This window comes from Sturnira hondurensis, unplaced genomic scaffold (assembly GCF_014824575.4).
Source record: "Sturnira hondurensis isolate 20B ecotype Veracruz unplaced genomic scaffold, ASM1482457v3 Scaffold0008897, whole genome shotgun sequence".
NCBI lineage: Eukaryota > Metazoa > Chordata > Mammalia > Chiroptera > Phyllostomidae > Sturnira > Sturnira hondurensis.
This window is the reverse complement of record NW_028081528.1, coordinates 4737062-4809150: the sequence shown is the minus strand read 5'-3', so window position 1 is coordinate 4809150 and position 72089 is coordinate 4737062. Positions and strand designations below refer to the sequence as shown.

At 37.7% G+C, this 72089-nt stretch overlaps 1 protein-coding gene across 5 annotated transcripts; it reads left to right on the top strand.

The window, feature by feature from the left end:
* The first annotated feature begins 15509 nt into the window (after positions 1-15509).
* Positions 15510-67490, top strand: TMEM196 (transmembrane protein 196). 5 transcript variants are annotated; one of them, XM_037056291.1, is made up of 5 exons: positions 15510-16558; positions 61519-61575; positions 62773-63027; positions 64169-64242; positions 67170-67490. In XM_037056291.1, exons 1-5 carry the CDS (start codon positions 16412-16414, stop codon positions 67174-67176), a joined length of 540 nt encoding a protein of 179 aa, XP_036912186.1. In that variant the 5' UTR covers positions 15510-16411; the 3' UTR covers positions 67177-67490. The 5 variants fall into 5 exon arrangements, with proteins under 5 accessions (XP_036912186.1, XP_036912185.1, XP_036912188.1 ...); XM_037056290.1 differs by having other exon boundaries at positions 15510-16576; XM_037056295.1 differs by lacking the exon at positions 15510-16558 and adding an exon at positions 56232-56356.
* Positions 67491-72089: the final 4599 nt, after the last annotated feature.

Here is a 72089-nt window from a genome sequence, read left to right as displayed (position 1 = left end):
ATCTGCCAAATCAGTTGTTTATTGTCACATGGATGGATTAACCACCACAGTAACTGTTATTTTCTTTTTACAACCACTTAATTCTTCTTTATATGGGCACAATCAAAATATCATTCCTATAAAAAATAAAAACATGCATGTTTAGAATGTGACTAGATGTAAAACTTCCTCACTGTGGTAGACTCTTGCCTGGCTAGCATCACTAATCCCCTCCCCCATTTCTAGTAACTTCAATTTTCTGTTGGAGAAGCAGTCCTATCCCCCCCTCTTTTTTATTTTATTGTTGTTCAAGTACAGTTTTCTGCCTTTCCCCACACTGCTCCATGAGTCTGACATCATCCTCTGTCAGACTCGTGAAGACTGTGACTGACAGTCTCAATCTGAATGTGACTGGTCCATAATGCGCACAGGAAAAACTTGAACTGGAGTCCACCCCAAGCTTTCACTGCTGGGAAAAGGCAACTCTTTCTCCTGATGTTGATAAAGTCTTTGAAAATAATTGAATTTCTAAGACCATTGTTTGGAGAGAGCCCATCTGAGAAAAAACCAATGCTGCAGAACACAGCACTCAGATATGGAGAAAAGAACTATTGTCTTGAAGTTCTTAGATCTCTCTGTAACCAGAGCTGCAGAAAACTACACAAGTCTGATTTTTTAAAAACCACAGAGATAAGTATTCCATGAGCATAGACTGACAGATTCCACTGATTTGAAAATTCGACTGATTAAAAATCTTATGTTCACACAAAACCTGCACATAAATGTTTAAAACAGTGTTGTTTATGGTCACCAAAAGATAGATGGAACCTCCAACAGGAGAATGAATAAACAAACTTGGTCCATCCATACAATGGAATATTTTTTAGTGATAAAAGAAATAAGCTGTCAAGATATGAAAAGACACAGCACAGCATAAAAGGCTTAGCATATTGCTAAGTGAAAAGGAGCCAGTCTGAAAGGCTGTACAATTATATAGCTATAGTTATATGCCATTCTAGAAAAGGCAAAACCATAGAGTCAATGAATAGATCACTGCTAGCTAAAGGTTTGGTGGGGGGTGAATTTGGTGAAACACAGGAGTTTGTTGAGGGCCGTAAAGCTATTCTGTGTATTGCTCTGATGGTAGTTATATGCAATTTTGAATTTATCAAAACACATAGACTGTAACAGCAGAGAGAGCTAACAGTATTTGTGGGCATTGTAAAAATCACTTAGGAGAAGGGAAATCCCAGGAAGGAAAGCAAATTGTGACAAGAACATCTAACTATTCCAAATGTAGGGAAAAATCTCATTGAATGGAGTGTGCAGAAAGGTGCTCACCTGCATAACTTCGAAAATAAATGAATTCTGTAAGAGTAAGAGCAAAAGAAACTGCAAGTAAGCATTTTAGCTGATGAAATTAATTCTCACAGAAATGCTGGTTAACAATTCAATCCTGCCATACTAGAAATGGACAATTAAGTAAATGGATGGTGGGAGTAATTTTTTTTTACTGTTGCAGGAATTTATGGATAAGGATGGGGAGAAGGCTAAAATGATCCATATAGCAATGGATTAAGTATCAGTACAAACTCCTCTTTAGATTAGTATAGATTTTTAAGGTTATATGTAGAAATATTGTATACCCAGGTTGGTATAAACATTTTTTTGTTTGTTTGCTCTGTCATCTGAGAGGACCTCCAAGCAATGACACCTCGTGGCAACCAGCACACAGGCATGCAGAACTTGGTTTTTGACGCCACACTCCAAAACAAGAATGAAGGGCCCTTGGATAAATGACTGATTGTTGGGCCAGGACTGGAACTACTAGAAGTGCTCTAAAGAGTGAAAGTGAGAACAATTTAAGCAAAATAATAATAATAAAGATGATGATGATGATAATAATACCTGAACTATAAAATAAATTTCCATGAATTTATACTGATACAAGTGAGTGATTAATGAATGAATGAATGACCAGATAAACAGGGAAATGAACAAGTCTTTACTGCAGAATAATTTCAATGAATGTATGTAGATACTCCACCCTCAAAAAAAGTATGTATTACAACCTTAAGAAGTATAATTGTATTATCATTGCTATACATAATATATGTATATATGTACATATAATATAGTTTTTACATTATGTATGACATATAATATCATACATTATGCATGTATATTTGTAACATACTATATATTACAGTACTCGCATGTAAGGTTTATATTTATAACACACTTATACACAGTGTATTATACATTAAATATTAATTCTACATTATATAAATATATATTTATATGTAATATAATGCATATTTTCAATTATATATAGAGGGATTGCTTAGGACAGTGCCTGGCTTCTAATCATTACTCAGAAATTATAGTGGTGATGGTAGGAGGTATAATTGAGCCCATTATGAATAATAGTAATTATTTAATAATAATAATAATAATAATAATAATAATAATAAAAGATAGGTGCGGGAAATCAGTTAGGCAATATATGGGCACTGGAAATCAGTTAGGCAATATTTCCCAAAGAATATTTGTACATCCCATGTCTCAGCTATCCCATTTCCAGGAGGTGGGAGTGTGTATATGTGTATTTTTGAAACGTGTACATGTTACACCATGTGGCATGCACTCAAATGTTCATAATAGCACTGTCTGTGACATCCCCATGCTAGAAATACCCAAATGCCTATCAGTAGTACAGTGGACACATAAATTGTGGTATATTTACAATTTATGGAGTAGTATATAGCAATTAGAATGTGAATTTCACAAACAAAATGTTAAGTTAAAGAAGTGAAATACTAAAGAGTATAACTAGGATTCCACTGATAAACCACAAAAGCAGACACGAACGTGTGTTGTTAGAAGTCAGGCCCTGGGTCGCCCTGGAGTGTGGTGGAGTGTAGGTTACTCTAAGTGCTTTTAGGGAACTTCTGAGGCTCTCGGTCTGGGTGCTCATTACGTGTTCAAAAGTCCATATATTACGTGTTTGCAAAAGTCCATATATCTGCACACTTACATGAACTTTTCTGTTTGTGTGTTTATATTTAACTTTAAAAAGTAAAAAGCATAGAGGGACACTATGATGTAATGTAAAAGGTCATCACATGTATGAAAGCTGTCAATAACTTGCTGTAAGAACATGAGCTGATAAACTTCTGAAACTGAATTTACCCATTTACAATATAACAAAATTATTGTGAGGATTAACTAAAATCAAAATATGTGCAAGCATCACACACAAACATACACACATGGAAAAAAATATCTCAACCAGTATTTACCATGCTTGCCTACAGAATGGGTTTTAGCCTGCTGAATTGTCAGCATCGCCAATATGAAGAAATGAGTGGTGCCATTATTCATGTTCAATTACTTACCTTATTCTTTATCCAGAGAATTATTATTTCAAGCTCAGTCATCAAGGTAGGCCCTGTATTAATGAGCCTGTGTCACATGGCATGATTGCCAAGTGGGTATTTAATGAAATAAGATAAAATAAAATTTGCTTCCTCATGGTGTCAGAGGATGCCAATGCTATTTTGGGCAGTGGCATGGTGAGAGGATTATTATCACTTTCAACATGACTGTGTTAAGATTGCACCTGGAAAAACTTTTTGTTCTCTCATTTCTGGCAGCTCAGGAGCAGGAAGCCTAGGAAGTGGTACAAAGAATCTGTGAAGTTCCATACCAGTAAGGAGGAAAAAAATGAGCTAAAAATGTGTATCATCTTGCTTTGTCAGCAAGAAGGAACATAATAGCACAGAAATATGGGAAAGGAATCAATTCTAAAGTCAGAGAGTGGTAAATGATGATAGTCAAGTGGAAGAAGGCAGATCTATGTAGGATCTCATTTTTTGAAAGAACAACTTAGGTTAAACGCCAGAATGAGAGTAACACCTATTCAGCTGTGGAATACTCAGGTAAAAGAGGCCATGTATGCTCTGTTTCTCAGAACAGTGCAGATGAGAGTGCGTTGAGTGGCCAGGGGGTGAATTAGAGGGAGCAACACTTTGCTGACAAGATTTTGGTTTGGTTTAGCATTCAAAATACCAAAATTTAGTCTTATTTATAAACAAACGAAGAGACACCTAATTTCAGATATATATTTTTTCCTTTAGCTTATCTTGTTAGAGGTTGTTTATCTCTGAGTGAGTGGATAAAAAAGATAATAGAGCTATTTTGTGGAATATTTTAATGTGTTTCTGTAGTGTCATTAAAGCTAATGATATTTTGAAAGTTTTAACCAAAAAAGTAGGTTTTTCTCTTCTAGTTTCAACTCATAAAACAGTGCCTATCGACAAACAGTAAATAAATGATGAAAAGATTGAATTTAGAGGAAGCTACACATACCTGAATTATGCTCAGTTTCTAATTATAAAGTGGACAAAGTATTATACCACGCCAAATCCAGTCTTCAGTATCGTATTAAATACCAGATTCTGTTAGTGTGTTTAAGTGCTTTGGAATAAATTCAATCCTTATATGCTAATTAGAAATTATTTTTTCTTGTTCCTTAAAGCTCTTTGAAGGTCAAAGAGTAATACAATATTAGATTTCCTATGTAAAAGTTAGATTATGATAAATATCTCTTTATTTGTTTGTTTGTTTATTTATTTATTTAAATTGTTTTCAAGTACACTCGTCTCTGTTTCCCTGCCACCACTTTCTCCCTCCCCACCCGCTCCACCTCCCACCTTCAATCCTACGCCTTTGTCTTTGTCTATGGGTCCTTTATACCTTTCCCCTGTTATCCTCCTCTCCCCTCCCCTTTCCCTCTGGGTACTGCCAGTTTGTTCTTTATCTCAATGTCTCTGGTTCTCTTTTGCTTGCTTGTTTGTTTTGTAGGTTAGGTTCCACTTAGAGTTGAGATCATATGGTATTTCACTACCTGGCTTATTTCACTTGGCGTAACACTCTCTGGTTCCATCCATGCTGTTGTGAAGGGTAGGAGCTCCTTCTTTCTGCTGTGTAGAATTCCATTGTGTAAATGTACCACAGTTTTTTTTTAATCCATTCATTTACTGGGCAGTTGCGCTGTTCATAGTACTTGGTTATTGTAAATAACGCAGCTATGGGCATTGGGGGTGCATAGGTTCTTATGAATTGGTGTTTCAGGATTCTTAGGGTATAATCCCAGCAGTGGGGGCACTGGATAAAAAGGCAGTTCCATTTTTAGTTTTTTGAGGAAATTCCATTCTGTTTTCCACAGTGGCTGCACCAGTCTGCATTCCCACCAACAGTGCACTAGGGTTCCCTTTTCTCCACAACCTTGCCAGCACTTATTTTTGGTTGATTTGTTTATGGTGGAAACACTTGACAAAAGGGGAGTAGAGGGAGCATACATCAATGTTGTGTTTATTGATGAATCCCTCACAGAATGTAAACTTTGTTAAGGAAGATATTCTCTCTTATTCAGTGGCTAAGAATAGTGTCTTGTACATAGTAAATACTCCATAAATATTAGCTATTATTCATTTTTGATAGTATCTCATGAATCAGTATTACCTTGTCCTTCTGCTCAGAAAATGTCCCAGGGCCTAAGATGACACATAGAACCCCAAGTCAATTTCTGGTGTATGGGTGAAGGAATATTACAATAATCCCAAAGAATATTAATTTAATCAGATGTTCTTTTACATTATGTGACATCTCTCTTCCTAAACCATGCCCCTCAAAATAAAGTTTGACCAACTTATTTAGAGACAAGCAACTTTCTAGTCAATTAATAACCCAAGATTTTTAGTTGCTTTTGACTACATAGAGTTCTGAAATAAAAACCATCCCTAAGTTATCAAATAACTATGAAGCCGACTCTTATTCCTCAAGATTTTATTAACTGAAGATGCAGGAAATGCAATAAAATACTAATTATATTTATGTCTCAATGGCTTGCAAAATGAACAGAACTTCTGGTGTTTTATCTAGTCTCAGCAATGGGCATCTGTGCTGAGAGAATGTAGCATTGACCGAGGAGGAGAGATTTCCTTAGGAATCACAGAGAGTATTCAACTCCTGCCATGGATGATCTACTACAGGAATAGCCCATCCGTAGGTGGGCTATTAACATAGAGGGATAAATCCTTCTATGTTATTAGGTTTTCAATATTTCCTTCATTCCTAAATGGCAGAAGAATTTATTCTTTAAATTTTAAGGATTTTTCACTTAAAAAGTTTTTTTAAATCTTGTGATTAAATCCACTAGTTTCTTAAGCTGGGAATATTTAACATGCTATAACTTTAATATCCAAGCATGATTGTTAACTGAAATTTTAAAATTTAATTTTAATAAAATGTTCTCCAGTGGTGCTGAGGTGCACAAGCATTTTTCTATGAACACTAATTATCGTTTTAAATAAGTATCTGCCCATCTAATATGAGGATTAATGACCAATTATACATTGTTATTTACTATTGAGTCTGAACATTTTTAAACAAGTGAACTAGCCATTTATAATATTTAGTTTGGGTGTGAAAATTTTTCATTCATACATCATGCCTTTTTCAACCAGGTTATTTTCTTTTTGGTTTGGAATATAGTTATTTATATATGAATAATGAGGCTTTGTCATAAATGCTTCTCATCTGTCTAGGTTATTATTTGCATCTTTCATTGACTTTTTAAATGAATCAGTGAAGGAAGTAAGGAGAGATATCACTATGCTGATTTGATTTCGTAATTAAATATAAGTAATTGAAAAAAATTGAAGTGGTTAGTCTTAGAAAAATAACATCATATCTCAGTTCTTCATTGGTTCTTTTAATTTTTATATGTTTGTTCAACAGGTACTTATTAAGTGTTTACTTAGTGAGTTTATAAGTTAGTGTCAACTCAAAATAGGGACCGCAGCGTTGACATAGTGAGATGTACACCCGCATCTCTAGACCCTGGAAGATGAGCCCTGGCCAGACACTTTGTGAGACAGCTGAATTGGACAGGCATCTCTTGAAGCCAAAATTCTTGTTATAACTACAAATTCCCTATTTGAGGGAAAATACAAAGATAAAAACCATTAAATCGTGTTCCCACCCAGGAACAACTCAGATATTTTGAGGGAAATGTGAAAAGCTGAGAGGTGGGGCACATGAATGATGAAAAATCCCCAAAGTGGCAAGAATCTAAAATAGAGGCAGAAAAGCAAGTGGCATAAATGAGCAGAGGCTCGTTAAAAATACCAAAGACAATAAAAGTGACATTTTTAGAACTGTCCAGAAGAAGAACAATGAAGCCAGAATAGGCCCACTGCTTGGGGCCATATGACATAATTCTGGAAGGAATAGCTAATGCATCGGATGACAGAAAGGGGATTCAAAAAGATCTCAACAGAAAAGAATGCAGGGCCCAGGCTAACAAGATAAAAATAAATAGGTTAAATGATTCAAACTGAGGGTGGGGGTGGGTGGGGCAGGGAAAAGTAGTGGTGGTAAAATAGAGGCTACTGTACTTGAACAACAATTTAAAAAATATATCAGCTGTACAAATACAAGATTGGGGAACCAGGAAAAATGCTTTGGGGTTTTAACTGATTGGAAACTCAGTATGAATCAGTGGTTCACAGTATAGCCAAAAATGGTCACAATTATTATAAGGTGCACTTACAAAAATATATAATGACAGAGGTACTTACCCTCCAGTAGTTGGTCCTGATTGGAACACACTGGTTGGACTTTGCACAATTATAAGTGTTTTTACATTAAAGAAACTGGGATAAGCTAAGATTCACTAGTATCAATGACCTGAACCCTTTTATAGGATCTCTATGGGACTTGGGAATTTCTCCTGTAAATGTTGGACTCTACACGAGGCATGAACATTATAAAATATTTGAATAACTATGATAATAAAACAGTTTTTACTTGTTCTCCATTGTTCCAGAAGATAGTAATGAATGCAGTGGATGGAATTTACAAAAATATAGATCTTGGTTTAATGAAAAATGTATGTTTTTAGTTACTGGAAGAGTTGAAGAAGAGGTCAGGAATGTCGTACTTTAGGTTTAAAAACGGGATGAAATCTAATAAGAGAGATTCTCATGACTCTATCACGCTTACCATTCTATGCTAATATAATTTTCGTGTTGCAGTGTTCTCATTGATTTATTTCTGAAACAATTTTGTAAAAGTTTACTCAGTTAATTAATATATAACAAAATAATTGTTAAATAGTTTAGCAGTGATTTTTTAAAAGATATTCGAAGGAATATCAAAAATCAGAAGTGAATGTGAAAACTGTCTCTTTCCAACTGCAAAAATTTGGGAAAAACACTGCATTTCACTGTCCCTCTGTAGCCAGTCAGGTGACTCATTTTAAAGTAGAAAGCAAGTCTCAGCAGTTGTTATTAACCCTGGTTTATAGATTAGGACATAGTGTTTCATAGTGTTGCTTATTTAGTTTATGCCTTTGCTGATCTACCTGGTCTATCATTGGATATTAGAAGCCTCCAAATATGATTAGGAAATTTTCCAGTGCTATTTTCCAGTGCTTTTGTTTTCCTTTGCTTCTTTCTATTAACTTTTGCCTCCTATGTTTTGACACTGTTATTGGGAGTTTCTGTATTTATGATTGTTATGTCTTTGTATTAATATATCTATTGCTCTGTAAAAAAATTAAACCAAAACTTAATGGCTTGAAATGGCATTTATTATCTTGTAGTTTCTGGAGATCAAAAATCCAAGTGCCATTTAGGGGGAGTCCTCTCTTGCAGTCAGTTGTTGGCTAGACCTGCAGTCATCTCAAGGCTTGTCCCGTCACAGATCTGCTTCCAAGCTCACTTACGTGATGGTTGGCACAATTCAGTTCCTTGTCCTATTGCTGGTCTGAGGGTGTCAGTTCCTTACTGACTGTCGGTTTGAGGCTGCCCTCAGCTCCTTGTCTTGTGGGCTTCACAATGTATTAGCATACTTTATTAAAACGTACATCCAGAGGAGGCGATAGAGAGATGACCTTAAGAGAGTAGAATCTTTTGTAATCTAATAATAAAGGTTATTATTAGATCCCATCACTTTCACCAAATTCTGTTAGGATTATATCACTAGTCTAGTCCGTACTCAAGGAGAGGTTGTTATACAAGGGTCTGAATACCGAGAGGTAGAAATCATTGTAGTCAGAAACTAACCACCACAGTTTATTTGTTGAACTAACACTTTTATCCTTTTATGTCCATTTCTCTGGTAATAATTTTGTTTTGAAATATGCTTTATATTTCATTAAAATAGCCACCATTTGCATAAAATATTATTTTCTTCCATTCATTTTTATTCTATTTGTATTTTTATTTAAAGTGTGTATCTTTTAAAAAAGATTTTATTTATTTATTTTAGACAGAGGGGAAGGGAGGGAGAAAGGAAGAGGTAAACATCAATGTGTGGTTGCCTCTTGCACGCCCCCTACTGGGGACCTGGCCTGCAACCCAGGCATGTGCCAGGATCTGGGAGTTGAACCTGTGACCCTTTGGTTCACAGGCCGTAGCTCAATCCAGTGAGCCACACCAGCCAGGGCCCTAAAGTGTGTATCTTGTATTCAACATGTAGTTGGGTCTTTTGTTTTCCTTTGCTTCTTTCTTTTTACCTTTTTCTTCTATTATCTTATCCTCACCTGAGGACATTTTCATTTGCTTTTGAGCAAGAGAGAGAGATGCTATTCTTTCTGATAATACTTACATTTTGGCTGTAATGTTCATTTCATTATTAAAACACTTAATTTAATTATTATATTGTATGCTGGTATGCCATTTTATTATTTGTTTTCTACATGTCCCTTCTGTGTTTTGTTCCTCTGTTTCATTTTTCTTGACTTTTTTGGATTTTAAAATATTTTTTAGAATTCCATTTAAACTTTCTATTTAACATTTTAGCTATGTTTATGTGTTTAGTTATCTATTTTGCATTTTCCTTTTGTTACATAAAAAACATATGACCATGTTTTCTATCCTCTTCATTATAGTGCATTATATATGCTATATCTATATACATTATAAATCCTACAAGATAATGTTATAATTTTTGCAATAAACAGTTACATAATTTATAAAGATATTAAAGGGAAAGAGGAAAATATATAGCCCTTTGTATTCACCCATATATTAGGTGAATATATCTTTATTCCTTTTTTAGGATCTGAATATCATTTTCCTCATGTTGAAGAATTTGTGATTTTTGTAGTTTATGACTGAAAAGCATGAATTTTTAGCATTTTATGTGAAAAGATCTTGGTTTTGCCTTTATTTTTAAAGGATATTTTAGCTCTATGTAGAATTCTGGGTTGATTTTTTTTAAAGCACTTAGTATGTTACTCCACTGTTCTAGTTTCCATGGTTTCTGATGAGAAGGCATTGATTCCGATACATAACCACATTTTTTCTTGTTACTTTTAAGAGATAATGTTTAGTTTTGGATTTCAACAATTGAACTCTGCTTTATTTTACCTTATTGTTAGCTTCTTAATTTTTTTCTGTTTGTTGTTGATTTAGTATCTAAAAACGTAATTTTCTCACTTGTCTCTTTCATAAGTTTGTAAAATTTTAGCCATTATATTTTCAAATATTTTTCTGATCAATTATCTTTCCCATTCTTTTTCATCTATTATAATTTTATTTATATTTGTGTACAGATGACACCATTTGATGTCCCTGGTGCCTCCATTCAATTTTAAAACAGTTATCTTGTTCTAAAAATTTTAATTACAATTATTAATTTTTATTGATCTATCTTCAAATTAACGTACTCTTTTTTGGTCATATTCATTTAGCTAAGTCCTTCCAGTATTATTTTATTTCAAAATTATATTTTTACTTCTCAAATTTTCCTTTTATATCCTCACAAAAATTTCCCACTTTTCTACTGATGTAAATATTCATCGGTTAAAAAACATATTTTCTTTTAGTTTATTGGGAACCATTATAATTTCTATTTTAAAATAGTTATCTGTTAGTTTCAACATCTTGTTTATTTTGTGGTCAGACTGGATTAATTTTTTTCTTTTTCTTTCTTCTTCTTTTTTTGTCACTTGAGAATATTCTCCAGGAGGCATTATATCTTTTGTCTTACTTGTCATTTTCTTGCCTGTGCTGGAACTGCAAACTCTGCTTTGTGCGTGGCAGCTCTGGTCTCAACACACGTCCGTGAGTCTGTTTAAGACCAACATGGAGAAAAAACTATCACATACATAATGCCCCCTTATCATTCAGAATTCTACAGAATTCCCTTCTGTAGACCCAAGTTTCCTTTTGGCACACTTTAATTCTGCTTGAAAATATTTATTTTAATATTTCTTATGAGGAAGTTCTTATGTTTTTACTCTGTAAATTTACTAAGTAAATTCTCTCTGTTGTTGTTGGTCTGCTAGAATCTGTCTGCCTTCATTTTTAAGGTATTTTTGCTGGGTATATAACTATAGCATAATAGGTTTTTTGTTTGTTTTTAAGTGTCTTTACTTTGAAATGGCATTCACTTGTCCTCTGGATTGAATGGTTTTAATTGAGAAGTCTAAAATTAGTCCTTCTTTTTCACTGTACATGTGTCTTTCTTATTCTGTTTTTGCCTTCAATTTTTAATTGTGATATGCCTTGCTGTGTTTACCTTACTTGCAGTTACTCTGGTTTATCCTATAAAGTTTATTGAGTTTTTGTTGGATATGTAGGTTTGTAGTTTTTACCAAATTTGGAAAATAATTGGCCTTCATAGTTTCAAATATTTGTATCCACTTTTTCTTGTAGAACTTGTATCTATGTCTCACTTCTTGAATTATCCTACAGGCCACTGATTTGTTGTTCTTGTTGTCCTTTATTTTCTCTTTGTGATTTAATTCATATTGTGATTTTTTTCTCTGTAACTTTCATCTCTACTGTAGTGTCTTAATGGTCACTGATATTTTCTTCATTAACTAATCAATTAATCTCAGATATACCATTTTCCTTTCAGATATATAATTTTTATTTATAGAATTTATATTTTGTTTTTTGTTATATCTTCAATTTATATTTCTATTACATTAATATAGTTCTCTTCATCTTTGGACAATGTCTGATATTTCATAATAGAGGTTTTAAAATGTTGTTAGCTGATTCCATCATCTCTAATATCTGAGTTATGGATCACATTTTCCTACTTCTTTATATTTCAGTTATTATAATAATTAGATAGCATATATTGTGAGTTTTACTTTGTCAAGTGATGGTTTTTGTCATCTTTTAAAATATGTGTTACACTTCGATAAGTTACTAATGACAGATTGATATATAAGGGGTCTGCTTTAAAGCATTTGAAGGTGAGGTATGGAGTTGCCTTTACTCCAGATGTGGGTTAGCTCCACTCCTTGCATGTGCCCTACCTGTGTTCTCCTCCAAAGGCTGAGTGTCAACAAGGACTCTTGAACTCTGTTTATTTAAATATATTGTATATGGCAGGAGAGTAAGTCCAAGGCCAGTTACTCGGGAGTGGGAAGATGCTTTATATTAAAGATATAAAGCATTTTGAAATCATTATATGATATTCCCATGTGTAAAAGTCATTAATAATCAAAATATATTTAGACATAAATGCAAAATTATAATAAATACAGTACTAAGTACTGTATTTTCTCTAATTTCCGTAAGCACTGATGTTATTATTAGATAATAACTTCTAAACTACATTATTACTATAAAAAAACAAGCAAAAGGTAAATTTAGGTTTAGTTATATATACACTACTTGATCTTTAAATTTTGAAAATCCTCAGAGTGTTTTTGTTTTTTCTGTTTTTGGTTGAATCACTTTTTCAAAGCCTAGCTAAGTCCTACGTACAACCACTTTAAACCACACTGATAAAAGTATTAAAATATTAAATAGACTTGCAGCACTTAAGAATTTCTAAATGATTTGTAACAATTTTGTGATTTTTCTTTTTCTTAATCTTCAACACTACATTGGTCATTCAGTCTGGTGCCAAGGATCACCATACTAACTTAGTTTATAATAGCTTGAATACTGATTCAGATCTCAAAATTGATCAGTTTAAGATTTTGACCTTTTCAGTTATTAACCCTATATTTGTGATTCAATTATTTCATCAACTTACTTCATTATATTAAGACAGGTGGTATTTGTTTACCAATTCCTAGATTCTCTTTCATTCATAATTAAAATGTGTACAAATCTTATACAGGCAAATGGATACAGAAGATACTCAGACCTCTTAAATACTTATTGGCAGAATTTAGGTCCTTAAAGACAGCGATTGTGAGGAATTTCATTCTGACTAGCAGCTATGTTTAATAAGAATTACTTTGAGGTTATCCACACATGTATATTCACCATGTCATATATAAGCCAGCAGGTGGCAAACTTGAGATTTTTTTGTACTCTTGCTCTTGTTGAAGATGTATTAAACAGTGTATCAGTGGATCTCATAAACAGCTCTTTTGGTGCACCATGGCATAGGAAAAATTAAACCTTCTCTAGTTGTAGAGCCACTGGCATTTGGACAGCAATGTACTCATTATAATTTTCTCTTGAGTTACTATTTTATCCTATAATTCTTTCTCAAATAGTTTTGGGAGACAGAGGATGCCAGTTTGAACTATTGTGTGCTGTGATATCACTGATTTAGAGTGAATATTAGCTTCTCTTGCATTTACTTTGGGGGAGATCTTTATATCATCTATAAGGTCATGCAATATACATATTTTGTCTCCCAGAACAGGTAATGCAATATGCTTTTTGAAGTTTTAACAACACTGACCCTCATGTTTTTTTTAACACAAAATGGTAATTTCTTCTGTAGGTAATAATTGTTTTAATTTTATTCCTGTAGATATTTATGTTTTAGTGTGAGTTGCTCGTAGTCATTGATACATGAAGATGAACTTAATTTCTTTCATGTTCATTTGATTTTCAAAAGTTTTAGATTTTTTACCAATACTAAAGGATCAATCAAGATTGCTTATATTGAGGCATATGATTAGGCCTTGGGGTATTTAAGTAAACATAGTTCTATCACATTCAGAGGTAATAATTTAACCATAATATATGATTTACCCATTTCTTTCCCTGTGTGAAAGTCATCTATTTTTATCATTACCTCTGTGTTCTCTACAATATTCCTTTCCCTTCCTGTAGGTACCTTCCTTCCTATACATCTGCAGTCTATTTTAACAATAGCTACAGCTTGTTATTTTCTTCCTAGTGGGAAATACTTTTTTTTTTCATAAAAGGACAGCAATGACTAAAGACAAACCCAAATTAGGTACTGAGATGCTTCATGATTTCTACATATAAACTGGATCATTTAGATGACTTCTACAAGATTTAAATAAAATAAACTATGCTTCATTAAAGGCAAAACTATTTGAAATATTCTAACAATTGGCTACTTGATAGATTGAGTGTTTAAGAAGTAGAAAGTGACTTCACTAATCATTCAAAATCAAAGTTTTCGTCGTTCTCCACACAGTAACCAAAGATTCTTTAAGACCTAATAATTTATAATTCTTCCTTTCTTGCCTTTTTACTTCTAAGGGAAGAAGACTTAAATTTTAAAAAATATACCTAATGTAGATATATCATAAGGAAAGTAAATTATGGTGTAAAATTGAATTTAACTATGACACAAGCCCTGAATCAAATTTGAAAAAAACTGAAACTGCCACTTAGGCTATAGATTGTGCACCACTCAGCTTTAGTGTTCTCCTCGTTGGGACTCTAAAAAAGAAGCTTCTAAATCAGGAAGGTGCGTGCACAGGCACCAGTTTGCATATATTCAGAGGTCAAAATACCCTGGTCTTGTTAATGTGCCCTAACTCAATCCTCCTGTGTGGTTCTGTTTCCTGTCAATCCATGTCCAAGTGGGGAACCCGGTTTTGGGGAGAGATGATACCCCAAACACCTCATTCCCCTACTTCCTGAGTCTCCTGGAGGAATTACCTTGTGATTTTTCATGGGGTAAAATCAGGGACCTGCAAACAGGGTCCCCACACATAGATTTGCAGACATCTATAGTTGCGTATGCATCAGCCTACAATACACAAATCCCCAAGTCAAGGAGGCCCCCTGCCCTAATGATCCTGAGGAGGGCACAATGTCGTAAACAATTGTGCATTGTGCCAGATTTTGGTTTTGTGTCCTTTCCAATGTAGTACTTAAATGTGCACATCTCTTGGAATTCCAGTGAGAACACATGGTCCCAGTCCTGCATGGTCTGGCAACGCATCCCGGAATGTGGAGCAAGGGGACAGGAAGGGTCTGCCGGCCACATCCCCACCTAAGTGTGGCCCCAGCTAATCGCTTGTCCCCCTCCACCAAAACAAGGAAGGAAACGGGGTGGGGGGGTGGACACGTTTTATGAGCATTCTTGAGTCTAGCTCTTCAGAGAGAGGCGTTCCTTGGTGAATTTAAGAGTTTGGCCTGGCTCCATTCCCTGCTCGCTCTCTGCCTTTCTTTGCCCACCGCACCCCCACCCCGTGTACACGCAGGTAAGTTTTACACAGAATGAGTCCGGCGTTGACGTAGGTATCCCTTTCCCTCCCACCCGGATAGAAGCCCAGGAGGGAGCGAGTAAGGGAGATGCGGAGGTGGGGATCGCTTGTGTCACGGAGGTTAGGGTCCCTAGGCGAGACCAATTAAGGGCCACCCAGGAGTATTGGTTCTAGACCCACAAATAGACCAAGCTTTTCCCTCCTCCGTCACCCTCTTAAATCCTGATGAGGTCACTGCGATGAGAGAGTCAGATCAAGAGAGTTGGGGGGAGGAAGAGGACAACGAGGGAGAAGAAACCCAGACGGGAAAAGGCCGTCAGACAAGGTCGCTTTTCTGGCGACACAGCAACCGCGAGGCGCGTGGTGCTGAATAGCACCCGCCTGCTCAGCCTGGGGACCGAAGGGCTCGCGCAGAAGCGCTTGGTGTGGCCGCAAAAACAAAGGAGACCAGCGGGAGCGGGAGAGGCAGGCGCGGAGCAGCTCGGCTCTGCACCTCCGGGAAGCCAAGCTCATCTCCGTCCTCGGCCGGGGAAGGAAGGGGAGCCTGACTGTTGGCAGGAGGAGGTGGGAGCGGGGTTTCCCGCGGAGACGCGGGACGCGGCAGAACTCTGGACAGCGCCGCGCGAGCGTGGACTCGGAGCCCCGGGCCGGGCCAGCTTCTCCACTCCTCTTCGGAAGCCCTGCGACCCGGTCCCTCCCCGCTCCCGGACTCCGACCCCCGATCCTCCCACGATCCCGGTCTGGACGTGCCAGGGGGCGGAGCGGCTCCTTTGCCTTTGGCCGGGCCAGGAAAGAGGGTCTCCGGTTCTGGAAATCCAGTCCTAGCGGATAATGCTTCACTGGTGAAGAAAGAAAAGTTTTGGGGTCTGGTAGGGGGAGGAAGGGGTAAGGAGGATAGTGGAAGAAAGAAGGTGGATGGTTGGTTTCCCACTCTGACCTGGAAGGAATGATGACCGAGGAAGAATGTGCACCAGCGGCCAGATCATTGGGAGCCTCTTGGTGCTCTCCGTGCTGGAGATAGGGCTGGGGGTGTCCAGCGTGGCCGTGGGGGCGGTCAGCTTCAGCCTGGCCCTCCGACAGCACAAGCCGCAGCTCGGAGACTCGTCCCCGGTATGGAGCGGGGTGTGTGTACGTTGAGCCATTTCACTCTCTTTACCTCTTTAAGGTGATGGGCAGTGTGCGTGCGTTAGTCACCCCTCCCTGGGGAAGAAAAGCATAAATCTCCTCTGGCTTGCGTGTAGGTTCGTGTTGGCAGGGTATGCCTCTTGATGTTGCCCTTTTATTTAGCACACTAACTGTTCTCTTTTCTTTTTAATAACTTGGCTTAAGACCAAATTAATGCCTTTGTTGAAAGTTGGGGAGGGGACAGTTTTCACCAGCTGCGTCTGCAAAAGACTGCCCAGGGGTGCTGACGAGGGGTCACACCTGTCAAGGGCAGACTCAGCGTCTTGTTTCTTTTACAAGGGAAATCAAAATGAGAGTGTTGTTACATCATTTTCTTGTACCCGGAACAAGCAAGGATGGAGTTATGCATTTATTTTTGTGTACACTGAAGGAAACACCAGTATGACAAAAAGAGAACTATGGTGTGGGTGTGAAAGGAGCATTTTATCCCAGATAACACTGCTCTTAATTTCCCTTGTTAGGTTTCTCTACTTGGCGTCTAAAAACTCTTTTGTAAGTTCTAGGCAGTACCTTGAACAATAAATGGTATGGTCTTTAACAACATTCTGATTGGAGAATAACACAGCTCAAAGAGTGCCTAATGCTCGGAGAAAATGTCATACTCTTCTCTAGGTCAGATGGCTGACCTAAAGAGCTGCTGGTTTATTTACTTTAGGTGAATCTCCAGGAAAGCCTTGGAGATCCATTCCTTCCCCCAGGAGCCAGCAAAATAACTCAGCATTATTTCCAGTAGGGATCCAAATGTGAAATCAACTTTTCTTCTCTGTTAAGTTACATAGCTCCTAGGTCCTTCTGGGTCTCTAGCTCAATCTAACTTTAGATAACTGAATGAGATGTTATTCTATCCCTGATAATTGGTGGGTGTAATTAACAATCATGGCTTAGTTACTTGTGCTTTAACTTACTGAGGGAAAAATTACCATTTTTCAAGAAAAAATTATTCCAAAGTAGTTTATTTTTGAGGGAAATTCTAGCATTCTTCAAGCCAGTATAATTCTGTTTTAGATAATTTGTGTTAATATTTTAATTTTTCAAAGTGAAATGAATGTTTTTAAATTTCAGAAGTTAAAAAGAAAAAATGGTGTTCAAGCTTAACATTGAATTCTTCCAAGAATCCTTGTTCTAAATTTAATAAGTTACTACCATTAATAAACCTCTGAACCTCATTCATTTACCTTATTCTTTACCATGTAATTTTAATGCATATTTTAAATTTATATATGAAAGTCTAAAAGGCAAAGCTTAAATCTGATTTTACATCCTCTATGTAGTAGTGATTACTCAGAGGGTTGTAGTTATTATTTAACAGAAATGGTCTGACTCTAAAACTTCCATCAGACAATAGTCAAAATGAAATGTAATGTCAACATTTAAAGCAAGGGGAGAAAAATGTGATCTTTCAATGGCTTATGGGGGAGAGGCCTCAAACACTTCAACCACTTCGCCTCTGATATTTAAGAGACTAAGTGAGTGAACTTAGGTTGTCCCTAAATAGTGTCAAAGTATCCCATTTATATTCAAGAATAAAAAAAAGATACAGTTGCTTGACATCATGTAAGAAAAAATAATTAAATTATTTTCTCTTTCTTCCTAGGCTATTCACTATTATCTAGATGAGTTGATATATGTGTATGTAGAGAAAATGAAAATTTTGAATCTCAGTGAAAAGCAAATAAAACAATGATATATAACCATTATCATAAATACTTGTTTCCATTTTAACTGATTGTTTAGAGTAACTAGAATTCACTTATGACCCCAGAACAATAGTTTTGAGTTCTACTATCTGATTCAATAAAAAAAATTAAAAACTGCATGTGATTTAATGAATAGATTTGAAACTAGAATGCCCAAACAGCTGGTCACTTTTATAAACTCAAGTTAAAAAGGCAAATTTGTGAAGAAATCAATATCAAGTTGTGATCCTTGTTTATCAAAGTATAGGCTGCTAAATTGATTTTTAAAAATTATTTGTTCAGAGGTCATTTGTGATACAGTTTGAGTCCTCCCAAATCTGTCCATGATGAATTCATACAGCCCACATTTGCAGAGGGATCATTATGTGCAAGGCATTTTACTGTCTTGCACAAAGGCTGTGAAAATGAATCAGAATGCCTAGTGGAGGAAACATGAAGGGTACATCACTGACTTTATCAGTAGCAAATTAAAATCTAGCCTCAGAGAAACCGAGGGGCAGATAAAGGGAGGAGAAGTTGGGGTGGCCAATGAAATAGCCATGTGAGAACTATCACTTTCTCTTGATCTTGCAAGTTTAATGGGACTTGGAATTAGTGTATCACAGTGTTAAGGGATACAGCACAGTGTGAAACCTGGAGTCTATCTGGGTACACATCCACGATCTGCCACTTGCTCTCTGCATGACTGGCCAAAGTTTTCTCCCATGTTGTAAAATAGTGCTATTAGAAGGCACAAATAAGGCTCTTAGTTAAAAGCACAGCATGTAGCAAGCCCTGAGTAAATGTAAGCAGCTAATACTGGGTGCACGGATTGGTAGAGAGGAGAATGAGAAAGGAACACGTTTCAGGCAGTCCGGATGAAGGAAAACACCTTGGGCAGGGTGGGTTATCTTCCAGGAAGAACAGGCTCCTCCCCCCTGGGGCTCCCGTGTGTGAGGGAGGGATCAGGCTGGGGAGAGTGGTTAGGGCCAGAGCATAGGAAGGAGGCTGTGTATCAGTTCAGGGTAATGGGTTTATTTTTTCACATTTGTAAACTTATTAATAACAATAATAATAATAGCTTTTACTTTCTGAAAAGACTCTAGGGACATGCAGAGGAAAACTAGACAGAAGATTACAAGTCTCTCTGGTATTTTATGAATTAAAAAATCGGTATTGTTTATGAATACAAGATAGTGTTTTATAATAACTTGTCAGGATAACCATTGTCTCTAACCAGAGTGTGTTTTGATTGGTGTCATGAAGTGTTTTCAACACGTTAATATCATTATCACAAATTTCTGAATTAAATTTAGAAGTGGAGTGAAACAAAAACTATACTATAAAAGGATTACTTCTTATATTTGGAACCCAGTGTCAAAAGCTCTTTTATCTAGGCCAAATGCAGTAAGACTTCAGATAAGTATTTTGATTACATGGGCCCAAAATATTTTCTAAAATCTAAAAGATGGCTTAAAAATAAAATAGTATCAAGATAAAGGGCTTAAAATCCATGAGATGGATGCTTATACTGATCATTTCCAGTCACTGTTTCATAAGTCAGCAAAAGGTGCTTCTGCAATCCGTTGAAAAGATGTGGGCATTTAGAAGGAAAAAAATCTTTTAACTACACTTTTATAGAGACAGGAAGCTGTACATGCCTTTGCAGTATTTTGCTTCTTCTTGAGTCTCTGATATCATTGATAGAGTCACCTCATTAAAAAGCATCAAAGAAGACATAACTGTTAGATAACAATGAATGAACCATTGAGTAAACTGCCTCGGAAAAGATATAGTCATGTGGAATATAATTGATGTGTAAGGTTTATTAACAGGGAGTTAAATAGACAAGGCTGTGTTTCCAAGTTGCTGTGTGATGCTCACTTTCCTCAGTCTCCAGTGCTACCTGTTGTGTGGCCCTCCGATTCACCATGGCAACAACTCAGCCAGTTTTAAGATTGTGATGAAATTCATCTGCTATACATTCTGATCCATACTATAGCGACATAAATGATGTGCTGGATATAAATGATAGCTGCTCCAAAGTATTATTTTTAATATTCAAATCCATCCAATTCATTTAAGAAAAAAACAATAAAATGAAAGAAATCCCTCAAACAGCTACTTCGAGTGTACAAAATTTGGAGCTAGTGTGTCTCGTACCACATTATACATCATTATTCACCAGACTCAAAATATATAACATAAGGGACTTATATCTTTCAGCATGAATTAAAATACTGACCTACCCTAAGAAAATAAAACCACAAATATGTATTTATGTGTCATTTTAAAACTAATTTTAATTATGTAATTAGTTCATAAATAAAATTTCATTTCAAAGGGTTAAAAAGGATTAAACCTGCAGTTCTTTTTCCTACCACGTCATCTAAGTTAGCCACCCTTACAAATTTAGTGTGTAATCTCATAGATATCTCTCCATGCATAAACAGTATTGTTTGAACATATAAACTAATTTTGATCAAGTCTCTGGATATAGTGAAGCCTGTGTGTGAACTCTGTGAAGCATCTCTTCCTTACCTGAAATACACTCTTGTTCTCAAGTGCTACTGGGTACATGCTGGGGTTAGGTTGCAGGGGTGTCCTACCTGTGGCCCATGCAGCCCAGGATGGCTATGGATGCGACCCAGCACAAAATTGTAAAGTTACTTAAAATGTTTTTTTTGCTCATCAGTTTTCATTAGTGTTTGTGTATTTAATATGTGGCCTAAGACAACTCTTCTTCTCGTGAGGCCCAGAGATGCCAAAAGTTTGGACACCCCTGGTAGGGCAATTACATAATTGGCAATTAGATAAGTTAGCCAAGCTAAACTACTGGGAAATGTCATTATTCAAGGAAATTTCGGTCCCCTTCAGCTATCTATTTGTTGACAGTTTGCCTGATACAAACAATCTGAATAAAGTCAAAGTCTTTCACTTGGATGTTTTTGTCTAAAATATTCAAGATGGCTCTTTGCATTAATTTAATTATTAGTCAGATCATCCAGTATGTGCTTTGAATATGGCTAAACAATTTAACTTTTTTCTATATTTACTTAGCCCTCAGACAATGCTTAATTTTATTGGTCAGTTGGGGCATAGATCAGCTATCCTAACTGAAACTCTTGTTTTTAAAATCAATAAAAACTAAAACAGATTTGATTGGTATGCACATACCCACCAAAAGAGAGAAACACCCAACAATTTTCTGTTCAAATGATTTTGAATCATTGACTTTTGAAGTGAGGAAATTTTTATTTACTATATATGTATATATACTATATATAAGTATACATATTAAGTATACACATTAAGTATACATATTACTATATAAAATATATCTATATTACTATATATACCTATATATTATTATAGGTATATATATAGTATATCTGTAGTATACATACAACTATATATTATTAAATATAGTACTATATTTAATTATATTATTAAATATATAGTGTTATACTTAATAATATAGCAATTCAGTATATATGCTATATATGAGTATATATATTGCTGTATATAAATGTATATAGTATATATAAGTGTATATATAGTATATATAAGTATATGAAGTAAAATATATATATGAAATGCTATTTATTCAAATAGCATTTCTAGCATTTCTGTACCTAAATAACTGAGTCCAAAGTTGTTCAAAATACTTTTTTTGTCTTAGTAGTTTAGTCAAATTACCAGATAGTCATTCTGCAGATCGTTGTTTATTTCAAGATGCCAAATGGACAATGCCATAATAATTAGATGACAGTATATAAAGACTCTGATAGTTCTAAAAGAAAGAGAGAAGAAACTATATCATTACTTTCGTCTGTGATGTTCAAAGTCACGCAGTCCTCATGAATACAGGACTAATGTATATATACTTCATTTAAATCAAATAATAGTTTCAATTCATATAGCTCACTCAGTCTAACTGTGGCCCCAGATACTTCTGTGTCTCCACTGGGTACCTGTTTCTTGGGTTGCTGTGAGGTTGCAGTGAGGCCAAGACCATGTGCACAAAGCTGTCAGGACCACGCCTGGCCCACAGTAACTGCCCAGTGGGCATCGGCCCTCTCGTCCCCTGCTGTCCTCATGCTGCTCCATGACTGGCCGGGACCCACAGCGCACCAGGACTGCACGGCCTCAGCATTTCTCCAGCCCTCGTAATCTACTCCAATTTGACTCATCCTTTCCCCCCCAGGTATAGCATGTGTCTAGTTAGCTTTTGATTTAATTCAGGTAAACACACAGGAACTACAAAAATGTACCCAAATAGCAAAATTAGATAAAACTGAATGGAGAAACAGTGGCTGCTATGAAACATCTCTCTCTTTGTTTTCTTTGGGAAGTAGAGGCAGTGATAGAAACTCTGTCATAAAAACAATTGGTAATCAGATAAATTAGACAATTATCTAAGTTAGGCAACTCAAACAGTGGAGATATCATAACTACTGTTTATATCATAGAATAAATTCCTCAAAATAAAAACATATAAAACCATGTAAGTCTTCTCAAAAAGTTAAAAGCACAAATGAATACTCTAATAAATATGCTTACTATCTTGGAGGCTTATAGAGTTTTGCTTGAACAGCCCACGTGGCCTTTGAGCAGTGTTTACTATCTGTGTATTATTAACAGGTGCATCAATGAGGTATCCATGTTCAACAACGTTTCTTACAACATTAATCAGTGCCCGTGATCTTTAGGGCCAGTATTAAGACTCCTGGGGAGCAACTAAAAGTTCCATTAGTTCATGATCTATTATTAAAATCATGTGGTCGAGGAAAAAAGAAAATATTAGTGGTTAAGTAGATCACCTTGGGAGACAGCGTGGCTTAAGCTATTTATCTGGTAGAAATAATACAGGGCATGACTAATTAAAAGTTAACTATGGTTCAGATACTTTTATATATGTTTATTGTTTCTAATCTTGACATTTTGAAGAATATAGTATTTTATAAAGTTTACGTGGAGAAAAGAAATTACCTGGTGCCCAATGTTATTTAATCAGCTGAGGTTAGTATTAAAGCCTGGGAGTCCTATTTCAAAATATGTCCTTGTGCATTTTCAAGAAAAAAAAAAGTCATTCACTGAGGCCTGACCTCATGCTTTGCTCCTACTCCTGAATATATGAACCAAACAGGATGGCATGAAGGTCAGGTCTCGATCACAGTTTATGTCTATTTTCCAGAAGAGACCGGCATAGTCAACTGATCAACCAACTCAACCCCCGTATTCTCAGAAGAGTGTGAGGTATCAAGTCAAGTTGTTGCTACCCTTGCAGCCTAAGCTTTAGCCTTAAAAATTAGACTAAGTTGTGCATCTCAATGATTATTAAATGTTATGAAGGCAAATCAGGAGGACACAAAATGACATACCTAAAGATAGTTCAAAATGAGAGGTATTGGTGAAGGTCAAGGGTGACTTCATCATGGAGGGAGAACTTTTTCCAGGCCTTGGAGACTGGGCAGGGGTGCAGTGGGCAGAGGAAAGAAGATGTGCTAAGCATAGGTATTACCCTGTGTGACGTCATGGAAGGGACAGCAACACAGAGTCTGTGGGAGACTGAGGAGACTGGACTTGTTAGAGTAAAGATGTGTTCACATAGTAGATAAAGATCTACCCCAACTAAATAGGATGGGACCTGCTTTAAAAGTGTCCAGAAAAAAACAGCAAGACTAGTCTGCTATTGATTCTCGACCAAGCTTGGTGAGCTCTGCTGGGCTGAACTTGATGATCATGAGGCAAAGGCACTTGAGCCAGGCACTGCTGCTCAATTTCAAGGCAAAATACCAGCCCTTGGTTCCAAGATGTATATCCTGGATCAAAGCCTTGAAGAAAGTCTTGAGACTTGAGGGAAGCACAAATCTACCAACACAAACCTAACCCCAACTTCAAATGACTTTCCTGTTGATGGTGGATTTGTAAGATCAGACATTCTTTTTGTTCGATCATTCTTATAGTTGTCTGACATATAAAATAAGAAACATTTATGTCATTGGAGGTGTCAGAGTGACACAAAGAAATGAAAATCAGTTTTGGAGGTATTAAGGCTTGGGTTCAAATTCTGGCTCTGGCATTTTCTAGTTCTCTAAGTTTGAGTGGGTTGTATTATCTCACTGAGCAATCAGCTAACTCATGTGCAAAATAGCAATACTGTTGCCTATCTCATGGAGTTGTTCGAAAAACTAAGTATAATACTTATATCAAGGACTTTATTCATATTAGGTATTCAATAGCTACGACTGGCCCACAACAATGACTGCATGCTTTTGCCATATTCCTAGAAAAGTCATCCATACATGGTATCTATTTGTGTATTATAGACATTTTATTTTTATACATTTCTGAAGGGGAGCTTATTGTGAGACCATTGATGAAATTGACATTGGACTCAAGGCTTGGTAATCTAGATCACATACTCTCTCTTAGGAAATATATAGTTTTCATAACCAATTTGGGGCATTGTTAGTTAATTGTGATTTAGTATGCACGTCCCAGGATCCGAGGAATATTTTCCAGGTCAATATTGGGATAAAGAAGAATAACTATTATTTACTAAATAGAGGTGTATGCTTGATTGCTCATTATTTTTGGCTGGGCTGCTGGGTATCTTAGTTTTTTTCTCTTACTTGCCTGCCAATTATTTCCCTGCATGGATTACTCAGAAATTAATATAATAATAATGATAATCATAACATTAATACTAACAGCAATGTCAACTTTTGTTTATAGGATACTATACTGTCTATGAAGTTCAACTGCTTTCATTATACCATTTATGTCAGCAGATCAGTGTTTACACTGAGGGATGAGAACCTAATGGATTTAGGATTCAGGGACTTAAAATCTGAAAGTGAAATTGGTAACAGCAGTAGAATAAAAACTTAAGTCAAGGAAAGAAAGAAGGTATGTGTGAGCGCCTGTCCATGCTTGCATGCAGGGGGGATGAAGAGACAAGTAATTTTTTGGAGGCAATTCACAATGCTCACTAATATGCAATACAGGCTACATTTGGGTTACTGAGTGTCCTGATCTGGGGCAGGTTCACGATGCCGCAACCCTCTCTCAACTGCAGTCTGTTTCCATAACTCTGGCTTGTAGAAGCTGCCAGGCATGGTGGATGGACATTCATTTGTTGGACAGTTCTAGGAAGAGAGAACTTCTGTCCTCTCATGCCCTGGAGTCCCTGGCTCTCTTCAGCTCTGTGGGGACAGGTCACAAGTCATAGACTCAAAGTTGGCATGCTCCCAAGGGTTGGTTTTTTCATTCTTTCTTCTCTACCAAGTTCATCTTCTGCATTTCAAATTTTGTTATATTTTCCATGTATATCAAGTTGTTATCAAGTTGTATATTTGATGTATATACATGTATGTATACCCTATGTATACTTGAATGTTGCTCAAATATATTATAACACATATTTATTTTACTCATATGACATGAAGGAATCTGAAACATAAAATATAAACAAAAATCATTCAAATTGAGGTAACTTCAAGTGTAAAACTACCTTAGGTTATATAAAAATACTTATCACATTATAATTATGAAATATAGCATACACAGGTCTTATGTAATGTATATAAGAAGTTTGTTGCTTTAGTAATTACCATGCTATTGATACAATATCTGTACCTGGATATTCAACATTGGTTGCATCTTCTTTTACTTCCTTACAAAGTAGGAATCATTACCTTAAATTGATATGTTTGAATTTTAAAATTTACTTATCTGTTGTATTTGGCTGAAATAACAGAAATTTGGACTCAGGAGTTAAACTCTTCAAATTCTGTTACTGCTATTTATGAAACATTTGTTTTGTTTTGTTTTAAGGACTAACATGAATTAAGACTACATCTAAGATTTAATTGGACAACTGATAACTTAAATATACTGCAAATTCTAAGTCCCACTCATCCAAATTCATGAGTTTACTTATAACTTTCCTCTTACTGTTGAAACAAAAACAGCTCTAAAGGCAAACACCTACTTTGTTAATATACTCAAATATTTAACGGGTTATTTTTTTTAAGATTTTATTTATTTGTTTATCTTTAGAGGGGAAGGAGAGAGGGAGAGAAACATCAATGTATGGTTGCCTTTTGTGCATCCCCTGCTGGTAGTTGGCCTGCAAGGAACCCACCTGCAACCCAGGCATGTGCCCTGACTGGGAATCGAACCGCGATACTCTAGGTTTGCAGGCCCGCGCTCAATCCACTGCGCTACACCAGTCAGGGCTAACAGGTTATTTTTTAAAAGAAAAACTATCATAATGCAGAGTTGGAACAGGGCACAATGCATAATGAGTTAAATACAAGAAAGGTTACATTACATGGACGTGGAGGGGGGCAGTACGCAAAGGAAAAGCGTTCTGAGGACCAAGGCTGTTTTCTTCTGTACGGTGAGAGATTTGGGTCTTGAGCCAGTGGAAAGGTTCTGAGATTTTTGGACTTGGATTCATTTAGAAGAGCTTGGCATGGGAACAGCTACATGCTATATTTGACCATTTTTGAAATCCATTCTTGTGTATTGCTGGTTTCATTCAGTTACTCTACAGCCTCTGAAGAGGTTACTCTTAGTACCTGCTGTGTGTCCCATTTATCACTGTGAAGGTTTTTACTTCCTTCTCTCCCTTGAGTGGTTTTAGTTCAATTTCTTTGTTTGCTGTGATTGCCTCTTGGTGGCCAGGTGGTAAAGGAAGGCTGCCTATCACATCAATCTATCTGTTGTACATATTATCCCCTTAGTAATTGATTTTTCTGCGAAGGTGATTATGTGTGTAAAATTTTGTGGCTCTATAGATAAAAATGTACATTTATCCTTTTCCAGTTGAACTTTTAAAATTTTGAGAATTTCAAAATTTTCTGGAGTGGGAGAAATACGGTATATGAATCTGTGTGTCTTGCTTTATCTCAGTGTTCTCTTTGGGAATAGAAAATAAGAAATTGATTCTAGCATAAGGAGGCAAAGAACACTGCATAATCAGCAGGGTTTTGCATGGACTAAGGAAAGAGAGAAACATAAGTAGAAAAGTGAACAAGTGCCTTTTAAAAAAGATAAGTGTGAGGCTTAAACTGCCGAAGAATTGAGAGAAGGGAGAGCAGAGGCCACTAAGGAGATCAGTAAATCTCATGGGCAGAGCAAACCCAAAGAACTGAATTGTGAGGTAGTACAGTTCAGAGCCCAGGACGCCCAGGTTAAGACTTATGGAGATGGGGCCAAATCAATGTTAAAGTCAATGACAAAGGCACTTGATGGGCCTGGGCTACATGGTCTGCACTGGGTTGGAATGAGTCAAAAAAAGGGAATGGGAGTGTGGTGTGGAGGAAGGGCTATGGGAAACCAAGGGAGGTGTCTGTTCCCAATCTCATGAGCCAAACGTTCATTCTCCTCAGTTCTTTTTCCTATAAGCAACAAATGTTGATTCCTCAGCTGTAATCTGTGCTCTGAGTTAGGTTCTGAGGATCTAGCAGTGAATACAATAATCATGATCCCTGATCTCCTAAAGGTTAATTTAAAAAACAATATAGACAATGAACAAATGATGCACAATATAACAATTATAGGTTGTGACATATTAGATAGGAGAAATATAGGCTTAGGAAGAATATAACTGTCATTAATAATAAAAGAATCAGGAAAAAGCATCTCTTAGAAAGCAGTAGTTTCTGAGGGATAATGAGGCATTGCCCAGCTGAAGAGGGGGCAGAGCACAGTTCCAACCAGAGGGAACAGCCTGGGCAAAGACCCTGAGGCAAGGAAAGTTTCATGTGCTCGAGAACCTGAAAAAAAGGCCTGAGTAACTAGAATATGGCGAGTGAGCAGGAAATTTAGAAAGCACTGGTTGAGGTGTAGAGGCAAATAGGTAACAATCAATAAAAAAATCAATAAACACACACACATGCTACTGCTCTTTGGGTGGCACAGTTGTTGGAGTGTCGCCCCATGTAGCCAAGGTTGTGGGTTTGATTTCAGGTCAGGACACATACATAGGTTGCAGATTGGATCTCTGGTCAGTCGTATACAGGAGGCAACAAATTCTCTCTCACATCAGTGTCTCTCTTTCTCTCCCTTTCTCTCTCCCCTCCCCTTCCTCTTTCTCTAAAATCAATAAACATAAAAAAATTAAAGACATGTGCTACAATGCTTTGATGGTCCTCTAATCATAATAGGATAATAGGACCCACCTGGGGCTACATTTTCGAAAACATTTGAGAGTCAGACAAGAACTCTAACTTCCTAACTACAAGTCTAGTTAGGAAGCTACTAGGGTATAGGATACAATGGTTACATGGATAAGAGTGAAAGAATGAAAACACAGAGAAAGCACATACATTTGAAACAGAGTTGACAAGACTCTGATTAGATGCCATTGTAGGGTAAAGTAGTAAGAATGAATCTCAGATTTTGGGACCCAGCAACTGGTGGGATCCCATTTACTCTTTTGAGAATTAGATGATTAGAAAAGGGAAATTCCTGTGTGTATTTCTGTGTGAAGTCCCTGCGTGAAAGGGTGGGTAACTATCTATGGTGGGAGAGAACAAGGATTTATTTGTAATCTGTTAAATTAGACATGCCTGTGGGATGTCGAAGGGAGAGATGCTGTGGACTATTAGGTGGGCCCAGAGTTTGGGAGACAGGGCTATGCTGGGAAGAGGAACCTGGGAGGAGCCTATAAATACAAGAATACACATCAAGGTATTTAAAACCATGTGACTGATGGGCCCACCCAGGACAAAACCTTTAGTTGTTATACTCTTCAGAGGTCAGATAGTGATTAGGAGGCAGAAGAGAAAAGATTGAAAACTTGTGGACCACGACAATAGGTTGAAGGCCAAGAGAGCGTGGTGTTCGAGAACCCCGACAGAAAGGGCTTCTGCGTGAGATGAGGAACAAAAGGTGGAAGTCCGGGCCTACCTTTGCAGAAGTACTTAAACCGTGGGCATATAAGCCAGCCTCAAGTCTGCTAAAGGGAGAATGGGAAGTAAGAATATAGAAATAGTTCAGTGTAGATGTCTCTACACTGAAAAATGGGTCTGGAAAAATGGGACAGGAAAAATGGGTCTGTGCCGAGAGTACAGCAAGAGATGTAAAAAGATTTGGAATCGAGAAAAGTTTCAAGTTATGAGGGAGATTTTGGAGCCCTTTTGCGTGCTGGTGTGAATAATGGAGTGGAAAGGAAGACTAGAAGCAGAGAGGAACTCTCTGAGTGGGCGAAGGGCGATTGAATGTAGAGTTGAAGTGGAGGTTTCATGTTGATGTTTTATCTTTGTCTATTGTAAAACAGAGAGAGGCAAAATGCATATGAGTAAAGATACCCATTTTTTTTCACTCAAGAGGGAGTGCGGACAATAGTTTCTGGAGGCTTCTGGCTTTCCTGTCTAATCTGAGACCTGTTGATGGCTAAGGGTGAGGAAAAGCTGGACGTCTGGTTTGAGGAGAATTTCACTAAAATGTTTTCTCTCCCTATTGGTTGAGAATTATAATTCATACAATAGAAAGGGGATAGAGACAGAAAAATAGTTTGTTCCACATTTATCACTTCACAGATGAGCAAATTGGAGCCCAGATAATCAGCATTGCTGATGAAGAATCAGACAAGAGTCTAAGTCCTGGACCAATACTATTTCCACAGATGCCTCAGAATATTAAGTATCCTTAAAATGAGTGCTCAACCAAAAGGAAAATGCAGTTACCTGGCCACTACTCCAAACTAAATAGGAATGATTTCAAATTACTGGCACTGCTGGAGTATCATGGAGATATAATTAGCATTTTAACAGATTTTCGGGGTTTCCTTCCAGTTGGGAGTTTCAAGGAAACAGCTTTCTACAGAAATAGTGGTCTGTTCTCCATGGTGCTTTTCCAAAGCAACTAAGAGATTGAAGCTAATTTTAAAAAGTTCACTACTACGTCCAAAACCCACAAGAGCTAGTAATTAATTTAGGTAAGTGAATTTCCTTCAAGAAAAATTTAAAAACAGATTCCAAAGCTCATTTATCTAGCTGTAAACAGGGAATGCCAAAGTCCTGTAGTTCTGAATATTTTCTGTTTTCTTTTTCACTCAAACATATGGGAACTAAAATTAACATTCAGTTTAGTATACAATTTGCCTAAATTGGCTAAGAACAAATAGGTTTATGTATTTATGCCTTCATCCAACACTTAAAAAATCTGTCAGCATATTTTACATAAAGATATATGTCTTTAAAAAAGACCACATGAACAACAAGAAAAATAAAGAAACAAAAACTCGTAGACACAGACAACATATGATGGTAGAGAGAAGACGGTGGTGGGTAGTAAGGGCAAAAGAGGTAAATATAAGGTGATGAAAGAAATGTGACTTTGGGTGGTGGGCCTGCAATGCAATGAACAAATGATGTACAATAGCAATGTGCACTTGCAACCCACATAATTTTATTAATCATTGTCATCTGAACAAATTTCATTTAAAAATATTTTTAAATAAAAGGGCCACACTTTTTTTAAAGATGCTCTTTTTTATAAATGTATCCTTAGCCATAGCTATAGAAGAGTGTTCTTACTAGTGATAATGTGAGCTGGCTGAGTTTTCTAGTGTGACATTAAGAAATAAATTAAAATGTCATTACAAAAGACAAGCAATATCCACCACCTTTATACCCCGATCAGTTATAGTGAAAGTAAAGGGTATTCTGTGTAATATCCTTTACTTTTATTATAATTGATTCTGAAAGCATCAGTTCTTGTGGAGAAGTGTAATTTTAACTCATAATTTTGCTCATTTATTTTCAGCTCTAGCCAAGAAATAGTATCATCAGGTATCTTAGGCACTCAGATCTTCAGCATATTCTCTTGGAGGGAGACATGAGGATTTTATGAAATATCAAGCTGAAAGTATCTACTGCATTAAATGATACAAGTGTGAGAGTAGAGAGAGCTCTCGTAGAACTGAAATCAGCCAACCTAGGGAAGCATTGGATTTTGGGGTGATAAGATATTTGGGAGGACCTTGTTTTTCTTTTATTTGTGCCTGCAGCTGGCCTTTGGTATCATCTAGATTTGGACAGTCATGGTATCATCTGGATTTGCATGGTCACATAGAGTGGCCATTAACCACGTGTGGCTATTGAGCATTTTAAATGTGGTTAGTCTGGTTTAGTTGCACTGTAAGATACATGCTGGGTTTCAAAGGCTGAGTAGAGACAAAAAGAATGTGCGATAACTCAAGTTTTTAAAATGTTGACTACATAGAGAAATGATAATGAGTCTATTGAGTTCAATAAAATCTACTATTAAAATTTCATCCTTTTAAAATATAACTACCAGGAAATGCAAAGTTACATGTGTGCTTGCATTGCGGCTTCCTTAAGTTTCTACTAGACAATGCTTATTAGATATTTTTTTAATCAAAAGAAAGGATTAGTTGGTCAGGAAAATCTTCATGCCTGGATTACCTAAAATAAGAGCAATAGATGAGAAAAGCCTTCTTTAAAAATTTTTTTATTTACTTATTTTTAGAGAGAGGGGGAGGAGAGAGAAGGAAACAGTAATATGTGATTGTTTCTCACATGCCCCATGTGCTCTGCCTGGGAGTCACACCAACAACCCTTTGGTTCGCAGGTTGGCACTCAATCCACTGAGCCACCTCAGCCAGGCTGGCAAGGAAAGACTTTAAACATTTGTGTTATAGTGAAGTAGGAAGGTTGAACTGCCTTAGTTAGCTGGTAGAAACTCGGAAGCAGCTGTTACCTGTACAGCATTTCCCAAAAAGAACAACTAAGGTGGTTGCTCATGTGGCACAAGCCTCTCTACCTTTACTTATTACTATGTTTTAAGGATTTTATTTGTTTATTTTTAGAGAGAAGGGAAGAGAGAGAGTAACAGAGTAAGAGAAACAGCAATGTGTGGTTGCCTCTTGCACACCCCCTATTGGGGACCTGGCTCACAACCCAGGAATCTGCCCTGACTGGAAATCAAACCAGTGATGCTTTGGTTCACAGGCCTGCGCTCAGTCCACTGAGCCACACCAGCCAAGGCTCAACCTTTATTTTTGAAATGATGGAATCAGTTTTGTTTGAGTTTTTAAAATGGGATTTCAAGTGTCAGTTGGCAAGTACTGAAAGAATTGGGGAGAGGAGAGACTTTTTACCGCTCTCACTAACCTGCATTTCTTTCATTCATATTTATTGATTGATCAACAGACACTCATTTGAACTTCTTGTATGTGCAAGGTCCTGTGTCAATGCTACAAGTTTAAAGACTTAAAAAGAGAGAACCTGAGTCAAAACCTTTTTGGAATGACAGGTATTTAGTGAATAATTACCATAAATTATCATCAGGGTATCAGTTTTTACAACAGACATGAGTATGACATATTTTGTTAGGTTTCTTATGCATTCCTATTTCAACTAGGAATGCATAAGAGGAGTTGAAAAGGCCTTCACAAATAAAGTTAATGTTGACACTGGATCTTGATGTTTAAGAAAGAATTTTCAAATGGATAGCGACAATAAACATTTATGGGCACCTGCCTTGTCCCACAGCCAAGGCTCCGTGCTCTCACATGGTTGACCCTTTTAAGTTCATAATCATGGGATATTTGAATTTCTTTATTCTTATAAAAGAAATAGGGAATGTTATTTCATGATAAATGATATGTTCAGTGTCACAGTGCTATGATATGTGTCCAGGTAGATACTGGAGAAATACCCGGTACATGCAGCAAATACTGGAGAAAAGTCTGCTAAAAATGAGTGGGGGGAGAACAGGCACGTTTAGTTCAGTGAGCAGAGAATGTCAGGGCAGTGAGGAACTCACAATCCCATCCACTCCAACTTCCTCCTTGTAAAGGGGAAGCACATTGACTTGCTTAATATAAGTAAATGGCAAGGAAGGCTGGGTGGGAGCCTGGGGGTTCTGCTGTAAAGGCTGAACTTTTTTCTTGGCAGTGGGGGGCTTCAGCCTCCTAGCCCAATTAAGTCCAACTAAGTAAGCCATCTAAGTAAGCCTCTTAGTAAGTTCATCAGAAGTTACTGTAGTAAGTTGTCTGGTAACAACACACACTCACCCCAACTCATCCTTTACTGCAAGCTATCGGCTTGTTTGCCCAAGACTGCTCTCTGTATTCTACAATTTAGAGTTGATATTATAATATAACTAAAATTTGTATCACCTAATTTCTCTTTTTTAATATTCTGATGGCTTTTCTTCTCCTTTCATTGCTTTCTGAAATACTTGGTCCTTTAACAGGACCAATCTGAATGAGATAGTTATTATAATACAAAGTCTTAGAATGTACAGGACCCTGGATCTTCCCAATATATCAACTTGGCAAACAATTACTGGTCTCACTTTGCTGAGAATTTGAAGGTAGATGATACACTAGACTTTGACTCCAAGGTCTTTGTAGCCCGTGGGGGAAATCATCTTACATATTAAGCACTTGAATTCTTCTAAGTGCTTTACACCTGTTATTTTGTATAATATTCATAGCAATTTTATGAGAAATGAACTTCTATGCATCTAATTAAAGAAAACAATGTGGTAAAAAATAATTTGAGAACTTTCTCAAAGTGACACAGCTGGTAAATGGGGCCACGGTTCAAAACCAGCCAGCTCGACTCTAGATCAGTCTCTCTTAATTACTAACTTATACTACCTCCCACTGTAGATAAAATAAATATGAATAAACAGAGAATGTAATGTGTGCTAACCCCATGGGTACACAAAGGAAAATGAAGAGGGAGACAGGTGACTTCATGGAGGATGTGCCTTTGGGGACAGGGCAAGCTTGGAAAAATGAAATAGAGACAGACTAATGGAGGGGGGTGAGGAGAGAAAGGCATTTCAGGTTGGTGGAGGCAGGGCCCGTGGAAGGCTTGAGACAGGTACAGGGAATGTTGGCTTCAGAGCACAGAATGTGCAGGCAGAAAACAGCCTGAAGAAGGAGGCTTGACCTAACTGTGAGGAACTCGAGTACTATACTATGGAATTTGAATTATATACTTAAAAAAAAGACAGGCACTGAAAATGTTTGAAAGGTTTTGAGGACAGGAGTAACACGACGAGTCAGTGTATTTTAGGAATAATGACCAGGTCAGCAGTGTGGAGATGTCCAGCCAGGGGGTTTATGTATATATTTCATGTTAGAATTTGGAATCAGATGCAGGGTCACTCTAGTGGGAATGGCAATAAAAAGCGGATTTTTATGAACCATCCATCTGGGCCCTGATTACAGGCCAAGAAGTTTTTACAGCCATTGGACAAAATGAACAAAGGAGTGAGATGCTAAAAATCATGCTTAGAATGACCTTAGGGTGACACTGGGGAAACTGAGGACAGGGAGGGCCTCTAAGATAATGCAGGTGAGGGCTGGCCAGAATGAAGTATGTTTGCTGTGGATGTAGAGTTAATGGCACACAGTAATTGATTTGATGGGGATGGATGTGGAAAAGGGGAAAAAATCTAAATGCCTCTGAGTTTTCAGAGAATAGTGGTAAGAGTGATAAAAAGGAAAGTCGTGAGTCGAAGCCGAGTTGAGAGTTACTTTGTGAGTGTTTGGAACTGACAGTATCCCTGTGGATCTATTCATTGACTCCGCAGCTCCTGGCTGTGAGCACACTGACTCGCAGAGTGATTGTAGGCTGAGCTAAAAATAGACGCAGCTTTCATGATGCACAACATCCTGTGTTATCCTCTGGTCTCTTGGAACATGGACCCACTTTAGACATGACATTTCGCCTTGAAATGTCACATTCAGAGGCAAGCAATAATGGTAACACCAGAAAGACTTCCTTTTTATCAAATAGAAATTAATACATTTGATTGTTACTTTCTAGAAAGTAGTCCACTTATAAGCCTTTAAGTCTGGATAATTGCGGCTCAGCACTGCGGCACCAGAAGCCGGGGAGAAGAAGAATACCCAAATCCCGAGGCACATACGGATTTACTATCAGACAGCCCACCTCCACGAGGGAGGGAACCTGAGCAGTATACACACAGGTTGGCCTCAGGCAAGATTCTGCAAATGAGAAAAAAAATATGTAAAAAAATTTTTTTGCGTTTGTCATGAATTCAGACACTGATCTGTACCCATCAGGTGCTAAAATATTATATAATATATAATAATTATTAATAACTCATTTAGTTTTATTTTATTAGGTATTATAAATTATACCAAGTTCATGAGCATTATCTCAATCCAATGTAATAGCACTGGGTAAGTATTAAGATACTTGTAGTAATATATCCATTTTACAGATGGGACAGTTGAGATTTAAAGAGTTTAAGTAGCTGCTTGATGTCCCGCTAATATATTTCATAGCTGAATTGAAATCCCATGCATTCCTGACTCCAAAGTCTGTACTTGTCACGGTTAGGCTGTCTTCCATCCAGTTCTTCAAAGCCCTGGCTAGAAAGAGCAGTGGTGGTTCTATAACCCAGACTTGGTGGAAAGCACCCATCAACTAATCTTCATTCAGAATGAGCAGTGACTTGAAGCTTAAATATGGTTCCTCTAATGCTCCAGAGTAGCCAGCAGCTCCACCTGAAAAGCCACAGCAGATGCCCTTTTCGCCCTTTAATCGTATCTGCTAGCTGATGCCTAAGCACCACCCTATCTAGCAAGGGGAGGGGGTGAGGTTCTCGTCCAATATTCATGTTTCCTCTTCATGTGATGTAGCAGAAAAAAAAAAAACATGCCAGCCTGCTTCTTCCTAGTTCTGGCCTAGAACCCAAAATAACCCTGATATTGTTTTTCTTTAATCAGATGCTATTTTTCCTCCAGAAATCGGAGTAAAACTTAAAGTTGTGTTTCATGTTTAACTATTCCCCTCAACTTGTTCCAACTCTTAAATGACTCCTCTCAGACACTTTGGAAACAAAACATTATTCAAGGAAATGAGCATTGGGAAGTTGTAACCTTTAAAACAAATATTAAAAATCACATGATACGTGCTATTTCTGCCTTCAGAGAATCTGAAGCTGTATTTTGGGCATAAATTATACAAGCTTCACTGTATTTCCGAGGGAATGGTGTTAACTTTATTGAGTTCTGTAAAGTACAGAAAATCTGGAAAAGAAAGGAATTGGATAATGAGGGGGAGTTGTTTATGGACTTCTATACATTGTAGGTCCCACATATTTTCACCTTTCTTGTTCTACATGGGAATGGAAAATGGCCTGGAATGTCCAACACCAGAACGACATGACTTAAAAAATGTCACCCAACAACAAATTTCCACCAGTTTAGGGATGTGTTCATTCTTCTGAGATGCAAATACCTGTAAGATGAGTAAATGTTATAGGCCAGAGATAATGATGATTAGGACCTCAGTGATCTGGAAATTTACCTGAAAAGAATCTTCTCTTGACTCAGAGAAGAAGGTACGCCAATTTATTGATTTGCTTTCCAGGCAATTACATTGCCGACACTTGTTACTTAAAGAGATTGAGAGAGAAAGAGAAGAGAACATTCAGAAGTGATTAGGAAGGTGGCTGAGAAACCAGGGCTCATTTGTCCAAGAGAAAACACAAGGTTAAGGGTATACTTGTCTTAAAATATGGACAAATGGGTAGATACCACAGGGATAAAGGCTTCGGGCTTAATGAAAGAAAGAACTTTCTGAAAGTCAGAGTTATTTAAAGATGAACAAGGCAGCTTCTTTTAATGCACAAGATTGATCTTAAACTGTAGACTCTTGACAAGCAAGAAGCAATAGAATCGTATTGTTGACATTATGATTGTATGACTCACTAACTTCCTAGTTTACTAATCAGGAGAATTGTTTGTGAATGTTCTTTATTTGGAAGCAGGAACAGGGAGTAGTAGAAAGGAAGGAAGATAAATGGAAGAGAAGGATCTGGAGGAGCTGTTGTGAATACAAGGCTAACTCCCAAAAACCCTTGACCTTCTCTTTCATTGAAAACAGAACTCTCCAGGACATTTAGCACTGCTCTGGATTACTACCAAGTGTTCTGATGTACACATAAAAAAGAAGCTGATGTTTTACCCATATGGATACTAATTATTTGTGTGTAAAACCCACCCAAGTTACATGTTGGAATTTAAATGGATGCCCTTTGGGGATTCTGTGACTTAGTTCAAATATATATTCACATGGTGGGAACCTAAAGCCAAAGAGGGAAATACTTTTAGTTTTTTCCATACTCACTTATGTCCTTCTCCATTTTTAAGACAGGTTGCCTCTGCTGACTTATTTTCCACCCTGTTCATATTCATCAACTCCTCTAAATGCTATAGTCATAACCAATGGCTTATACAATGTGACCAGAACAAAGTTCTTAAGACTGAAAAGGAAATATTCTATTATTTTATATAAAAATTTACTCTGGGGAATTGGGAAAGTAAAAAAAAGCAAAAATAACATTGAAATCACCAACGATCCTAGTGTGCAGAAATAATCACTGTTTATATTGTGATATATTGCTTTAGCTTTGTAAGTAAGAAAATAATAATTTTTGCAATATGAAAACAAAATTTGCATTCTGTCATTTTGTCAAACTTAAGAGTGCTATAAGCATTTCGTGGTGGCCTAATGTATTCTAAGAAAAGATGATTTTAAGGACTAAATTTTAGCTATTTAGTCCAGTCCTCTTTCAGACACTTTATACAATTATTTATGATGAATATTATCTACACCTCCTAAAAAACATTTGCCTTTGCCTGTTTTAGTAGGCCACTGCAATTTCTACCTTACTTCAAAGCTGAATGAAGATATATTCTTTATCAAATAAACCCATTTCTTCTTGTCTTCACATTGGAGAGTTGGGCACCGTTAGAATTTTGATATAACCTCTCAAGCTTGAAAATAAGATGTCTCTCATAACTGCTTCTTTCCTAAGGGATGGTAATGCCATTTTCAGAGAGCCAGCCTGAGACAGTGGGGAGTGAACACTGAGAGAGTCAGGCAGTTCTGAATTTAAATCCCATTCTGCCATTCATCAACACCATCCAATTAGACATTGGACAAGATCACTTACTTTTTTCTCTGAACGTCAGCTTCTTCTGTAAAATGGACTGGTTTTATCAATTGAGACAACATGCTTGAAGTTCCTCGATTATTGTCAACCAATGCTAATAGATTAATACTTGATGATTACTGAAGTCCCCTTGCACGTGTGGCTTCATAAGCCATCCTGTCTATTTCTACCGAACTTTGTCATCGCTGTGTTTTGGTCAGCCATACAATGAAGACTGCTAAAGCGGTGAATGGCAGAAACTTTTCTATTGTAACTATGTAGGGTCTTTATTCTAAAGGGAAAGCAAAGGACTTGAACTTAGGAAGGGCAGGAGGGCCTCAGCATAAATATACTTGGGAGAGAAACTGGTGGATGTATAAGCCTTACATTAAAAGGTTGGGACTTCCAGACAAAATGGCAATGTAGGCCAACAGGGCTCTCCTCTTGCACAATCAAAAATACAACTAAAATATAGAACAACCATTGCTCAGAACCATCAGAAATAGAATTGAATAGAAAGCCGACAACTAGGGAATTAAAGAAATCACATCCATCCAGACAGGTAGGAGGGGCACAGACATGGAACAAGCTGGTCCTACACCCATGTGTAATAGATAAAAATTCAGGAGGGATATTTCAGAGGCGAGGAGTTCCAGCCCCACCCCAGGCCCACCAACCCAGGGTTCTAGCACCAGGAAGATAAGTCCCCACAACTTCTGGCTGCAGAAATAAGCAGGGATTGGGTCGGTAAAAGAAACTTCTTGAGCCTCAAACATTTACTCTTAAAGAACCCACACACAGACTCACCCACTAAGACTCACTTTCTCTGAGCTCTAGCTGTTGGGTAGCAGCTTGAAAAGCACCCGTGACATACCGAGAGAAACTGAAGTGTCTGATATCAAGGAGAGCAGAGGCCATTGTCCCTTTGCTAAACACTCCTCCCACAGAGCCTGAGAGCTGGTGCCATATCTGAGACTGCATCGACCAGGCTGACACTGTTTGCCCTGCCTTGAAGATCTCCAGAGACTCGGCCCCACCCAACTCATGGGCCCACCCAAACTCCTTCTCCTTGTGAATGGCTGGTCTTGGCTCATGCCTCACAACTTCCTAAGTCCTACCAAAGAAGCAATGTCTGGGTTCAGTGAGCCCCAGGCCTGGCACTAATAGCAGCCAGCCTAGATTCACAACTTGGCTTTGCCTGGGACTCTCCAAGCCCAGAACAAGTAGCAACTGTCTCAGATTGATTTCTAGCTCAGGTAAGGTGCCCCAGGGAAAACACAGGTGGGGGCTGACCTTGGCCTGGACCACCCTGGAAACCCCAGAGCCAGCGTGCCCAGCAGACAGATACAGACCACATCAGAGCCCACTACCCTGCCCCTGCACAGCCAATCTTCCATGGAGGGTGGAAGTTGGTAATAAGTGGCCACAGTCAGTCGTTGCAACTGACTGACCTGGGTAAATCCCTCCATTGATCTGCCAATAGCAATCAAGGCTTGACTATAAGAGGAAGGTATACTCAGCCTACACAAAGGACACACCTTAAGTACCCAGCTTGGGCGATAGGGGAGGCTGTGCCACTGGACCTTACAGGACACCCACTAATTAGACTACACTATCAAGACACAGAGTTGAAGCAGCTCTACCTAATACACAGAAACAAACACAGGGAGGCTGTCAAAACGAGGAGGCCAAGAAACATGGCCCAAATGAAAGAACAGATCAGAACTCTAGAAAAAGAGCTAAACAAAGTGGAGATAATTAATCTATCAGATGCAGAGTTTGAAACACTGGTTATAAGGATTCTTAAGGAAGTTAGTGAGGACGTCAAAAGCATAAAAAAGATCCAGTAAGAAATGAAGGATACACTAATTAAAATAAAGAACAACTTGCAGAGAACCAACAGTAGAGTGGATAAAGCTGAGAATCAAATGATGGGAACCTAAGGAAGCAAAAAACAACCAATCAAAACAAGAAAAAAGAAAAAAGAATCCAAAAAAATGAAGATAGTATAAACAGCCTGTGAGACAACTTCAAGAGGTCCAACATTCACATCATAGGGGTGCCAGAATGGGGAGAGAAAGAGCATGAAATTGGAAATCTATTTGAAAAAATAGTGAAAGAAAACTTCCCTAATTTGGTGAAGGATATAGACGCGCAAGTCTATTTCCAGGAAGCACAGAGAGCCCCAGTCAAGATGGATACAAAGAGACCCCCTCCAAGACACATCATTATTAAAATGCCAAAGGTTAAAGATTCAGAGAGAAGCTTGAAAGCAGCAGGAGAAAATACATTAGTTACTTACATGGGAGTTCCCATAAGACTGTCAGCTACTTTTTCAAGTCAAACTTTGCAGGCTAGAAGGAATTGGCAACAAATACTCAAAGCTATGAAAAGCAGGGACCTACAGCCAAGATTGTTCTATCCAGCATAGCTATCATTTAGAATTAAAGGGTAGATAAAGTGCTTCCCAGATAGGAAAAAACTGAAGGGTTCATCATCACCAAACTATTATTACATAAAATGTTAAAAGGACTTGTTTAAGAAAAAGATCCAAAAAACAAACTAAGCAAACAAGAACAGAGACACAATCATTCATTCAAACGAGAACATTTTGATGGTTGCCAGATGGGAGGGGGTTGTGGAGGAAAGGGTGAAGAGGTGAGGGGGTTAATAAGTACAAATAGGTAGTTACAGAATAGCCATGGGAATGTGAAATACAGTATAGGAAATATAGTAGCCAAAGAACTTATATGCATGACCCATGGACATGAGCAATAATGGTGGGATTGTTTGAGGAAGTGAGTGGTTTTGGGTTGAAGGGAGCAAAAAGGGGGAAATCAGGACAGTTGTAATAACATAATGAATAAAATATAATATTTTTTAAAAAGGTTGATTAACTGAAGGGAGAAATCACTCTTAGCTGGATATCAGATTTTTGTGGTAAATTGGAAAACAACCTTGTAAATTAATTGGTCGCTACTGCCACCAAGTGGTAGGAAAACACTACTTTAAAGATTGGAATCTGGAGCCTGTAAGGGGAAAAGACCCCTTTTCCTAATTACATGGTTGGCCCTCATTTATTCCATTTTTCCCATTGTGTCACAGCCATTCAAGCTCTGATCTTCCTCAGGTGGACAGCTGCCTTTGATCTCTGTTGCCACAGTACCAAAATATCCTTCGTTCAAAAGATTAACCTTAAGGCTTATTTTGATCTTTGCCTCAGGAGCTTCCTCTAACACAGAAAGAAAAAGGAAACAAAGGCGCTGAGTTTGGAGGCAATGAATTTGGGGTGTAAAATAACAATTAGAAAATCCAGTGTAGTTCAGCCTCTAGAGTTAGAAAGGCCAGTGTTTGAACATCAGGTCAGTGCTGCATCACCAGTTGTGTGATCAGAAAAGATTGTCTGTTTTCTCCATTGAATATGAGGATTACGTTACATGATGCATGTCCAATGTGTACTCCAGAGCCTGGTCTCCAGCAAGTTCTCAACAAATATTAGCCCATTCTTTTTATTACTATGCCCATTACATTGCATTGTCACTCCCTGAGCCTACATATTATCTTGTCACTGCAGTAAGTATTAATGTAATCCAACCTAACTAGCCCTAGAGAAGTACAAGCTAAGAAAGTAACATCATCACAACAGCAAACTTTGCCACCACGAGAGGGGTGTTCCGTGATTTCTCGAGCTCCAAGGAGAAAACTAAGGAGAAAAGACATAGGAGATGAAGAAACTCTCTAATATCTAAATCTAGACCTGGCAGTGGTTTCTTCCTCCTCAGGTTCAGGGTCAGGCAACCAATTCCACCTTTCGCTCCCCTAACTCACCCTGTGCTCTAAAGAATATGAATTAATTAATTGATTCCTTGGAAAGTTGCCTACAATATAAAATCCATATGTGGATGCCAATTATAATTTTATGTATGGGAGACCATAAAGTGTCATCTACTGTTAATCTTAAATTTAAAAAAAAAGGTAAAGGTAAAAATAGCAAGGCTGTTTCTGCAATGACAGTACACCGTTATCTGGCATTCCATGTATTCAGTAGCTTCAATTAACCAGTATGTCCATACATTGATTTTCAGTACATTGTCTTGACTAATTTATGGTCACGATAATAAATAGCCCAGGACACCGAGGAGCCTAAGATTAAAATGCCTTCTGTTGCATCAGAGATAGATAGCATAGTGCCACATGTCTGTCACTGAACTCCGGTTCTCTGAAAATTAATCATCTTGCTCTGCAGTAAATTACCCTTAACCAGAATGTCAGTACATTTCACGGGATCCTACTCTAGCCCCTTGTCAGAATTACAGCAATTGGTCCTAACACCCCAAAAGATGGTCACCCCCAGACATATCCAAAGGGACCTCACTGATGTTATGACTAAACCCAAGCCAGTTTGCAGACAGGTCTATTCACTAGAGAAACTTTCCTCGTAATGGCTGAACATCTCTCTGTGAAACTCATATGCATTTTTCTTCGTCTAGAACTTAGATCCAAAAATAATAGTCAATATTCTAGACTACCCCCATGCCCCATATAGGGCAAAGAACCACACGTTTGCTTTTAGCTTCATCCATGAATGTATACATCCTATAGCACAAAATGTGCATGTTCTGTATAGTCTGTATCACTTATCCCTCAGCAACCAAATCTCACAGACAGGTGTTTTTACAATGTCAGCATTTTAAGATAAGAAAAATAAAGATCCTTGGGGTATTCCACTTTTTAAAATCTCCGAATAGAAATCATAATGAAAAAGAGGTCACCATTTTTATTAAATTGACTCACAGTTTTTCAGGCAGATATCCAGAAGAGGGATTGCTGGGTCATATGGTAGCTTGATTTGTAGTTTTTTTAAGGAAATACCATACTGTTTTCCATAGTGGCTGCACCAGTTTACATTCTCACCAGCAGTGTATGAGGGTTCCTTTTCCTCCACAAGCTCTCCAACACTTGTTATTACCTGTCTTGTTGCTAAAGGAGGCCAAGTACATGGTGATGGAAGATGGTTGGACTTTGAGTGGTGGGTACACAATGCAATATACAGATCATGTATCATAGAAATGTTCACGTGATGCCCTGGCTGGTGTAGCTCAGTGGATTGAGCACGGGCCTGCGAACCACACAATCGTGGTTCGATTCCCAGTCAGGGCACATGGCTGGGTTGCAGGCCAGTTCCCAGGAGGGGACACACGAGAGGCAACCATACATTGATGTTTCTCTCCTTCTCTCCTTCCCTTCCCCTCTGAAGATAAAGAAATAAAATCTAAAAAAAGAGAGAGAAGAAATGTTCACATGAAACATTGAACAATGTTTCAAGTGAACACTCCAATGTTCACTATATGACCCTATTTATTCACTAATGTTGCCATAGTAAATTTAATTAAATAATCAACTCACAGAATACTCCAAAGGATGATTTCAATTGGAAGCAGATGAACATCAAAATAGCCTCTGGCCCTTTGTCTCCTAAGGGTTGACCTCCTCTTGGAATCAGCAGCACTGGAGTCGTGAGGACGGAGCAGGGCCTGCGCTCATCCACTCTAGATGAGCCTTACACTCACAAGGGAACCAGGGCCGCGCACCCGACAAGGTCTTTGTTAATTTTGCTGTCATACCTTTTGCTTTCTTACCAAGTTGTTTTTATAATACCAGCTTATTTTAGTTGTGTTGAGGGGATAAGTAGAAAGGGGTTTATTTAACGTTAGGTTATATGCAAAATGGGGATAGAGATACAGTCGGGAAGCTGAGGCTGAATATGATAGTGACTGGGAGGAATGCAAGAAAAAAATTTCAAGGGGAGGGTTAAAACTGTGGTGGGGTGTATGGGTATAGCTGCTTTTCCCTCCACCAAGGTTTCTTTTTTTCCCTGGAAATTTTATTTATTTATTTGTTTGTTTATTCTTGTTCAGTTACAGTTGTCCCCATTCCCTCCCCATTATGCCCCCCTCCGCCCTAACCACTCCACCTCCCATATTGAGTCCTTACCCCTCTATTGGCTTTGTCCCTAAGTCCTTTATACATGTTCCTTGATGACCCTTCCCTTTCTTTCCCCACTATTGCCCTCCCACCTCTCCTCTGGCTACTTCTCTCAAAGCTTTTTCATTGGGAACACTTGATGACTTCTCTGTTAAAAAATGCTTTTGCCAAGATGTTTCTGATACACTTAGAGCTGCGATGAAACAGGCTGGAGTGCACAGCAAGCAATAATGTGAGAACTCCAATCTTCCATTCTCATTGAACTTATTCTACTCACATGCTGTGTGATACTTTGGCATCTGAATTCCTATATCCACAAAATGGAAATATTAAAGAGTATGGGCTTTTTTCCCCAGCCTTGCCAGAAATACTGAGAGGGAGAATCCAAACAACAAGTGTTACAAACTTTTGAAAAAGTTAACAGTGGAAAATTGAGAATTGATTGTAACAATACTTGAGAAAGTATTTCTGTTTGGGGCCACTGAATATAAATCAAAAAAGGGGCTGGATGATGAAGGTGGAGGCCTGTCTGCTAAGGCATCTGTAACCTTCCTTCCAGGAGGGCAAATAATCTTTGCACTGAAGCATATTGACGGAGAGTGCAGCATTTAATACTTTCTTCAAAGATTGTATCTGGAATGCTTTTATGCTCCAAAATTCTCTTTTGCCACATCATTGTATTTCTCCTGCAATTTTTGTGGGGTTTTCAGGCACACCTTAACTCCAGGAAATGGAAAATCTGTCAGACTTAATCTTTTTTTCTCCTTTAAGAGCCAGAACCTATTGTCTGGCTCTTTTGAGTGTGTAGGTTATTTTTTATTCACTGTAATGTTATCATATAATACTAAAAAGTTGGGTATGTGTCTATACAGCTACACTGGCATAATAAAGGTGCTGAGTAATGAAGAAATGAATGGGTAGAAGCCTGGAAGAAGGGTTCTGATTGTTTTATGACGGTCTTCTTTATCCAGAGGAAGCTGAAATCCATCACACTAATAACAAAAATCAATGAGGCTCAGAAACCACTATTCAGAGCTATTCTGAAACAATTCAGAAACTCAGCATCTTCCCTGGATCATTTATTAGGTTAAGTTCATAAATCTTCTGCACCATTATTGTACTTTAATTGCAATAATACCTTCCAAAACTTAGTCCTCAAATACCTCACTCTCCAGATTCCTTTCCTAGAATCTGCTCGTTTGAACAGCCTGATTCATGTCTTGTAAGATAATTTTAAGACAATCAGAAATTTATAATCGGTTTGCCTTTTATAATGTGTCCAATAGCCCTTTTTGAGAATTGACTTACGTCTGTCTATGCACCTCATCAAGGTTCTAGGACTTGCCAGGATTCTAACCGAACCAGGTAGTGAAAGATGCAATGCATGTTTGCCCTTGTTCAAAACCAGTTTGGACTGACTGAACTAAATAGCTTTGTGGAGAGAAGGGACACCTTTCCCTTAGGGAATTTCAGGTGTGTTTTAAATTACACTCTGCCACCCATTGGTTACCCATGCAGTTTGGAAACACCTTATTCTGGTTGACTCTTTCCAACCTCTTGGTTTTCACAGTCCTTTTATGTTTACTGACAGGTTCTGAGATAAATATGTATTAAAAAAGAAAACTATAATTTTCTACCTGATCCAAACTTTTTATTGTAAGACCTATTGCAAATAGTGAAAGCCTGGCTACACAATATAAACTACAATGCTGACTCACAGAGTGAAAGTAAAAATTTTCTCTGTTTATTTTGCAAGATCCTCTAAATCAACTGGTGTAGGCTTTCTTTCTTACAAGACAGAGGCAGATAGAGAAAAGGAGGGAGAGAGAATTTGGGGCAAGATATTAGAAGGAGATGAACCATTTTTTGTTCACCCCACTTAGAGAAGCAATTCTCTTGATCCTTGGAGGCTCTGTATGGAACACTGATGGCCCCCATCTTTGCTTAAACCTTGGTGTTCTGATCCCTGAACATGATCCACCATCATGGAAAACAGGGGAAAAAAAGCTTAAAGGGTCTTAAAACCCAAATATACCACTAGTTCTTCAATGGGAAAAATTGAACCTGTCAAAGAGAAACCATTAAAATTGGCCGTGCAAAGGCCTAAAATGTCCACCATAGGGTCCAGAGAAATTAACACTAACTTCCTCCCTTCCTGTGGCTGATGGAAATAAGTATGAACAAAACACTCTTACCATGTTTTGCCACGTATGATGAGCACTTTATTTGCCTGAATTTTTTGTTTTTAGAGAGAGGGGACAGGGAGGAGAAAGCATGGGAGAGAAAGATCAATGTGTGGTTGCCTCTCATGTGTCCCCTCCTGGGGACCTGGCCTGCAGCCCAGGCATGTGCCCTGACTGGGAATCAAACCGGTGACCCTTCGTTTCACAGGCCTGTGCTCAATCCACTGAGCTACACCAGCCAAGGCTATTTGCCTGAATTTTTGAGGGAAAAATAAGGATGTGCATTATACATGGGTAATACTAATTCCATATCTATATAAATGTTTTAATGCTTTTATTTATGCGTATGCATTAAGAGTATAACTCTAGAAAGCAACATTGATATCTGTACACAAAATAATATCCTGAATATGATCATTGGTTTTGTTTCTAAATATAAATAAATAAATAACTGAATTAAAAAAATAAAATGAAAGATATTTTTCCTTAATGTTTGGACCAAAACCGTGAATGCACATTATATTCAGGAGTACAGTATACATGGCAAAATATGGTACTTCTCCTAGAATGCTTCTGTTAACCAGTTGAGTACCTGGGGATGGAGAAATATGAGAGTTTAAACCCTTCAGGAAAGAGATGAAGCTAGTTTCCACATATAAGCCTAGTGTTCAGGGTCTGATTTTAGATGTCCTTTGCTGCTCCCTTCAGGGCTACTGCTCCCATGGTGTTTCCCACCTCTGGCCAGCTATGGTAGGGACAACTCATTCAGCCAAACTATTGGATAGAAAATTAAATCAGTCCTCTGATTCTACATCTAAGCATCTCAAACTATAAGGAGCCTGACAGTTACCTTGGAATTTATCCAAGATTCAGATTCTTGGATCCCACTCCATCAAAATTTGATTCAATAGAAGCTCAAGACTACACTTAATAAGAAGTGTCCCCATGTCATCCTGATAAAATGGTTTATGAATGAAATCCTTCAAGAAAGTCTTGTCAGTGCTTTGAAACTCAGGTCATTGGGGCTAAAAGGAGTTCAATCATCAAGACACCCAAACATGTGTCCTCAAAGACTGTCCTCAGAGAAAAAGAAAAGGGGGGGGTGTAGATGAGCAACCTTTATATGCTTCCTGAAGCCAAGCGTGTTGAGAGAAACCTTGTAACTTGAAACTGGGTCCATGCATATTCGGATGGAGTTGGTACATGAAACATAACATCCTCATTTGAGGAAAGATTGCTTTATTTACAATCATACAAAGGTTTAAAGTACATAAAGTCAGAAATACCATAATTGTGACTGGAAATATTATAATTACAATATAAATAATATAATACTTATGTTATATTCTAATTATACTATACATAATATAATATGATATAATATATGTATATTACATTACATTATAATATAACATAAGTATTATTATATTATAATAAGCCCTGAGGTTTGATGGAGTTGTTTGTAGGGACCCTGTGGACCCTGCCATAGCACAAAGGACCACACCACGATAGAAAACGCCTGCCTTTGGTGGTGGCCCTTCCAGGCCAGGCCATGGCTCATACTGAGGAAATGAGGTCCTCCCCTCCTTTAGTGTCTCTGTGCAGACAGGTTGCATCTGCCAGCTATAGTACCCGATGGCTTGAGAAAAAGTTACAGAGCAATTCTAAAACATGTATTCTGATATTTTAATGTCCTGAAGCTTTTTGTGTGTGTGTGTGTGATATCCTTAGATAGTCTTACATTTGATCTTTACCCTGACTGAAGGAAAGTATCTGGATTTCTTTCAAGATCAACTTTCTGAGTGGGAGTGGGGTAGTGTGGGCATCAAGGCGAAAGGGTGATTGAAGGGGAAACTGTGCTATAGTAACCAAGGGCAGTTTACTGCAGAGCAGACCAGCCGTCTATTCAGGTAACGGCGTTCACAGGAGCGTGCTGAGACCCTGTCCAACTTCTAGTTTCACCAAAGTGGAAAAGGTTATTTTATGTCTATTCTGAAGCCAAGCCTGGTGTTCTCAGAGAAAATGAATCAGCAGCTGGGAAATATACTCATAGACTACTTTCCCAAGTCATTTCTGTTTCACGTCATTGAGAACCCAAGCTAACATAACATTATGTATCAATGACATCTCCATAAAGATGTTCAATAACGTATTTTAAAAGGTCACAACCTTTCTAGTTTGGAAAGTACCTTCTCACCTTTAAAAAGAATGTGGCAGTTATGGTCAGTGCCAAGCGAACTCCTTTTTCAGTGATTTTGGTGCAGAAAGGTCTACTGCTGACCTATAAAGAGCATCTGTGGTTTCAGAAGGAAATTTTGAAACCCACAAAGCTATGATTGTGACACTTAAAAGGTCAATATCATTCAAATTATTTCAAAATGCCACCATTGAGAAGAGAATTAACCTAATCTGATCAACCATTGAGTATTTCAGAAAAACAAAAAAAGAAGTTAATTGAATTTTATTCCATGAGAAGACTAATTGCACTCAGTTATGTGTCTTGAAATTGGCTAAATTTGATTAATTTCTACCCCTTCTCATGCTTACTGTAACTACATTCATCTGTCCATCTACCAATTCATTCATTCAGTTTGAAATTTCATTATAATATCTAGAAATTTGATTTCAACAGCACAGCTTTGTCTGAGAAGCTATAGCAAAGTTAGATATAAAAATCAATGATTTCTTACCATGACTGTACCAGTAATTGCAAATAAATAATACATACAATTCCTTTTCTTGTATAATATGAGGTTCAAAACTGTGTCTCTGCCCCATAATTTCTTTTATTCATTGACTTGCTCATCATAGAGCAAACTTTCCTTTTGCAATCCGTCTTTTCCTACGAGGTGCAGAGACTCAAAATGCTTTTCACAATAAGAGCTTTATTTCAGCTACTACCATGAATGTGTAGAACTACCGAATCTTTTCTAAATAAAGATGAAAATCTGTTGGTCATTGAAGATGAAGCTACATCTACTTATGTAGCAGTTTATTTTTTCTTCAAGTTAACTGAGGATAAGCCGCATTCAGCGTTCAATCTCAATTCTCCAAGATAGGTTCCATTTATTTCAGAAGGCCTGAACTCAGTTCTTGTCAACCACTCCACGGCACTTACGAATTTATGCCTGAAAGTTCTGATCCTAGCAGGTTCCAAATTCAATTCAATTAAACACAAAAACCCAGCCTTGTGCAAAGGTGAATGAGATGATGGTCTTACATAATTATGTTGAAGAAACACTAATCAGAGCCCCTAGACTCCAAAATGTGGCCTGCCATCCTCCTTTCCAAACACATGTTCTAAAACCATAGATTGGGGAGTTTTTATTAGTACTTTCTTTTTCATACCCATGAGGAGCACGTAACTTTGAGCCATTCACCAACCTATGCAGTTTCAGAATGGTTCAGGAAGATGGCAGCCCCTATTTCAGAGTCCAGGAGTTCTGCTAGTGTTTCTTCCATCTCAACACTCAGGCCCCAATCTTGCCTGCCTATGCACAAGGCTGGGAGTGATTCACCAGTGAGGATGAATCTGGATGGACGATCACTGCCTAATACCTTCCAGCACTTCTTCAACCCAGGTAATCACAACTGTTTGTTTCTTACATGTTTTTCTATTTGAGCCTTATAACAGCTCTATACTTTAAACGAGATATAAGTAATGTGCTATACAAGTATCCTTATGGGTTAATGGGGAACTATGTCTTATCACTTCCTTGCAGTAGGACAAGGTGTTTGGGTCACTTTACAGGGCAGAATGTGAAATTAATTCTCTGGTTGTTAAGCCAGTTGTAACTGTTCATCTTCGTGTCTTCTCTCCTCTGAAATAGAGGTAGCTCATTGCCAGTGTGTGGTATATATATGCAAATAAAATAAAGCAAATTAGTACAAAATATACAGCACTTTATTCTACCTCATTCACACATACACTGGTTTACCTTATACAGGGTCCAGCAGGAGAAACACCCACTTGAGTGTCGTTGGCAGGGTACCTGAATGTCTCACAAGAGATGGACAGCAATTTGAACATTTCACTTAAAATGTCATATGGTGTGCTTGAGCGTGATATTGTTATGTTACAGAATTACATACTTATGATTTTGTAATGAAACATTTTGTAATAAAAGGGGCATTGTGTCAGGATATATATATATATATATATATATATATATATATATATATATATGATCTGTTAGCAATGATGAAGGAAAGGCACTGGGTGGAATAAGTTAAAAGATGATGAAATGATGTTTATTTCTAAGATCCTTTGGAGATCGAACAGTTCTGACACTTTGACCTCATGTCATAAACAAGGACTTTGTTTCCCCCTTGAAGAGCACTTTCACAGCTCCATGGTTGTTCATCTCTAACCGAGAGCGATTAAGGGGAACCTGGGTGCCTCAGCCGGGAGCCCGAGCGAGCAGGCCTGCTGAGAAAGCACTGGGGAACACCCTGCGTGCCGCTCTGGACATCAGGAACACACTAAAGATTTTAAAATAGTGGAGAGATTTAACCATAGTGATGCCTACCCCAGCTTGGAGATTCCAGTTTTTAATTGGCCAACATATCAGGAATGTTAAAAGCTAATACACAGCCAAGAATCACTGTCATCTAGCAGGCTTTCCAATTTGATGAACTTTCCTTGTTTTGCACAGATAATTTGTACTGGCATCGCTGGAGACACAGGATCCCAAATGGAAGGAAGCCCATGGCAGAGAGGATGACCTCATGAGTCTAGTCAGGGTATCATGTAGGAAAAGCACCATCTTACCAGCTCAGCATCAGCAAACACAGGAATTGCTCAGCACACTGGCATTTTGTGTGCTGCACTACAAAGTAGCTCTTTAAGAGAGTCAGTTGTCATTCTTAACTGGTGATCAAACTGGACTAAAATTATTCAAGAACTGGTGGTAGTGAAGCAAACCATCAGACTGGATCCAGACACACAGAAAATGCACTCTTGAACCAGAGATAGATTTCTTCTGTTTCAGTTTGTCAACATTTATTATCAGTATGTTTTCCTGGTAATTTTTTCTATACCTTTTAAAGAAACTGACTAAGTCTGATGAAATTGTACAAATCTTAGAAGGTTATCAAAGTATTAAGTTCAATTTGTGATTCAGCTCATTATCATGAGGGGGAAAGTGCCATTTCTATTTATTAAAGAGTGTATCTCTGTAATAGTGAATTTCCAAAATTATTTAATTTGAGGTGAATAGATGTTATGTGGGAAAAAATTTCAATAAGCTGTCTTAAAACAAGATGGTCCTGTGGTCTATGATAAGGCCAACCACCCAGCACCTGACTGTTCTCCCAGCCGATAGAACTGCCGGTGTTATCTGTTTCCATTGCTACCATGGTTCCAAACTTTTCCATTACAGAGTTTAAACCTGGAAAATCTACAATATCCTACTTTACTCTTTCCCTAAAATAAAGTTCCTTGGGCAGAAAGAAATATTAATGGAGAACTAATTAACTAGCATGTAAGTCAGTGCTGAGAGAGAGAAAGAGAGAGGCAGAGCGAGAGTGAGAGAGAGAGCGAGAGAGAGAAACAGTGAGATAGCAAGAAACAAAAAGGCAGAGAGAGGAGAAAACCAATAAGGAAAGAAGAGGTTTTCATTTATTTGGGGGGAAGTTCTAACAAGTTCCTTTTCCTCCTTACACAGCAGTGAACCTGTGCCTTTCTCTATTTTTCCTATTAAGAAAATTGAATGAGTTCACATTTAGTCAGATTGTTTATATTATTATAAGTGTATCAGTTTACTTTATAGCTTCATTTATTTCTTTTCACTTTTTTAACTTTCCTGACATCTGTTGGTTCAAACTTTAGTGTCATTTTATTGTTTTTCTTTTCAAAAAATGTTTGTCATCTATATTTTTATTAAATTAATTGGGGTGACATTGTTTAGTAAAATTATATAGGTTTCAGGTATACGATCCCACAATACAGCATCTGTACACTATATTTTGCATTTGCCATCCCAACTCAAGTCTCCTTCCATCACCATTTTCCCCCCTTTACCCTCCTCTACCTTTCCCACCCTCCCTCCCTCTGCTAATCACCATATTTTTCTTTGTGTCTGTGAGTTTTAATAACTCTACTTTCCTCATCCAGCCCTCAACCTTCTGACAGCTCTTCTCTGTGTCCATGAGTCTGTTTCCACTTTGTTAATTTATTTTGTTCATTAGATTCCACATATGAGTGAAATCACATGGTACTTGTCATTCTCTGACTGGCTTATTTCATTTAGCATAATATTCTCCAGGTTCACCCATGCTGTTGCAAAAGGTAAGAGTTCCTTCTCTTTTATGGCTGAATAGTGTTCCATTGTGTAAATGTACCACAGCTTTTTTATCCACTCATCTACTGATGGGCAAATGAACAAATGAGAAGTTCTACTTTAAATGAACAAATTTAAAGGTCTACTTTTCCATTGACATTAGAATAGGTTAAGTCTTCTTTTATACTGTTAATAATACAAGAATCTTGGGACAGTTTACTTATACCTTCTTTACCACCAACCCACCATCTCTTATGCTAAAATCACCTGGGATATTAATTCTAAACATTAACTCTAAGATATTAACTTTTCCAGTCAACATTTTTTCAATTTAAAAGGTTTACTGTTTTGTTTTATTTTGTGTTTTTATTCTACCTTCCTTTCCTATCTCATGTCTCTCCCTATTCATGTTTTGGAAGAATAGCTTCTAGTAGCTCCTTTAGGAATAACATTTTGAAGCCTGTATTAGATTCCTATTGCACCTGGAAAAATTGCCACAATCTTGGTGGCTTAAAACAACAGAAATTTATTCTCTCTCACTTCTGGAGGCCACAGTCCAATATGGGTCTTCAGGGCTACATTCCTCCTGGAGTATCCAGGGGCGAATCCTGTTTCCTTGTCCTCCCCACTTTTCTAAGGCTGCCTACGTCTGCTGCCTTGTGCCCTACTTATCCATCTTCTAAGCCAGCAGTATTGCTTTTTCGAGTCCCTTTCTCTCTCTATCTCTTGGTATTTTCATATAGCTTTCTTTTTCTTTTGACCTTCTTGTCTTCCTCTTAAAGGACCCTTGTGATTACATATAAAGACAGCCTGGATAATCCATGATAATCTCCTCATGTGAAGATTATAATTTAGTTACATCTATAATTTTTTTCCACAGAAGGTAACAGTCATGGATTCTGGGGACTGGGACATAATCTTTGGAGAGCCACAATCCAGCCTTGCAGAGTGCTTTTGACCAAATGAGTATGTGTCTCTTGTAATCTCTTCTCTGAGGATTGGGCTGATGTATAGCTCAAAGTCCAAAGTCCTTTTTATAAGAACCTGGTAGTATCTTATCTTAGTATCATCTTTAGCTATTAGTGTGAAGGTGGAGTCATTCTAGTGAGGAGCTGACTTTACTGTTACAATGATTGTCTTCGGAATACTGTAGTTGATGAATTCCATCCATGGTGATTGCATGTGGTTGCCTTAACATTACTCAGCATCCATGCCTCAAACTCAGCTTTTCCTTGTTCTCACCCCGCTTCCTGCAGTGGAGGTCTTTCGCTCTCTTGCATCTCCCTTAGAGAAGACTGCTGTTGCTCCTTACTCCTACATGTTAGGCGTATGGCGATGTACAGGCGGGAGTGGAGATGAAGATTTTTTGTTGTTCTGCTCCAGTCTTGGTTTGGGAAGGCCCTGTGATCTGGCCTCAGGGGCAGAACTTTCTCAGTGCCCTGTACCCCATTCCCTGAGACAGCCAAACTTGGCCTGGCATCTGTGGTTGGTTTTCTGTACAAGGTGCCTGCCTCCCCTCGTGGTTATTGACTCTCCTTTAGAAGAGGCATAGGATGTTAGGCCAGAGATGAATTTTTGCCCCTTCCCTTATATAAAGAATATTTTCTTCTACTTTTTCTCCATTTCCTTTAGTGATACATATTTGCATATGTCCTGGAAATGCAGGTTTTGCTACCCCTCTGTAAAGGACTTAGAGCATTTGATTTGTAAGAAAGAAGACCTAAGGGAGGAGCTGAGCTTTGCATCACCACCGCCCCCGCCACACATGTGTATGACAACCAGCATCCTCTCCTCCCATCTCTGCAACCCGTGACAGTCTGTGTTTCCAGACTTTTTTGTAGGAGCATCTTCCTCTTTGAGTTGCGGTTACTCATGGCCTTGGAACCTTCACTCTCTGATTGGCTGCAGAAAAGTTGTCAGTCTAGAAAAGCTGTAGTTTATCTGGTTTTGCCTACTGGTAAAGTGGAAAGAACATCTTTGGACTTTCTACATCATAAGCAGAAGCCTCCATGGACCTTTTATTTAGAAAATCCACTCAAAATGTAGAATACCATCTCCATAAGAGCTCCATTTCATCCTACAGTGAGTTGGCTACCTTAGTTATCTACCGAATTTACTCTAGGTTGGAATGAAATGAATTTTACTTGGAGGACTAACTAGTTTTATTACATTGTTGCACTTAATTCCCTATTTTTAGATCACTTAGTATACTCAATTTCATAAAGATAAACAAATACCATTCTATGTGTTTAAGCAGCCCATCTTTTCAGGAATAAAATGGTATATTCTCTTGTAAAATTGTGTGTGTGTGTGTATGTATATATATAATATATGTATCTTCAGCCATCAGTTTTACTCCTTTTAACTAAATTGTTTTTCACATGTTTTGTCATTTCCATAATGTGGTGAGTGCTTGGCACCATGGATAAAACTATGTTCAGCAACAAAAAAGTGTCTTGAAATATTATAACAAATTCCCTACATAATAAGGTAGACTTAATTTTAGACTGCAATACCACTGAGTAATTCCATAATTATTTTTCCTATATCAAAAATTAATGATGGCAAAGGCAAAGGAGAGCAATTACGGATGACCAGGTGTCCACTGAACTGCTCTGGTTGGATTTGCCAGTATAACACACCACGCTAGCCCTGAAAAACTTGTGAAAAGTGTTTCTATTCACTTACTAGAATTAACTTAGACACTTAGTACAACTTTATGTTATTATCTGATTTGTGACCTTGATGTGTGACCGTGAAGAAGCTAATAACCCTGTCTGGACCTCTCGTTCCCCCTGGTCACTGTAAGGGCTAGATTAATCATTTGCTAAGATCCCTTGCAGTGCTATGACTTGAATAAAGATAGCCAGTGAAATAAAATATCCCTTGCTGCTTTTTGTGCTTGTTTTAACTTTCCAATAAACTGTGATGGCTGAACTTCAGCCAAGATCCATTAAAACCTCCTCAGAAATGCCATGATTTTAGATACTTCTGATTATATGGGTCTAATTTTCCTCAGGTTACACGTTTCCTCTAAGGAATGTGGATTTTGGGTAGGCTAACAAAAGTAACTGTGGGGAAGTACTCACACTCCAGGCCTGACTGAGAGCGAAAAAATATTGTTTGATGTCCCTCCTCCTCTGCATCCCTCCTCCCAAGCCCTGAACTTCCTTTTCTTAGTGGAACAATAGATAGAAGTGATTATATTGCTAGCTAGATGCTCCGACAAAGGGGTTTGGCGGAGAACTCTACTTACCTCTCCTGAGATCCCCTCGGGCTTGGCTGTGAATAAATAATGGCAATGTTTATAGATTTCAAAAGAGATCCAAGGAACTGCTTTCAAATTATTTCAAGAATGAGTTCCAGGTGAATGGACTTTCAGGGTGAATAATAGTTCAGTTAGGGGAGCAAAGGGAAGAACACGCTGATGCTTTGATCTGAATCTTGGAAATGCTGAGGGGTACAGACGGGTCCAATCTGGAATGGCTTGAGCCCAGCCCAGAAAGATGAGAGATGGGATCAGTAAGAAAGACTCCATATGAGACACAATCATCTACACTGTAGACACAGGGGACACTGAGAAGGGGTCACTTGTAAATAGCTTTTAAGTCTTCCAAAAATGATGCAAGTATTTGAGTTTTATCGAGTTCTGAGTTCTATCTTCCCATGGCGTTATGGTATTAAAATGACTTTGTTAACCTTTTGTTCAGTGCTTTCTGAATATAATCCCAACTTATTTTTTGCCTTTGTGAGTTATATTTTTGACTATCAAAATTATAATTTTATGTATTAATATTTACAAGTATTTTCCTTTTTGTGTGACTTTGCTAGTATGTTTAGAAAATTCTTTTCCACTCTTCTAAATTATATAAATATTTAACTTTATTATCTTTCTACATTTCTATTTTTATATATTTATTTTAATGTATTTTCTTGATTATGCTATTACAGCTGTCCCATTTTTTCTCTCCTTTATTTCTCTCCACCCTGTATCCACCCTTCCATGGTCATTCCCCCACCTTAGTTCATGTCCATGGTTGTACATGTAAGTTCTTTGGCTTCTTCAGTTCCCTTACTATTCTTGACCTCCCCCTGTCTATTTTGTACCTACCATTTATGCTTCTTATTCCCTGCAGCTTTTCTCCCATTCTCTCCACTCCCTGTCCCTGCTTATAAGGGTCCATGTGATCTTTATTTCTGTGAATCTGTTCCTGTTCTAGTTGTTTGCTTTTGTTTTTTCAGGTTCAGTTGTTGATAGTTGTAAGTTTGTTGTCATTTTACTGTTTGTATTTTTGATCATCATCTTTTTCTTAGATAAGTTTCTTTAATATTTTATATAATAAGAGCCGGGTGATGATGAACTCCTTTAACTTGACCTTATCTGGGAAGCACTTTGTCTGCCCTTCCATTCTAAATAATAGCTTTGCTGAGTAGACTAATCTTGGATGTAGGTTCTTGCCTTTTATGACTTGGAATACTTTTTTTCCAGCCCCTTTTCCCCGCAAGATTTCTTTTGGTAAATCAACTGATAGTCTTATGGGAACTCCTTTGTAGGTAACTCTCTCCTTTTCTCCTGCTGCTTTTAAGATTCTCTACTTATCCTTGGTCTTGGGAAATGTAATTATGATGTGCTTTAGTGTGTGCTTCTTTGGGTCCAACTTTTTGGGGACTCTCTGAGCTTCCTTGACTTCCTGGAAGTCTATTTCCTTTGCCAGATTGAGGAAGTTCTCCTTCATTACTTTTTCAAATAAATTTTCAATTTCTTCCTGCTGTTCTTCTCCTTCTGGCACTCCTATGATTCAGATGTTAGAACATTTAAAATTGTCCTGGAGGTTCCCAAGCCTCTCCTCATTTTTTTGAATTCTTGTTTCTTCATTCTGTTCTGGTTGAATGTTTATTTCTTCCTTTTGCTCAAAACCATTGATTTGAGTCCTGTTTTTTTTTCCCCTTCACTGTTGGTTCCCTGTACACTTCCCTCTACTTCACTTTTCATAGCCTTCACTTTTTCCTCCATTTTGTGACCATACTGAACCATTTCTGTGAACATCCTGATTATCAGTGTTTTGAACTGTGCACCTGATAGGTTGGCCATCTCTTCATCACTTAGTTGGAGATTTGATCTGTTCTTTCATTTGAGCTATATATTTTTTTGTCTCAAAGCACCCTTTATGTAGTAAGGGGTGGGGCTTTAGGTGTTCACCAGGGATCAAGCATGTCACTGTGCTGTGGCACTGTATGTGGGGGAGGGGTCTGAGAGGAAACAGTGTGGCTTGCTGGGCTGTAGCCAGCTTTCAGTCACTTCATCCACTAACCCCAAGCAAATGAGGCCCTTCTGGTGCTGATTCCTGGGTGGGTGTGTTTATATATTTTCTAGGATCCTGTGGGTCTCTCCAACAAACTCTCCTGTGAGGCTGGGAGTTTTCCCACTGCCTTAACCCCCACAGATGTTTTCAGTCAGAGGTTTGAGGCTTTATTTCCCAGCACTGGAACCCTGGGTTGCATGGTCTGTCTCACTCCCCAGTTGTTCCTCCCAGTTTATCCACAAATAAATGTGAGACCCTCCAGTCCACCAGTCACCACCTCACATGGTCCATGAGCTGCCGCCTTGTCTGTCCCAGTCCTCCAGCCTTCCAGGAGTCCTCTACACCCTGGCTGCCTGTCTCCACCCCTCCTACTTGTCTGGATGGATGTTTCTTCTTTAACTCCTTGGTTTTGGATATCCTTACAGTTTGATTTTCTGCCAGTCCTATTTTTTTATTTAAATTTGTTGTTTCTTTTGCCAGACGGGGGAAGTTCTCCTTTATTATTTGTTCAAATAAGTGTTCCACTTGTGGCTGTTTCTCAGAAAGTGCCAAAGAAGTTGGACCCAAGAAGGAACACACCAAGGCACATCATAATTACATTAGCCAAGACTAAAATGAAGGAGAGAATCCTAGAAGCAGCAAGGGATAAGGGGACAGTCACCTACAAAGGAGTACCCATCAGACTGTCAGCGGATTTCTCAAAAGAGACCTTACAGGCAAGAAGGGGCTGGAAAGAAGTATTCCAAGTCATGAAATCCAAAGACCTACAGCCAAGATTGCTTTATCCAGCAAAACTTTCATTTAGAATGGAAGGACAGATAAAGTGCTTCTCAGATAAGGTCAAGTTCAAGGAGTTCATCATCACCAAGCCCTTATTATATGAAATGCTAAAGGGACTTATATAAGAAAAAGAAGATGAAAAATATGAACAGTGAAAGGACAGCAAACTCACAGTTATTAACAACCACACCTAAAACAAAAGCAAACCAAGAGGACAGCTAGATCAGGAGTGGAACTATAGAAATGAAGAACACATGGAGGGTTAGAAACAGGGGGGTGGGAGGGGGAGAAGGGGGGAGAAGGCACAGAAAATAGCATAGATGGTAGGTAGAAAATAGATAGGGGGGAGGGTGAGAATAGTGGGGGAAATATAGAATCTAAAGAACTTGAGACACGTGGTTATAACCTAAGGGGGGGAGAATGGTGGGGGAGGGAGTGTGTGGGTGGAGGGGAATGAAGGGGGGAATAGACCAACTGTAATGGTCTAATCAATAAAATATATTTAAAAAATAAAATAAAATAAATAAATTTGTTGTTGTCCTTCTTTTGGTTGTGCAAGGAGGCAAAGTGTATCTGCCTATGCCTCCATCTTGGCCAGAATTCCTATTTATATATTTAAATATTCAAACTGTTTCCTAGACATTTTGGTATATGATGTTGGGGGTAGATTAACAAATTTCCCTAATTCTGTTTATTGAATAAGTCATCCTGATCTTTTCCCCATTATTTGAAGGATTACCTATATTGTATACCAAATTCTTATATATCTCTGTGTTCCCTGAGCTTCCTTGCTGCATCATTGCTTGCTTTGTAATCACTGAGTTCCTTTATACAGAAAACTCCCTTGCAAAGGGAAAATTTCCTTACCCAGTATTTTCTATCCAATTTTATTGCTGCTTCTGACAGCATACAATTTATTTCAGATAATCCTTCAAGTCTTTTGATTTGTAGTTTTAAAAATCTATCAACATGTAAAATAATTCTGACTTGAGGTAGCAAATTTAAAAAGAAGAAAATCAAATGGAAATGAGTTTAACCTCATTCAAACTTATCTTTTCTAATCTGAAGGCCCTTAGTAAGCTTAGTATTTATTAATGAATGATTATTTTATTTATGTGGTATTCTTTCATCCAGAAGTATGTATAAATGTACATTCAAATGGCCTTAAATGTTTCTATACAAATTAAACCACTTTTTTTGAGAACCAAAATGTCTTAATTGTGTATCACTGAAAGATAATTTGATGCAGCTAATTTTTGCAAAGCAATTAGGTCAGCCATGTGCTCGCTTACAAGGAAGTTGTTGTCATCAATACAGTATTCCCCCCGTTCATGATTTTGCGTTTTGCTGTTTCAGTTACCTGTGGAAAACTGTGGTCTCAAAATAGTAAATGGGAAATTCCAGAAATAAAATATGTATACGTTTTAAACTGCGCACCATTCTGAGTGATGTGATAAAATCAGATTAGCTGTTGTACTATCACAATGCTCACGTCAAGTCACCCTTATCTTACTGAGTAAAGGCCCCGAAGCTCAAGAGTAGTGATGCTGGCAATTTGGGTATGCTAGAAAGGAGTCATAAAGTCCTTCCTTTAAGTCATCAGTTTCAACCTTTTTCATTTCATGGCACACATCGACTAATTATGAAAATTCTCTGGCACACCCAAAAATATATTTTTGCCAACCTATCAAAAAATGGTAAATTTTGATTCATTCACACCAGTTGACTATTGTGTTGGATGTTGTCATTTTTTTAATTTGACAATCGAAGGGAAAAGAGGTCAATGCCCCTGCTACATAGTCAGGTTTTGCATGCTTGAAAAATTCCTGCAGCACACTAGTTGAAAATCACTGCTTTAAATGGAAAGGTAAGTAAGTACAGTACAGTAAAATATTTTGAGAGAGAGAGAGAGACTACATTCCCTTAACTTTTCTTACAGTGTATTGTTATAATTGTTCTTTTATTATTATTTATAAATTACTGTGCCTAATTTATAACTAAATCTTTGTCATAGATATATATGCATAGAAAAATATATATTGTATATATAAAGCTTAATACTATCTGTGGTTTCAGACATTTTCTGGGGTCCTCAGAATATGTCCCCAGTGGACGGGGAGACTCTTGTAGCTGCATCCCCTTGTATTCTTCCAACATACCCACAAGGACAGTATTTCTGGGAGAATGAGGGGGTAGCCATTTTACCTGACGTAGTTTAGTTTAAGAGGTGTAAAGAATGTCTATAGAAAAACATCTCCCTTTCTGTTGCCTTATCTTTTCATTTGTTCTAAATTCCTTATCTGCAGTCTAGCCCACTGGTTTCTAATTGCATAGTATGAATGATTGTATCACACCCCTGTTTTCCCTGAGAAAATAGGAAGGGACAAGCAGACAGTGAATGGATATTGGAGGAACAGAACTCTAAATTCATTAACTTCCTAATTTTGCCTGGTGGTAAAACTGATTCAAATTTTGCTTATATCCCACAGTTACGTACATCAATCTTGCAAATAACAAACTTCGTTAGCATTTGCATTTCCCCCCTTCGTATTCTGGAATGGAGTATTTTCCTTTTCAGCTTTGGATGGGAATGCAAACTTTCCCAGCTTCCCTGGAGGAAATGCCATGAGTGAACTACAAGCTAACAACTAGGCGTCCTCTTATCTTTGGATGTGAAGTAATTGTTGTTCTTTTCCTTTACAGTTTCTTCTTTGTGGCATATGTGGGATATTGTGCGCCAAAAAAAAATCTGGACTTGTCGTAAGTTTCTGACTTGTTTGTATCTATCATGCATTGAAGTATTTGACATATCAGAGCTCAGAAATGGAATTGGTGACTAGCCAATAATTATATGTTTAATGTTACTCAATTATGATAAAAAGAAGACTGACAAATAAATCCTGGTTTTTTTATTTTCAAAGAAAACCATGAAGATTATTAGAGATTAGAAAGAAATAAAGAAAGAAGAAAGAAAGAAAGAAATGCTTTGACAGTTTTTAAGTACATGAATATGCAACCCTTAATGACTTCTGTGGATTACAGTCTCCACTTTTTCAGTTTATAGATTCCCAAACATACACATGAATCCTTCAATAAGCTGAAAAAGATATAACTTGAGTTCGTGGGAAATTTAACTGTTTAAACATGGAATCAGGCATAAAGATTACTGGCTTTGCTTGACTGTGAAGTTAATTTTACGCAGGAGCAAACCAGCTGTGTTGTTATAGCTACAGTTAATTCCCAAAGATTTTTTATTTAATTTTATTTTATTACTGTGAATGCAAACATAAGTGTTTTCAGATGTTTTATGGCACTAGCATGGGTTTTGGGGGACGGAACATTGCTCCCCATCAACTTTGATACTGGCTGGAGGACGACTTCTGTGTGCTTGAGTATGGATTCCCCACTGCCCTCCATGTCATTTTATGAGAGTTTGGAAAGAAGGAAAAATGCGGTTTATTTTATTGAGTGCCATAGGAAAGATCGTAGACCTTTAAATATTGGCAAAATGAATACCACACAGGGACCCTAGAAAGTGAATGATCTTGGAGCCTTAACGAGTTTCCAGGGGGAGACCTGTTGTCTGAAAAGAACAAGGAAGGAAGAGTAGTGCAGCTTGTCTGTGTAACTCCTTCTTCTGTGTGAGGGTATCCATGGTGAGGAAAGGGGTGAAGGCCCCATCGCTTTAGATGTGTGAGATGTAGAGCTTAAAAATGACATAAAGCTAAATTTTTTTCTTGGAAGATTGCAGTTAGCCTCTACAATCACTCCCATCACTCTTTAGACATGGCCTTCATTCTTTCTGCACCTTTTCTACCAAGACTCTTTATGGCTATGTAGTAACAATTGCTCGGAACTTGAATGAAAGAAAGAGTTGGGGAGAGAGGAGAGGGGATTGTGCTGTGCTGAGTCAGCTTAGCTTTCTCCACAGTAACACCCCTTTTTTATCTTTACCAGATGATCCTCTTTTCCGCCTGCTGCATCTGCGGACTCATCGGGGGCATCCTGAATGTTCAGTTCCTCCGGGCGGTGACAAAGAAGACCTCTTCCCTCTACCCTCTGCATCTCGCCTCCATGTCTCTTGCCTGCATTGGGATCGGGGGCTGCACCCTCTCTTCATGGCTCACGTGTCGTCTAGCCAGCTATGAACAGAGGAGGATGTTCTCAGAAAGGGAGCATTCGCTGCACCACTCTCATGAGATGGCCGAGAAAGTGAGTCTTGTGCCTTGTCCTCTCACTGCTGGCATGGGATGAAGACCGCAGTCAAATGAGCCAACTTGGAGCTTTAGATGGGAATGTGAGGAATTACATTTTATGAAATTTTGGTCCTACTGGACCAAGGATGGGAATTTCTTTTTTTTTTTTTCCTCTGCAATTCTGGACACACTTATTTTCAGCACAATTTTGTAGACTCTCTATACAAAAACACAGTATCTGAAGTAGGATTTCATAAAATATTAAATGCTTTATGAATTTTTAGGTATTATACTGAGGAAAAACACTAAATACATTCTCCACTCAAAGACGCCAGTTTCAGAAATTGGATGAATTTGCCTTTCTAGCCCACCCCTTGTGTTTGTAAGTAGATGCATTTGATTATGTAAATTAGATTTTCAGGCATAAAAGGGCCTTTTAATAAGGCAACAAAAAGCCTGGCCTACCAGTGCAGAAATTACAATTCACATAAAGCTTCATTTGATTTTTATCTACAGTTCATGCATCCTTGGGTAGCTTTGCTAGTATTTTAAACAATGTTCTTTGCATAATTGTTTCATGAAACCCATTCAGACAGGAAGTTACATTTATTGCAGAAAAGGACAAATGATATAGTGAGTTGTCTGTGTTTCTACCATATTTGCACATATTTTTAAATTTAGTTTCTGCCACTGGATCTATTAAGGAAAAGATAAAGCACCTGTGATATAAATTCAGTAAGATAGCAGTTACATCATATTTTACTTGATATTATGGAAATAAAGCTGCATAACTACAGAATTGAAGAAAGAAGAACAAGATTTACTGTTGCATATTTCTATATAATGTTATTTTGAAGAAAAAGTATTTCTCCTGTAGTTTTATGTTTCTATTTTGTATATAATCTATACATTCAAATAAGGAGAGTAAAGGCTCTTAAATTGTTTTTAGAAAGCAATTTTAGATTCATGTGTGTCCTTCATAAAAGAGTTAACAGTAGAAATACTAAGACTGGTCATGTAAAAAAATGGGTGGTTCAAAATAGATTATCATTATCTACTCGGAGAGTGGCTATTTCATGCTCTTTTTAATACTAGTGTGATTTATTTTTGTGTATATGTGTGCAATATTTATTGTATGATTGTTATATTTACATCAGAGATTGAGGGCTATTGAAATAACCGACTTGCCCAGCTGCCCGGTGGTGCCCCCGACACCAGAGTTACCTACAAGGTACGCTGATTTCCAGGGAGTTACCGTGTTGTAATGTCACTGCAGGAAGTGCCGCCTCTTGTAGGGAGCCATGGGGTCAGCAGATCCGTCTGGACTGATGCTGGATGTGGCTCCTCAAAGTGTCACTTTAATGAGAGCTACTTTGAGGACCAGACATGCACTTACATGGCAGATTTGAAGCTTGAATTTGGTTGAGTATTTAAAATACTCAGCCTGCCTATAGGCATCCAAACACGCTGATGCTTGGATGACTCACGACTCCTTTAGTCTCTGCTACATCATTGATTCTGACTCAGTATAACCATTCTCAGACCAGAGTTTTGTTTTTAATAATAGATATATCTGATAAAAACAAACTGTATCTCCCTCATGCCAAGACTGCGTGAACAAATAAGTCTGACATTAATGCAGTAAAAATACTGTATGGAAACTTTCTTCTTGTAAAATTATCTGATTGATGCATTTTAAATTTATCTCCCATATTTTGGATCACTGAAAATAGTTGCCATTCTTGGTTTGGTTAAATAATGTAATTGCAAATACAGAAAGTCACATAGACACTGTGGCCCGATTGCAAAAAAAAAAATGTCCATTTGCAAATACCCTCATTTGGTCAGGCTCACATTTAGAGTATAATCTTGTTAAATAGGACATGCCTACTTGCAAATAAACTGTATGATACTCATCTATTTGAAAACTGTTTTTCAGCCCTGGCTGGTGTGGCTCAGTGGATTGAGCACTGGGCTGTGAGGCTAAGGATTGCAGGTTTGATTCCCTGTAGCCCATGCCTGGGTTGCAGGCCAGGTCCCCAGTAGGGAACCGTGAGAGGCAACCACACACTGATATTTCTCTCCTCTTTCTCCCTCCCTTCCCCTCTCTAAAAATAAATAAAATCTTAAGAAAAAACCCTGGTTTTCATTGTTATTTTCCATCAGTGATTTTATTGAATCTATATTAGGGTACATTTAGTTGAGACAATTCTTGTTTTTTTGTTAAGATTCAAGAAACTGGCTGTTTTTGTTAAGATTAAGAAACTGGATATAAAAGATTATACATTAGATTAGTTTTTAATGGTTTTAAGCTACCCTATTAATGCAATGTCATTTTAGGAGAAGAGAAGGAAATTAGGAAAGTTAATTCTTCTACATTCATTAGGAAATTGTGTTTTTATTCTAGTAGGAGAAATAGAAAAAGATGTATGGGTAAATGTTGTTAAAGATCATTTTGTTTTAGAAGAATTATTTCTACTTATCTTGCCACTAACACTGAGTTCTTGAATGGAACCTTAAATCTGTTTCCTTATTTATTAACTTGACACCAGCCCAGTAACCTCGGTGTATTTTTAGATGCACTTCTCCCCCACATATCTCTGGCAGGGCCAGCCCCTCGATGAGCTGGACCATGACCACACCATAGAGGCTGCCTGCGCGCTCTAAAGGATGTTTTCTACTTCCTGTCAACCTTTATCCTAAAGGGATTTGCATTTTTAGGATTTTGTAGTCTGGTAATTTCCTCCCATCTTCCTAGGGGAGATACAATGGATGCCCAGGGACAAGATGACCAACCCCCTACGGCCTGGAAGAGGCCAGGGCACTTTGCTTAGAAAGACTGGTTTTGATGTGAGAGGAAACGTCTTGCATGCCCGCTGTCTCCTTTCCCAGAATTTTCTTGGAAGGAATTCTACCCCATCTTCTAAAAGACAGCAAAATTTTCAAAAGTCGTATTCAACCACCAGACCAATTCCTATCGTTAGGTCCCTTTTTGCTTCTCCTCAGGAACTTTCTGAACCACCCCCAATATGAAAAATCAAGCATTTTCATTCTATTTTAACTTGTGTATTGAATTTTCAAAGAGAAAAGACTAAAAATGAAGTATGGATAACTTTTTACTTTCAAATAAATATCTGAAAGAATTTCTAAAGCTTATAAAAGCAAACACTTTACTTTGTAATTATTAATTCATCCAAACAGAAAGTAGATATAAACTGATAGGCATGAGATAATTGAGAAAATAATTTTCATTTGAACTGTTCTTTACCGCTCTGTTGCAAGTAGGCTTGTTCAAGTGAGGAGAGACGTTATCTATTTTTAGATAGTTTTGCCTAAATATTATTTATAATATGGCACACTAACCATTATCAGTGTGAACAGACCTCACATCTCCTCACTACATTTTATTGTGTAGGGAAGAGTTTAATGTTTAATAGATTCTTCCTAAGAATTTATTAGCTTCTAAATTTTTCTTAAGTTAATGTATTTTCTATGTTTGCAAATGGAACTTTTTATGTTAGGTCATCTTTTATATTCAAATTCTAATTGCCATCCCATGTAGTTTTCTTGTTAACTTAGTAATTGAGCCCTAAAAAACTATGTTGTGTTTTCCTTTTTTTTTTTTTACTGTATGAGTGACAGTGTCATAAAAATAATCTGTTCACTGTAATTTATTAGTGAGCCATAGTCACAAAGCAGTGATCCCCTAGTGGGTCTTTTTCAGTTCTTAGCAAAAAGGGCACGTCCTTTCTATAGAATGAAGGCAACCCCTAGTTGGCTCTCTGTTGACGTGCTCAGCAGAGGAGCCTCTACATTAGAGACCCTTGGGCATATATATAACCATCTTGTTTCTAGGTGAGGTCTTTCCAAAACAGAGGTGAGGAATGAAAGGGGAAGCTCAGAACTGAAGAGAGACTGCACTGTTTGTCTGGGCAGAAGATTTGGTCCCTTAGACTGTCGCTTCAGCATTTTCATGCGCCCCAAGATGCCATGAAATTTCATTGCCTCAAATGCAACACCAGTACCAATCCTTGTCCTTTTCCCAAACCCAGCAAGTTCTTCAGTGGCTTCAAATTTCTGTTTTGCAAACCCATCAACCAAATCAAATGTCTTTACTCTGATAGAGATTTTAATTAATTTATGTTCTTTTCCTAACAGGAAATGACAGACAATGTGAGCAATGGAGGACCGCAACTGATATTTAATGGACGAGTATAGCCGATGTTTTAAAGAAGTGGACATTTTTTAGGACTTTCATGAGGCGAGGAAACACCAAAGGACTGGGAGCTAAAACTAAAACATTTGTTGCATTTGCTGTTATCTCTCCTGAGCATCCACTAAAATTATTCTTCCTCAATTTTGCCTCACTTATGTCTTCAGCTTTTTTTACTGCGTGAAAAACTTTCCAGAAATGTTCTAGTACAGAAATTTCAACATTTTCCAGATGGCTCTTAAAAAGACTTTTTAAGAAAAAAAAAACAAGGAATAGATAAAACAGAAGGATTCATATTCTATACAAACACTTTTTGACTAGCATGAGGGTTAGATCTGTCATGATGTATTTCATGTAAGTAATCCACATCACAACTATCAAGAAATAACAATAACTTACTGAGTTTTTGTTTTGAAAGATGAAGGTTTCAAGAATACCACAATTCAAAACCTCAGCAATGCCTTGTAAAAACACTGCAATGATTTTCAATTTGAATAAACTACATTTCCTAATTTATTTGTAAATGACAAAAAACTCAAAGCATAAAAAGATTTTTAGAGAAAGAATACTAATCTGTATGATATTTTTGCACTTTTGCACAAGAATGAAAAAGTTGTGAATGAATATCATTTAAGGCAAATAAACAAGTATTGATTATACTGATCTGCAAGTTTGTGAATGAGCCTAAGAGTTAAAAGTATGCATGTGTATGTGCATGTATGTACTGTAAATACTGACAATATATACAGCACATATGTATAGCATTTGTGAATGTGAGTAGGTAGTAGAAAAGAAATTGTGATCCTGGGCAGGTATCGTCAAGATTCTGTTCCCACAGAGGTGGGAAGGCAGTTGTTCAAGGCTTTTCTATGCCCACAAAAATCACATATTTGAATTTCTACTAAATTTGTTCATTTTTATTCTTTTTAATATGTCTGCTGTGTGTACGTATTATTGTTGCTGGGATTTATAAAGTCGATTGATCTGAACAGTGTAGTATAAAGATAAATTACTTAATTTATTTGGCTATTTTACTATTATTATTGCATTTATGCAATAACAATTTTAATATTGATTTATAAACATAACTTTAAATTACATACTTCCACATTCATAAATATAGACAAATGATTATTCATGATATATACATTTTAACCACTTGTAGCCCAATTAAATTATATGCAAGGAAGGAGAAGTATTCCCAAATGATGAAGTTACAAGGAGCTTTGCAATAATTGAATTTAGTGTTTTGTTTGCTTTACAGTTCACATGGACCAATATAGACAAACCATTTTTAAGAATGCGTATGTCCAAAGAACCTGAAAGAGTTCTCTATGAAAGGAAATAAACAGATAGGCTTACATTTGCGTAGCAAGATTCAATTCTCTCATGAGGGAATGTTAAGGTAGTAACCTATACAAAATGTATAGGCAAGAAAGTAGTATGGTCTTTGAAAATACTCATAAGAACATAGCCTCTGGCAGCACATAAAGAACTCTGATATTTTAAAATATGTAACTCTTATTGTATTGCATATTTTTAGTTTTCCCCAAAGCTAATTAATTTTCAACTCATTTTTGTGTGTTACTTACTGAACCATAAGTAAATCAACACTTTTAATACCCAGTATGAGATCATGTTATAATTTACCATATTTTTGAGACCATAAGATGCACTTAGATTTTAGAGGAGGAAAATGGGAAAAAATTTTGAAGCAAAGAAATGCGGTAAAATATTTAATAACATAAATAACATTTCACCAATGCAAACAGAACTCAACAGCAGCATTGACAACATTAACATCATTATTCCTCCCAAATTTGGGGGTGGAACAGTGTATCTTCTAGTTCTAAAAATACAGTAGATGCAAAATACAGGTTTTAATTGTGCTAAGAAAATGATAATTCCAGTTAGTGAAAATCTGAAGGTCTTTTAGTTTTAGAGCAACATTATAATCACTTACCATTTTTTAGTGAGCTCAAATTTCTGGCTGTATATAGTCAAAAGAAATATCTGGACTATGGTTGTATGATGTGGGTTTTGAAGTCTCCCCACTCATTTGGATAATTTCATTCCCCAGTAGATTACCAAAGTTGCCGTAAGTGCAGCCTCAGAGAGTGAGTCAACATCAGCACTGTTCATTGGATGCCACAAGCAGGCATGATCTTTGTTTCTGAACATTTAAAATGTACCATGCCGGTATTTTGTGTGTGTGTGGTCTTACTGAGTTTATCTAAAGTTATAGTTTTGTATGGAAAGAATAGTCACTGACTCGAATTTTAGGTGGCATTTCCTTGTTCACATGTTTGCACAGCGCAGAGTTATAATACATCAGTAAGATGTTTGAATGCCTTTGAAAGAATTTATGAAATCATGCTTAAAGGACAAAAGTAGGCATATCACTGCTTTGACATAGAGTTAAGAAGAAATACAATCATCACAATTTCCTAAATAGTCTACAGTATATATAACCAAGTATAGCTATATCTTTAAATGTAAGTTCTTTTTACCCAATATTTTCAGGATTCAGTTACTTAGAGTGATATATTTGGGGTATGTAGTCATTCTTTTTGAGATAGGTAGGGAAAATTAGGAAGACATTATTACAGTACTTGAAAAGTTAATTTTCACAAACATTGAACTATGAACTTGAATATTTTTAAGTGACTACATTACAGTTTTAGTAGAAGCCTACCCTTGGGAAAAACTAACATGACACTAAAATAGAAAAAAATACATGAAATCGGTACGGTAGTGTGCTGCAGAGACTAGCTACAAAAGGGGCAGATATTGTAGCATAAAAGAATAAAAATGGACTCATCCTGGAGCTTTTTAAACATATATATGTGTGTATATACACACCTACACACAAATGTATACAATTGTTTGAAAGTGGAACATGATATGATGACTCTGTTGATACGTCCGTGTAATAAAATAGTGTGTTTCAAAATTACATATGGTGTGGGCTTTCTTTTCATCATGATACAACAAATAATTTCCCTCAATAGCTTGGTGAATAAAAGTTCTGTTCTGAGTTTTACAGGGAAGGCAGAGAGGCAGAGATGTTCCCAGACAGAGTATGGGATGAAGAAAAGGTACTATTTGGCCCAGGCTGCTGTGGCTCAGTGGATTGCGTGCGGGCTGCAAACCAAAGGGTCATTGGTTCAATTTCCACATGCCTGGGTTGTGGGCCAGGTCCCCGGTAGGGGGCACACGAGAGGCAATCACACATGAACATTTCTCTCCCTCTCTTTCTCCCTCTAAACATAAAATAAATAAAAACTTTAAAAAAAGAAAAGGTAACAATACATTAGAGTGTGCTCAAATAGAGAGAGAATGGTTGTCGATACAGGACAAAATGAGCATACTTGGAAAGTGAGGTCCCTGAGGAAGCTGGAGGAAATAAGATTGGATCACAAGAGACAGAACTGACTTCAGAGAGGACTGAGATCACAGATCTCACAGATGAAGCCGCCATACAGATGGCCCCTGTATTGGGGTTTTTCAACTTTCTGATGGTACAAAACTTATATGCTTTTACTAGACACCATACTTTGAAGCCTGCATTTTGCTCACCTCCTGGTCTACGATACGTAGTGTGATCCTCTCTCACGGTGCTGGGCAGCAGTGACCCTCACCTCTCAGGCAGCCACACAATTATGGGTGCAAATGACCGATGCTCTGCCGTGTGCTGCACTGCCAGCATCTTTTGGATACCACGTTTGTTGTTTTCTCATCCCACCCTGTTTACAAAGTGCCCATAAATGTCTCCTGCTTCTGATGAAAAGCAGAAGAGGCAGGAGGAAATCACAGCTACTCCTTGACTGATGGTGGGATTGTCCTGATAATGTTAAGTATTCTGAACATGTTTAAGGTAGGTAGTCTGAGAGTCCTGATATTGGGTAGTGAGGTGTTTTCACTGCATTTTGGACATCATAATTTCAATTTATGATGGGTTTATGATGATGTAACCCCATCTCTAAGTTGAGGAACTTAGAGAACTCTGCTAATCTATTTGCATTTTCCAAATTGGCTGCTGCTGGCATTTGAGGTGGACGGGTAATTCATCCTGCAGACTGTCCTATGCATTTTGGGTCACTGAGCACCTCTGGCCCCACTCACTAATGCCAGGAAGACACCGCAGTCAGAACAACCAAAAATGTCCTAACAAATTTTCACCTATCTCTTTGGTAGGGAATTACTGCCTCCTAAATGTAGAACCGCTGAGGAAAGCTTCTGAACCGAAGCCAGAGCAGCCAATGTTAGCGCAGACTTGACCGGCTCCAGGCCACAGACTCACTGCTCTAAAGTCAGCCTATATATTCTGATGTAATAGCCGTTATCTTGTCTTATGAGATTGTCTAAATTTAAATATAAATTAATCGTCACAAAAGCACAGATGCAGTTCTCAGTTGAACTAGCCACATCCCGAGGGCTGAATAGCCACATATGGACAACAGTTAAAGCATATTTCCAACATCTCAGAAAGTCCCATCGGTCAGTGCTACTCAAAGGCATATAGAGGGGCCCTGGCTGGATAGCTCAGTGGGTTAGAACATCGACCCAATATACCCCCAGTCAGGGCACATACAAGAATCAACCAATGAATGCATCAATAGTGGAACATCAAACCAACATCTTGATGTCTCTCTCTCTTTCTCAAATCAATAAATACAAATTTTTAAGAGACTTAAAAAAGAGGACATGGAGGGAAGGTGCTTCAGAAGCTCCAATACTTGTACAGATTCTGCCACAGTTGACCAATTATCATCATAATAAAATGATATCGAATTTGAAGTTGAAGGACCAATTCAATCCATGGCCTGAGCAAAACTAGCGAAAACTAAAACAGTGTAAGCCAA

Coding starts and splice junctions, on each gene's coding strand:
- TMEM196 (XM_037056290.1), top strand. CDS start 16,412: ATGTGCACCAGCGGCCAGATCATTGGGAGCCTCTTGGTGCTCTCCGTG. Junction 16,577..61,518: donor CGGTATGGAGCGGGGTGTGT/GTACGTTGAGCC, acceptor TTTCCTTTACAG/TTTCTTCTTTGTGGCATATG. Junction 63,028..64,168: donor CTCATGAGATGGCCGAGAAA/GTGAGTCTTGTG, acceptor TATTTACATCAG/AGATTGAGGGCTATTGAAAT.